The sequence below is a fragment of the Gadus chalcogrammus genome, unplaced genomic scaffold (assembly GCF_026213295.1).
Source record: "Gadus chalcogrammus isolate NIFS_2021 unplaced genomic scaffold, NIFS_Gcha_1.0 GACHA068, whole genome shotgun sequence".
Taxonomy (NCBI): Eukaryota; Metazoa; Chordata; class Actinopteri; order Gadiformes; family Gadidae; genus Gadus; species Gadus chalcogrammus.
In genome coordinates, this window is record NW_026613503.1 from 420857 (window position 1) to 492500 (window position 71644).

At 42.3% G+C, this 71644-nt stretch overlaps 1 protein-coding gene and 1 pseudogene across 1 annotated transcript in view; both read left to right on the plus strand.

The window, feature by feature from the left end:
- Window positions 1-33797: 33797 nt before the first annotated feature.
- Window positions 33798-54649, plus strand: LOC130378150 (aerolysin-like protein; annotated as a pseudogene).
- A 16929-nt stretch (window positions 54650-71578) lies between these two features.
- Window positions 71579-71644, plus strand: part of rgn (regucalcin) — a 6267-nt gene continuing 6201 nt past the window's right edge. Inside the window, exon 1 of the mRNA XM_056585043.1 lies at window positions 71579-71644. This exon is cut by the window's right edge and continues 231 nt beyond it. Coding sequence (XP_056441018.1) covers window positions 71627-71644 — 18 coding nt within the window. The 5' untranslated portion in view covers window positions 71579-71626.

The window sequence follows — 71644 nt, forward strand, 5'->3', positions numbered from 1 at the left end:
TCTGAAATAGGGCGCTCATTAACGTCATATGAGCGCCCTATGTCACGTAGGTCTATCTGCAGCCGGAGCCACTTGCCAAACACGCCCATTGCTCTGCCAAACACGCCCATTGCTCTGCCAAACACGCCCATTGCTTTTCCAAACACGCCCATTGCTCTGCCAGACACGCTCATTACTCTGCCAAACACGCCCATTGCTCTGCCAAACAGGTCAAGTCTATTTTCGGAAATGTAGGGGGATATATGAGTGGCCCCACGTCGAATGGCATGACCCAAGATACGTCAGACAGAGAAAGCGTGCAAATTCGAGCAAAATATGTTTGACAGTGGAAGGATTTACATGGTTGCTTGGGTTATAGACTTCAAGACCCCCCGGCCCTCCCCCTCTTTCTCCTTTAAGTTTGGCGCCGAACAACTCGGCCCATATCAAGTGAGACGGGATATTGTTGGTCGATAAAATGATTGAATAAATGTTCAACATGCATGCATGTAGCCTACTACTTTGACTTTCTAATCTTCTGGCGAAATTACACAGGGTAAGTGTAAATATTAAGCATATATAAAGCACATACCTGCCTTTTTTTTCATAAATATCCTTAATACATAAAGCGGTGCAGTAAGAATTAAATGACGTCTTCCAAGTAGCTCTAAGCACTGCTTATTAATATTAGACCAAACAAGACTCGTAATGGTAGGTAAAACAATACTTTATTAAAGCATGCAATGGTGTTGTAGAACAAAATAAAAATAAAACGTCTGAAGTGTTTGTATGATATTGAAGCCTACAGCGATCATTAGTTAACCTTGTCATTTGTTTACCCAGGTGCCATAGCAACACCATTGCTACCTCTCATTGGCTGAATCTTTGAGAACGTTGTAGACTCAATCAATATAAGGTTGCGGGGAGACGAAGCTCTGTTTGTTTGTATATTTTATTTACGTGACCATATTTTTGTTTTATGTTAAAAAAAAAAGAATCAAAGAACGAGTTCTCTTGTTTTGGGGAACCAGTTCTTGTCGTTCACGTTCGGGATTCGTTCGTTGTGAACGAATCGGTCGCGACCATGGTTGCGACCGACACACACACACACACACACACACACACACACACACACACACACACACACACACACACACACACACACACACACACACACACACACACACACACACACACACACACACACACACACAATGCATTTCGCTGCTTAAACAACAACAACAAATATTCCCTCAAATATTATTACTTTCAAAACATTGGCCAAAGTGGAATATCTTTTTTTATTTGGGCTGCTTCTAGGACATTTTGGGGGGATTTTGAAAGGTATGTGGGCGGGACGTTTTTTGCAGGACCTGGCAACCCTGCGCTGTTGCCCGAGGTTCTGAAAGGCTCCGGAACAGAACTGGATCCACTATGGCCAAAAGACTTGTATGCCCCCCCTCCCCCCTTAAATAAATAATATGGCAGAATAAATTCATGCATTATCATTCAACTTGAACATGTGTTTTTACAGTATAGCGTGGTGGAGGGATGACGTATGTTGCAGTGGCAGCTGGTGGAATTTATTAGAGGGGGGGCTGAACGTTTGCATTCCAAACCCCTGAAGGGGGGTCTGGGGGCATCCTCCCCCAGAAGATTTTTTTGTGATTTTCACAAACAAACGAAGCATTGTGGTGCATTCTGACAAAATAATAAAGGCAAAATAGAACATTTACTTACAAAGACGAATGGGGCCAGGGAACTAAGTTTTAAGTTAATATATTTGCCTTGTAGAATTCAGCAACATTAAGAGTGCAAATACAAAAACTGAATTACACATACGGTAACATTCTCCCTGTGTGTGTGTGTGTGTGTGTGTGTGTGTGTGTGTGTGTGTGTGTGTGTGTGTGTGTGTGTGTGTGTGTGTGTGTGTGTGTGTGTGTGTGACGGCCAAGCCATTGTGTTGGTAACTTCACTCATAAATATATCTACATACTGCATTAGTATGCATTTAAACCAATACAATTACAATGAAATATGAATTCCACACACTTGTGTGTGGTGATTCAAGACACACTTAAGGCATGATGCCACCATAGGTTTGCAGAGGACTATATACAATATGCACACTGAAGGCATGATGCCACAATAGGTTTGAAGAGGACTGTATACTATATGCACACTGAAGGCATGATGCCACAATAGGTTTGCAGAGGACTGTATACAATATGCACACTGAAGGCATGATGGCACAATAGGTTTGCAGAGGACTGTATACAATATGCACACTGAAGGCATGATGGCACAATAGGTTTGCAGAGGACTGTATACAATATGCACACTGAAGGCATGATGCCACAATAGGTTTGCAGAGGACTGTATACAATATGCACACTGAAGGCATGATGCCACCATAGGTTTGCAGAGGACTATATACAATATGCACACTGAAGGCATGATGCCACAATAGGTTTGCAGAGAACTGTATACTATATGCACACTGAAGGCATGATGCCACAATAGGTTTGCAGGGGACTGTATACAATATGCACACTGAAGGCATGATGCCACAATAGGTTTGCAGAGAACTGTATACTATATGCACACTGAAGGCATGATGCCACAATAGGTTTGCAGAGGACTATATACAGTATGCACACTGAAGGCATGATGCCACAATAGGTTTCGATCGAACCAACCTCGGGAAAAACTTCTCTTGTAGGAGGCTTTATCCTTTTCTCTTGTTTCTTGGTTAATGTTAACTTCTGGCTTGTCTGGTCCGAGTTCTTTTACTTGCAGTTTTTGCTGCGAACGTTCTTCTTTCAAAGGGATTCAAAAGTAAAGATTTAACTGAATTAGGGCGTAGCTGAACTCCCATGGAAACAGTGACAGCAGCACGCGAAGTCGCCATGTTGCTCATCTCTGCGGTACTTGCAAATGCGCGGTTACGCGCAGTGGACGGTGCACTGCGCTTGGGGCTGAATCTTCAGCGCCCCAAAGCCACAAAATTCGACGACGCTGATTGGCGGAATTATGTACTTTTCTGCCTAGCAACGGGAGAACCATTGGCTAATCATTCAGGCTTGTGGGGCTGAGCGAAAGGCGCCCCACGGAAGTAATCTGCTTCACCAAAATGAACGTTGAACATGTAAGTGAATGAAGATTTAATTATGGGGTATAATATCTAAAGATATTCTAAAGTAAATTCATTATTCGAATGCAATTTAAATAAGATTGATTCTCAAAATGAGAAAGATTATTAAAATATATATATATATTTTTTTTAAAAAAAGATCGCCGGTCGGCGGGAGGGCGGCGCCCCAGCGCCCTCTATAGGCGAGCCGCCACTGGTATGTTTGCTAACCCGGAAGCGTCGCCCTGGGTTCCCTGGTAACCGTTCCTTTTACAGTCCCCTAATTACTAGGTATTTACCCGGTACATACATGGTAAATCATAGTGTATTACTGGGTAATTGCCACTGGTAATAAGAAGGTAAATACAGAGGTAGTTACCCGGTAAATACATGGTAAATCATAGTGTATTACTGGGTAATTACCACTGGTAATAAGAAGGTAAATACAGAGGAATTATCCGGTAAATTCTAGTGTATTACTGTGTAATTACCACTGGTAATAAGTAGGGATGGGTATCGTTTGGGTTTTATCCGATACCGGTGCCTACTCGGTACTTTTCAAACGGTTCCGGTGCTAAAACGGTTCTCGAACCGGTACTTAAAAAAACGAAACTGCACACACTTGCATACATGCACGACTTGTTATGAGTAATAATAATAATAATAATATTAATTACTTGCTGAAAGCAGGCAGTCACGCATCATGGCGCAACATTATTGCCAAAGTCATATTAAGTAACATAACTCAGGTGCGCAAGGCAGCCACAGGAGACGCCAACATTGTTTTCAACCGCTCGGTACCGCGCTGTATTAATTCCCAACTTTTAAAGAGTAAAAGTATTTGAAGCGAATAACGACTGTTTTTGATTGAAACTTTCTGTTTATTTGGTTTTGAACAGAAAGTTTTGGATGCATGCATCGGCTTTGAGTTTGTTTGTTTGTTAATTTAAAATTACATTCGCTCGCAACACACACACACACACACACACACACACACACACACGTTCATTCACGTTCACCCACTACAACCTGCCGACAGGGGTGGACTGGGACAGAAAGTCAGCCCTGGCATTTTCTGTCCAGACCAGCCCACTACATTATCAGCACTAGGGGTGGGACAAAATGAACGGGAAGAAGCAGCCTGTATGTATTTGATTAAAACTATTTAATCAAGTACATCCATCCGAATAATAGTACAACACTGTAAATAGCAGTTGTTGCTTTTTACTGTTTTTAGTTTTTCAAGTTTGTGTCTCTGGTGCTGCTGACAAAATAGATGTGAAACCCAAACAGGAAGTTAACAGACCTCCTGTGGTCGCTGCATCTCCATCACCCATATCTACAGATCTATAAAACCCTTGTTAAATATCACACTTGATCCAACGCTAAATTCTCTCTTGCAGTTTTTAGTCTGTGACTGTGAAAATCTTTTGGTGTAAGCTAGGGCTGCACGATATGGGCAAAATATGATATCCCGATATTTTTTTGCTGAATGGCGATATACGATATATATCTCGATATTTTCTATAGATCGGGTTAGATGTTTTTTTTCTAAGTCAAAAGCCAAATGTGAGATGTTGCAAGCACTTTTATTAAAACATAGGTCAGTATGACTGCAGCATGTGATTTTGTATCGTTATTTTCAACAGAATAGAGTGAACATGTTAAAAAAAAAAGGGACGTTTTTCACCTTCTTCACAAAATAATCACCTATGCAAAACATTATAAAGCTGTAGGTTACACACATTAGCTACCAATAAGAGCATTGGCTTCGTCGCATTGTCCTGCGTACTACGGTGAGGGTTTCAGTGCGCCGTAACTTTAATCCCCCGCCCCCTCCCTTCTCCGTTCCATTTGGGAACATGTTTGGTTTCATTTCGCTTGTTTTGTATATTTTAATTAATTAATTAAGAGCGTCACCAGAGGGCGCTCCCAACACATTTGCCGAGCGCCGGCCCTGGTTTCGGGGCAGAAGAAACTGTCGCGGCCGGTGATGCAGCACTTTGTACCGCTGCTGTAAATGGTGGAACAGATTTGTCGTGCTTCCACTTTTAGTCGCAACGGTTTTGCTACACTCTCTACAGATGACCTGCAGCTGCAGCTCATCTGTTTTTTTTAAACCCGAACTATTTCCACATTATGGAGCCGTTGTTTCTCCTCTTTGAAACAATTTCGTCTCCCGCCGCCGTCTCGTTTTCTTTACGGGTATCATCCATGCTTGTTGTGTTGTGAGGGGGCGGCGGGGGTGGGAATGAGGCGTCTTTGCACACGGCACGTTCGGAAAGACAGAGTGAGAGGGGGAGGGGTCGCGCTCACAGTCTCCAAGGCAAGCGCTGTAGACGCTTGAGGGGGAAACTGACCATTTTAACGCATATCGATATAAACGATATTATCAAATCTTGTATCCCCTTGGAAATTATATCGATATATCGTACATAGCCGATATATCCTGCAGCCCTAGTGTAAGCCCAGCATTAGTTAAAACCAGACTCGGACAATAATAACAAAATATCCTGACAAATAATCTAAATAGAAACATATTACAGACAGTAGCAGCATTAGAGCTGAAACTCATTTGTTTTAACGGTGACTCAGTCATTATGAAAGCATAAATCGAGAATTGAAAAATTATATATTATCTATAGCTGTATGAAAGTCTAAGACATGAATTACAGGTTTAAATATATATGCATTCTCAGATACGTGTATGTGCACATGTATGTTTACATGTGCACATACACGCATGAGAATGCATATCTATTCAGACCTGTAATTCATGTCTTAGACTTTTTCACACGGCTATAGGTAAAAACAATTGTATTCTCTATTTATGGTTATAAAAACGTACTTCCTCGTCCGCAGCCAGCCAGCTACACAAAAAAACAGCAAACAGAACTTATACTCAGTATCTGTGTACTGACAAGTATATGTAGCCAATAGCCATGTAGCCTTTTTTGATGTAGTGACACTTGGTGACAAATGTATCTGTCATGAAGGATGACTTAAGTCTCCAAAGAGCCCCAAGGCCTACCTGCATAACTTTTAATTGAACTTAAAAGATATGCAGATGTTTGAAATTAACATCAATATGAAAATCTTCAACCAGGAAATAATCATAATCAAACCTTTTGTTTCAATCTGAGACAAAACAAGTTAGGGTTAATAATAATAATAAAATCACAAAGTCAGGACGAATCTCTCTCTCTCTCTCTCTCTCTCTCTCTCTCTCTCTCTCTCTCTCTCTCTCTCTCTCTCTCTCTCTCTCTCTCTCTCTCTCGCATCATAGAAGAACTTCTAGCAGGTCAGGAAAACCTGTTTGACAGGAGATGATAGTAGCAGAGAATATAGGAGACATTCATGAATTACCAATTGTCATTTTATCACACATAGTATGTTTCTTCACATAAACCTTTAAAAATACACATATTGCATTCCTCTCACCACACGCAATAGTCATCACCTCAGTAAACAATAAATTAATTGAAAGATTGCAATAAATTCAATGGCAATTATACTACCGTAATAATTTCCTATAGGTTTACTTGTATTTTGTGCTAAAATTCAAAGTATCTGATCTGTATTTACAATACAGCTTGATTCTGCAGCTCATGAGTCCGTGTCAATGTTTACTGTTGCTATGGCAACAAGAGACTGCTGACGTTAGGAGATGTTAGCTAGCTTAGCTAAATCATCTGAACAATAATAACCCATAATATCACAATTCGGCATATTTAAACAAAATCAACCACAACTACCAACAGTCACAGCCCTTCAACTCTCGGCTAATATGTTGTCACAAGTATGCAGTTAATTAGGTCACATCACATTCAATGTAAAAACGTTTTCTACTTTGTTTTGGACATGTCTCAAAATGTAGCCTAGCCCCAGGCTAACGTTACTTAGCATATATGCCTCCACTCGCTGGTCTCCTGGCGCAGCAGCACCTGCTGGGTTGTGGACCCCGGCACCAAATAGGTCTGTCAATTTTGAACATTTAACTTCCATCTCCAGAGGCTTAAGTCGCCGTTTTTCAGCACCACCCGGGCGTTTTCAGCTCCGTACCGGCTCCCGCGACTCCGGCCCATGCCATGAGGTCCCGCCCACCCTGGTTTGTGTTGTGATTGACAGCACTGTCAGGGCTCTCTGAGCCAGTCAGCCCATGATTGATTGACAATGACAAACATAGACCAATAATATGCGTCGATGCTGGCCACACACTGCTAGCTCTCTGTAGCCCATTGGCCGGCCCCATCGGAGGAAATTTAGAGAGAGAGGAAAAAAGAAAACATAGCGGACCGGACCGGCCCACATTGGGTCAACGGCCCACCGGGACGATGCCCGGTATGCCAGATGGCCAGTCCACCCCTGCCTGCCGATCACTACAACCTGCCGATCGTCAACGCGCTGCGATGCCGCAGCGCGTTGACAAGTCCGTCCCGAGTCTCGAGGAGCCCATAGGCTTTATGGTTTATATGTTTGAAAGCCGTGACACACTCTTTTACCAGTTGGCCTGAAATACCACGCCTCGCAGTCATGGACCTATAAAGAAAGTTGTAGTCGTACCATGCGTGTTTAGCGCAACATTGAAAAGGATCAAATACACCGGTATGGCGGTATATAAAAAAATCATATCCTAACGACAATACACACCGTTATTCAGTCTGAACCGGTATAGCGCCCAGCACTAACGCAAGTTGACGCCGCAACACCATGGGGGCGGGGCAGGGGGCGTTAAAAAACGCCAGGCACCGTTATGAGGAACCGAAATGTGCGTTCTTATTCGATCTCGTTACAACCGTTTACGTCGGAACCGGTTCCCTACTGGAACCGAGTTTCGGTGCTCAACCCTAGTAATAAGAAGGTAAATACAGAGGAATTACAGCTGAAGTACTAAGTAAAACCTAAACTATTACCCATCAACTCAACTAAGTAGCGTGTAGTTGTAACTGTTTTAGGTTGGTAATAACTCCGATGTACTTCCTAGGAAATTAGGCAACCGATTCTTATAAACACCTATTATCCAAGGTTTATGTTGGTAACAGCCCAAATTTAATGATGTACTATCTAGAAATTAGCATAGTGCTTTCCAATAAAATACTTTTTCTTAGTTATTATTCATAGCTACACCCATTTAGAAAGGGTTTATTCGATTTACCACTATGGAATTACTTACCTGGTAACAACCTCTGCAGGAAGTTTTTCTCTAGTGTCATGGTACATCTTCTTAAATACTGGGTACAAAGCTGTTTGTTTCCATGGTATTACCAGGTTCTTACCAAATAATTTATAATAGATAGATTCCATTATCCATGCAGTCAACACAAACATGTACCATGTACGTTCTGCGACGTTACCAAGTAAAACACGATAACTTAGCAGGAATTAAGCTGAAACTGTACTGTAAAAGGAAGCCTCGTTATTTTCCATGGTATTACCAGGTTCTTGCCATATAATTTATAATACATTTCATTGTCCATGCAGTCAACACAAACTTGTACCAAGTACGTTCTGCGACGTTACCAAGTAAAACACGACAATTTACCCAGTAAGTAAGCTGAAACTGTACTGTAAAAGGAAGCCTAGTTTGTTTCCATGGTATTACCAGGCTCTTACCATATAAGTTGTAACTGGTTATTCCCTTTTCCATGCAATCAACACAAACCATATATGTTCTGCAACATCGTTCACCAGTAGTTAAGCACTTTAATTGTCGTTATAAAACCCCAAACCCCTATTGATGAAAGGCATATTAGAATTAAACAAAATCAAAGGCTTATCTTTCAAACAATGCATATCTCACAAACAGGCACTGAACACTGAAGAAATCGGACAAAAAAAAGAGCCGTCCACATCAACTCAATTTAAATGTTACTGATGGTGTTTTCATAAAACACATGACATTGTTATGGCAAGTGACCACAAGGAAGACTCCTTCAACCTCTTCAATTTGAATAAGCGGTGAATGCCATGCAGCAATCTGCCTATGGGAGCATCTTTGTGGTCATTCGCAAACCAATGAGTCCACTCGATGAATGAGAGATGACTCTTTAGTGTCTTCTCTGTGAGGTATCCCTGCAGTCTCCACATCTGGGATTTGAAGGCTGACCAAGACCTGACCAGGTACCTCCAAATCTCCCCTTCCATACTGTAATAATGAATCAGAAGACAAGAAAATAAACATTAGGACTGTCAATTAATGAACATTTCTAGAACATGTAGAACTCGAAGATTTTTTTTTTTTTTTCATATTGAAAAGAGAAAAAGGCATAGCCATAAATACAGTTAATAGGACGGGAGGGGACAGGCTGTTAGCTCCGGTTAGCACTTTAGCATCGAGCTAGCGGAGCTTCTGTCATTCAAATAACTCGGACATGTTGTTTAAAACCTATAGCACCCAATTTATTAAAATATCCGGATTTAATCGGGCTCTCTCCCATAAGTACAGTTAATAGGACGGGAAGAGACAGGCTCTGTTAGCCCCGGTTAGCGCGATGCTAAAGAGCAGCTCTACCGGAGCATGCCACCTCAACAGGTGCAAGTTAGCCTCCGGTTTGATATTCGCCGGATATTCGGGTTACCACCCAATCGGATTCATCAACATAAGTGCAATACATTACGGGCTTAGTATGTTGAGGACGGTTTAGGACACCGTATCGCGAAAAAATCACAAACACATGTTGGCGCCATCGATGTCTGTGCAACAACGTCATTTACGTTCTGGCTGCTACCTGTTTTAGGGACCGTCAGCAAATTACACTCACCGACTGGTGGCAGAGACGCTACCATGGAATTGTTTCAGGAAATTAATCACACAAATATATTGCAATATAGTTAATCATAATGCAGTTAATAGTTTAATATTCGACAAAAATCGACTAAACTATATTTGAAATTATTAATTGCATCCCGTTTAACAATAATGCAATATATTAGCAAAGTTACCTGCAGTAAGTTGCAGCCCAGCATTGGCAACTACTACTACAATCAGGTGACAAAATGTATTTTTTAGTGATTTTTATGTTATTTTATATGATTTATTTCCAGAAACAATTCCATGGTAACGTCTCTGCCACCAGTCGGTGAGTGTAACTTGTTGACGGTCCCTAAAACAGGTAGCAGCCAGAACGTAAATGACGTTGTTGCACAGACATCGATGGCGACAACATGTGTTTGTGATTTTCGCGATACGCCGTCCTAAACCGTCCTCAACATACTAAGCCCGTAATGTATTGCACTTATGTTGATGAATCCGATTGGGTGGTAAACCGAATATCCGGCGAATATCAAACGGGAGGCTAACTTGCACCTGTTGAGGTGGCATGCTCCGGTAGAGCTGCTCTTTAGCATCGCGCTAACCGGGGCTAACAGAGCCTGTCTCTTCCCGTGCTATTAACTGTACTTATAGAGAGCCCGGTTAAATCCGGATATTTTAATAAATTGGGTGCTATAGGTTTTAAACAACATGTCCGAGTTATTTTTGAATGACAGAAGCTCCGCTAGCTCGATGCTAAAGTGCTAACCGGAGCTAACAGCCTGTCCCCTCCCGTCCTAATAACTGTATTTATGGCTATGCCTTTTGCTCTTTTCAATATGACCAAACACAATGGCCAGAGGACCAGCATCCTTTTTAAAACTAATAAACAAAATAATCTTTGAGTTCTTGATGTTCTAGAAATGTTAATTAATTGACAGTCCTAATGTTTATTTTCTTGTCCTCTGATTCTTTATTACAGTATGGAAGGGGAGATTTTGAGGTACCTGGTCAGGTCTTGGTCAGCCTTCAAATCCCAGATGTGGAGACTGCAGGGATACCTCACAGAGAAGACACTAAAGAGTCATCTCTCATTCATCGAGTGGACTCATTGGTTTGCGAATGACCACAAAGATGCTCCCATAGGCAGTTTGCTGCATGGCATTCACCGCTTATTCAAATGGAAGAGGTTGAAGCAGTCTTCCTTGTGGTCACTTGCCATAACAATGTAATGTGTTTTATGAAAACACCATCAGTAACTTTTAAATTGAGTTGATGTGGACGGCTCTTTTTTTTGTCCGATTTCTTCAGTGTTCAGTGCCTGTTTGTGAGATATGCATTGTTTGAAAGACAAGCCTTTGATTTTGTTTAATTTTAATATGCCTTTCATCAACAGTGGTTTGGGGTTTTATAACGACAATTATAAGTGCTTAACTACTGGTGAACGATGTTGCAGAACATATATGGTTTGTGTTGATTGCATGGAAAAGGGAATAACCAGTTACAACTTATATGGTAAGAGCCTGGTAATACCATGGAAACAAACTAGGCTTCCTTTTACAGTACAGTTTCAGCTTACTTACTGGGTAAATTGTCGTGTTTTACTTGGTAACGTCGCAGAACGTACATGGTACAAGTTTGTGTTGACTGCATGGAAAAGGGAATAATGTATTACAAATTATCTGGTAAGAACCTGGTAATACCATGGAAATAAACGAGGCTTCCTTTTACAGTACAGTTTCAGCTTAATTACTGGGTAAATTGTCGTGTTTTACTTGATAACGTTGCAGAACGTACATGGTACAAGTTTGTGTTGACTGCATGGAAAAGGGAATAATGTATTACAAATTATATGGTAAGAACCTGGTAATACCATGGAAACAAACGAGGCTTCCTTTTACAGTACAGTTTCAGCTTAATTACTGGGTAAATTGTCGTGTTTTACTTGGTAACGTCACAGAACGTACATGGTACAAGTTTGTGTTGACTGCATGGAAAAGGGAATAATGTATTTCAAATTATATGGTAAGAACCTGGTTATACCATGGAAACAAACGAGGCTTCCTTTTACTGTACAGTTTCAGCTTACTTACTGGGTAAATTGTTGTGTTTTACTTGGTAACGTCGCAGAACGTACTTGGTACAAGTTTGTGTTGACTGCATGGACAATGAAATGTATTATAAATTATATGGCAAGAACCTGGTAATACCATGGAAAATAACGAGGCTTCCTTTTACAGTACAGTTTCAGCTTAATTACCGGGTAAGTTATCGTGTTTTACTTGGTAACGTCGCAGAACGTACATGGTACATGTTTGTGTTGACTGCATGGATAATGGAATCTATTATAAATTATTTGGTAAGAACCTGGTAATACCACGGAAACAAACGGCTTTGTACCCAGTATTTAAGAAGATGTACCATGACACTAGAGGAAAACTGTTCCTGCAGAGGTTGTTACCAGGTAAGTAATTCCATAGTGGTAAATCGAATAAACCCTTTCTAAATGGGTGTAGCTATGAATAATAACTAAGAAAAAGTATTTTATTGGAAAGCACTATGCTAATTTCTAGATAGTACATCATTAAATTTGGGCTGTTAGCAACATAAACCTTGGATAATAGGTGTTTATAAGAATTGGTTGCCTAATTTCCTAGGAAGTACATCAGAGTTATTACCAACCTAAAACAGTTACAACTACACGCTACTTAGTTGAGTTGATGGGTGATAGTGGAGGTTTTACTTAGTACTTCAGCTGTAATTCCTCGGTATTTACCTTCTTATTACCAGTGGTAATTACACAGTAATACACTAGAATTTACCGGATAATTCCTCTGTATTTACCTTCTTATTACCAGTGGTAATTACCCAGTAATACACTATGATTTACCATGTATTTACCGGGTAACTACCTCTGTATTTACCTTCTTATTACCAGTGGCAATTACCCAGTAATACACTATGATTTACCATGTATGTACCGGGTAAATACCTAGTAATTAGGGGACTGTAAAAGGAAGGGTTACCGGTTCCCTTGACAAAAAGCCAACGGGGTTTTCCATTGGATTTTGGATTATTGCAGAAAAATGACCATCTTTGAAGCACCCCCTCAAAAACTGAAAATAAATAAATAATTAAAAATATCCTTGCTCCAACGAACGAAATGTAAACCAATGCATTCTGAATGGGAGTGTTTCTCCGATTTTTCCATGCTACACAGAACGAAATGTAAACCCATGCAAATAAAGACTTCATGGTCATAATAATTTAAATATCATTATTCTCCTGAGGGTGGTATTCTATTTTTTTCAACGGGGCTGCATCCAGTCAATTGACCCTCATGGTTGCTATGGTGGTTGCTATCGACCGCCCCCTCATACACATGGCTCTAAAAACCACGCTGCAAAGGAGCTGCCGTAAATTGTGTTGTTTTTGTCGTAAACTAGGGTCCGATGGTTAAAAAATAGACAGATATTCCAAGGTATCCTTAAAAGGCAGCTTGGATGTTTTTATTTTCTGCAGTTTAGACTTCTTCTATAACCTATTTTTGAAAGCAAAACACCAAGCTCATTGATTTAACGAGGCAGGGTTATTTGAAACAATTTATCAAATAAATATTTGTGAGGGTTAGTCATTCCTTCTCCTGAGTTTGCTTCCTATTTATGTCTAGTGTACACCCCTACTGTCCACAAGCATCCCCCCCTCCCTCCCCATATGGATTTAGAGAATTGTTGCCACGTCCCAGTGGTGGAGGTATCATATATATGAAAGAGGGCATTCAATTATAGCCTACTACAATGATCAATTAGGAGGCTGAAGCCCTAAAGAAAGTGATGCAATAGGTGACTGGGTCAACAACATTTAAGTAACCTCTACCTTGAGGTCTCTTATATATCAAAGAGGGTCTCAAAGGACGCATACGCTTCAACCTGTGGCTCCAGCCCTACCGGAAATGACTCAGCAAGTGCTCCATCTCGTTGCACCTCACCCAGCGGCTCGCTTGCAAGATTTTGGCCTGAGGTTCTTCCCAGACCTATCATGCATATCTGAGAATCAGGCCTCTCTTTAATAATGACAAAAAGTTATGAGAGAAACACACATTAACTTTTGTTGTCTCATAAGCGGCGTGGTGCCGGCTCCTTTTGACCTTTTGACCCCAGACTTCCGGGGGAATAGCTGAATCAATTCATTAGTCAATCAGAAGTAGGCCTATTTAAATATCTTCCCGGTGGCGTAAGATGGCGAACAACATCTACGCTTCCAGGCGATTGCAACGGTGCCACACATGAGCATATTTGAATATGTTTGATGGTAGTAATTAGCTGTCGAAATTGGAGGCCTTAATCAATAATGAGCAGCTATTGATTTGCTTCCCGATAGAAATTTGTGACAAATTGTATGTTATTTAGCATCTACACGTTGAGCTGAGTCCAATGACACCATTTGTCAAAAATCTCCATCGGGAAGCAAATCTATAGCTGGTCATTATTGATAAAGGCCTCCAAAATCGACAGCTAATTACTACCTCGAAACATATTCAAATATGATCATGTGTGGCACTGTTGCAATCGCCTCGAAACGTAGATGTCAAAGGACACCTTGTTTGCCCCGTTACCCCACCGGGAAGATATTTTCATACTTCTAATGGATTGATTCATATTTTAAGGTTCTCGGAGTGAGACTTTAAGCGGCTGCAGCAGAAGTGTTGAGACGAAAGATGATATCAAGACATTTATAGAATATTCCCATTCACATTATGATTCTTCGTCATAGCTACCAAACATCCTTCACATTCACCGAGCGAAGATTATGAAAGTCCAGGCCCCCCCTTCCTGCACTCGGGGTCCGACTGGGCCAAGTTTCAGGCAGGAAGGGCCCCCCCTTCCTGCCCTCGGGGTCCGACCGGGCCAAGTTTCGGTGCGGGGGTCCCAGTTAGGCCCTAGAATAAGGTATTCAAATTTCAGGGCGGTAGGACCTTCCTATCTCAAAAACAGTTTTTCCACCACATTCTGAACCATTAGGTCTTGCATGCAACACTTCTGAGGGGCTTTGTCCAAATGACAGTCCATTTGGGAAAACTTTTTTTCTCTAAGGGCTAGAACTCCAAGGGCCCTATTTTAACGGTCTGAAACGCAAGTGGGAAGCGCAAAGCGCAAGTAGCTTTGTGGGCGGTTCTACGGCGCTATCGCTATTTTACAGGCGGATAAATGACACTTGCGTCGCGGCGCAAGTGTCAAAAGGGTTGGTCTGAAGCAGCCTAATTACCCGTAGGTGTGGTTTGGGCGTAACGTCCAACAAACCAATGAGAGTGCCAGCTCCCATCCCCTTTAAGAGCCATGAGCGCATTTGAATCGGACAAGTTGATATTTTGACAGCGCGTCTGCAGTCTCCGATGAGACAGATGCACATGAATTTCAAACTGCAAATGGCTCAGTTTATTGCCAAATAATATGGCCTAATTCACACATGGAATAAGGGGTTTTCTTCCACAACTTCAGAAATACTGAGTCTTCAAATAAATTTCGCCAAAAAAAACGTATATGATATAACATATGATATGCGGTAACTGTGGTTCTATTTAATGATATACGCAATACATTATAAACATTGTTTCTTATCAGTATTGTATGCTATCCTAATATGCATGTGTCCCCGCGGTAATAGACATTGCCATTGATTGTATTATGCGTTACGTGTTTAGTTTGTGTGTGTTTAAACCGAGCACACACGCGCGCCCGCATTCATTCATTCTTTTTAACACTCACTCGCGGTAAAACAATGTTTTTCAAGATCAAATACTCATCAATCCTAAAAGTTATGGGCATGTAGGCCTACACGATGTCTGTGTCAAGAAAATATGTTTTTGCTGCACGGTGTTTGCAGATGCATTGATTTAAAAGTACAACTTATTACAGCTGCATCAGCTGTTCTTTCCCAAATAATTTACCAAGAATGTGCGGCTAGGTAGATGAGAGAAGCAAAGTGTATGCGCGAGGTGCACAAGCAATCCGTATGCATCGCATGCGCATGTATGCATCCGCCCTTAAAATAGCATCTGAACAACGCGCCACTGACTTTAAACCAGGTATTTCGATGTCAGTAGCGCAATGGTATTCAGCAACGGCAAAATAGCGTTTGGGCCAGAACACGCCTCCTCCTTCCGCCGAACCGCCCCTTGGGGCGCATGATCAATCCCTAATTTACCGGCGAGTGGCGCTGGTGGGAAAAGAACGCTCTGCGCCAGTTGTAAACTAGCAACGACACATGCGCCAGTGACTAAGTCACTGGCGCATGTGTGTAAACAAATGTGTGTAAACATTTTAGCATCCCTAGCTATCTCGAAAAGGCCAGAAAAGGGGCGTGACCTCCAACAGTACAGTAAATGTACGTAAGCATGCCGAGGTTAGTTTCTACTCCCCATTTTTTGTGGGATGGAGGTGTACATTTGTGGCTTAAGGTGTGTAGACACAGCTGGCCTCTGGCCACGTTTTTGAAGTCTGGGGTCAAAAGGTCAAAAGGAGCCGGCACCACGCCGCTTATGAGATAACAAAAAGTTAATCTGTATTTCTCTCATAACTTTTTGTCATTATTAAAGAGAGGACTGATTCTCAGATATGCATGTTGGATGGCTAGGGTGTAGGTCTGGGAAGAACCTCAGGCCAAAATCTTGCAAGCGAGCCGCTGGGTGCAGGTGCAACGAGATGGAGCACTTGCTGAGTCATTTTCTGTAGGACTGGAGCCACAGGTCGAAGCGTATGCGTCCTTTGAGACCCCCTTTGATATATAAGAGACCCCAAGGGACAGCTTACTTACATTTTCTCGACTCAGTCACCTATTGCATCACTTCCTTTAGGGCTTCAGCCTCCTAATTGATCATTGTAGTATAATTGAATGCCCTCTTTCATATGATACCTCCACCACTGGGACGTGGCAACAATTCTCTAAATCCATATGGGGAGGGGGGATGGGGGATGCTTGTGGACAGTAGGGGTGTATACTAGACATAAATAGGAAGCAAACTCAGTAGAAGGAATGACCTCTCACAAATATTTATTTAATAAATTGTTTCAAATAACCCTGCCTCGTTAAATCAATGAGCTTGGTGTTTTGCTTTCAAAAATAGGTTATAGAAGAAGTCTAAACAGCAGAAAATAAAAACATCCAAGCTGCCTTTTAAGGATACATTGGAATATCTGTCTATTTTTTTAACCATCGGACCCTAGTTTACGACAAAAACAACACAATTTACGGCAGCTTTTTTTGCCGCTTGGTTTTTAGAGACGTTTTTCTTGCTCCAAGCCATTTTTGGAGCAAGGATATTTTTATTTATTTATTTATTTTCAGTTTTTGAGGAGGTGCTTCAAAGATGCTAATTTTTCTGCAATAATCCAAAATCCAATCGAAAAACCCGTTGGCTTTTTGTCAAGGGAACCCAGGGCGACACTTCCGGGTTGGCCAACATACGTCATCCCTCCACCACGCTATACGTGTGTGCGTGCGTGTGTGTGTGTGTGCGTGCGTGTGTGTGTGTGTGTGTGTATAACACGCTATTTTATGTTGAAATGCGACGTAATCCAGTGTTCACGAAACGTACACTGTCAACGTATGCTTTTGGCGACTGGGTTGGCTCTCAGATATACGTGTTTCTAACAAGATGATAAAAGTTGCATAAAGTAACGGTTTAATAACACAAACGCAGGAAACACGTGAGCTGCTAGTTTAGCAAAAGCAGCGTCCCTAACAACCTGACGTTGTTGAAACATGCGAGCGAGCCGATCAAATCCTAATAACTATAAAACTAAAGATCAGACACAATCACTGACTGAAGATTATGCAAGTAAAAAGTATATTTCTCGCTAGAAATGTTATTAGAATAGAATAGAATAGAAAGCTTTATTGTCATTGTACAAGTACAACGAAATGCAATGAGCAGCTCCATACATGCATACATGTAAATCGAATATAAATATATAATAATTACAAAAGCAATGTATAATATAAATAAATAAATAAATAAAATAAATAAATACAAATTTAAAATACACAGTAAAGACTACCAACAGACTACTCTGCAGTAGACTACCACCAGACTCCTCACTCGACCAATCATCGTGTTTCCGTCCCCAGCTCACCATTCCCTCCTCCCCCTCCCGCAAACCATAGGAGGAGGAGGGAGGAGAGCGCGCGCCTTCCTCACGATGTGCGCGGGGGGCACCACGGGCATCTACTGCAGAACTGAGTTCAGTAAGGTGACAGCTTTAGGAAAGAAGCTGTCCCTGAGTCTATTTGTTCTGGCATATATGGACCTGAAGCGCCTGCCAGAGGGCAACAGGTTGAAAAGATGGTAGCCGGGGTGGGTGGTGTCCTTCAGGATGCCTCTGGCCCTGCTGAGACAGCGGGAGCCGTAGATGGTGCTTAAGGAAGGCAGAGGGCAGCCAATGATTTTTTGAGCAACGTTTGCCACCCTCTGCAGTCTCTTCCTGTCGGCCTCCGTGCAGCTGGAGTGCCACACTGACACAGCGTAGGTCAGCAGGCTCTCGATGGTGGAACGGTAGAAGGTCACCAGCAGCTATGCCTTTAGATGCTCTCTCCTGAGCACCCTCAGAAAGTGTAGCCGCTGCTGGGCCTTCTTGACCAGCGCTGAAGTTTTGACCGACCAGGAGAGATCAGCAGAGATGAGGACTCCGAGGAATTTGAATGACTGCACTCGCTCCACACCTTCACCGTTGATGTACAGGGGGGCAGGGGCGGCTCTGTTCCATCGGAAGTCCAGGATGAGTTCCTTGGTCTTGGTGATGTTCAGTGCCAGGTTGTTAGAAACACACCACTCACCAAGTTTCAGGACCTCATCTCTGTAGGCCGCCTCGTTTCCCCCTGTTATAAGGCCCACCACCGTTGTGTCATCAGCAAATTTAACAAAGATGTTCTCTGGGTGGGTGGGACTGCAGTCTGATGTGTAGAGGGAGTAGAGTAGTGGGCTCAGCACACAGCCCTGGGGAGAGCCAGTGCTGAGAGTGCGGGAGGAGGAGAGGTGAGGACCCAGTTTCACCTGCTGGGGTCGGTTGACCAGAAAGTCTTTAATCCAGGAGCAGGTGGATGGTGGGAGCCCCAGGTTGATTAACTTGGGGATCAGAATGTCTGGCATGATGGCGTTAAAAGCTGAGCTGAAATCAATGAAGAGCCTCCTGACGTAGCTTCCCTCTTTCTCCAGGTGACTCAGCGCTGAGTGGAGAGCGATGGCTATTGCGTAAATAGACCAAAACCATGCGTTCCTATTAAAACAGTGGGTCAAATCAATGTACTGTCGAGGTTTGAAGAGTACATTGAAGCACTTTTAAGGAATGATGTGGTAAAGTGATCGCTTGAATAAATAAGAATGGCAGGGAAGGGGGGGGCACAGGACATCAATAGAATAATTACACAGGGTGCATTTGGAAACCATATTAAAAGTAATATTGTTTGTAAATAGGAATGTATGAAAAATAAAAAAATAGGGGGAGGAAGGGGGGCTGGGGCAGGGGGGCAGAATAAACACAAACACATGGTAAGAAAAATAAGAAAGGGGGGAAGGGAGAGGTTGGGGTTAGGGTCAGGGGTGGGAGAGGTTAGGTTTAGGGCCAGGGGGCGGGGTCAGGGTAAGGGCTAGGTAAGGGAGGGGGTTGGGGTTAGGGTCAGGGGTGGGAAGGGTTAGGTTTAGGACCGGGAGAGGGTCGGGGTTAGGGTTAGGGTCAGGTGAGGGAGAGGGTTAGGGTTAGGACAGTCAGCAATTAACGACGCCACGGTGGCGTCGCTGGCACGGGCCATCATCAGGCGGCTCCCCAGGGGTCCCCGACCCACCCCAACGTTCAAACCAAGGGGTTGCATGGTCCCCAGCCTGTCAATCCAAATCCTCTCCGACCTGCGCCGTTGGGCGGCAGACCAGAAGGGGTTGGCTTCTAGCACCGACGCGGATATAAAAATACGAGAGTCTAGTGACTCTGGGCTCCGACAAGGGGCGCAGTTTGGCCCTCACCAGGAGGTCTCTAATATTTTTGTTTCTCCTGTAGGCGGCGATGATGCCATAACCCGGAAGGTAAGTGGTCGTGTCGAGGAGATGTTGGAAGTTCGACCTGACCAGTCGGGTCAGGCGAGCGGACGAGGTGGAGGAGGTCGTGATAAAGGGGATGCATTGCCCCTCGAGAGGAGGACGTGTGAGTTTAAAGGTTTTAAGGGAGAGACGGCGGGCCGATCGCGAATATCCCCTAAGGGCGAGGGCGTCAAACAGAATTTTAACTGCTTCCCAGAAGTCTGCAGTTCTGGAGCATATGCGCTCAAAGCGCAGGAGTTGCGGTTTAAGGAGCCCCGCGAACGTGTGCCTAGGGTGGAAGCTGTGTAAGAGCGCGTGTGTGTCTGTGGGCTTAAAGAAAACGTTCACGTCTAACATGAGGGACGTCATGAACTGTGGGCCTTTGAACGTGGTGGTATCGAGAAAATCAACGGAGGAACATTTTTTCATGATTTGAGAGTAATGGACGGATCGTGCGTGTTTAGGATGTTTAGAAATTGATCGAATTCCGATTCAGAGTGTTGCCAAACGCCCCATATGTCATCTAGATAACGCATGTATGATAGAGGTTGCAGAGGGCAGACGGCGAGCGCAGAGGCTTCCCACTGCGCCATATAGAGGTTTGCATACGAGGGGGCGAACTTCTTCCCCATAGCCGTGCCTTAGATTCGGAGAAAGAACTGATTGTCAAAGAGGAAATCATTTCTCGTGAGGTTTATCTCCAGCAAGCGAAGAAGTTCGTCGTCAGGGCGCGTGACGTCAGGACGCAGGTTAAAAGCATCACGCACGGCGCGCATGCCCCCAGCAATGTCTATATTAGTGTACAGACTGCCAACGTCCATAGTGAATAAGAAAGCGTGCGCAGGGATCCGAAGAGCACGGACCTTGGTGACGAAATCATAAGTGTCTTTTACGTAGCTTGCGTGTGAGATAGAAAGAGGGTAAAGATAGTGATCCAGGTACTCAGCCGTATGCTAGGTTTCACTGCTACAGTCCGAAACTATCGGGCGCCCCGGGGGGATCTTAAAGGGCTCACTCCAGGCCACAGGCTCTTTATGTATTTTTGGTAACATGTAGAAGAGCCTGGGCATGGGTTGCGCGTCACCCAAGAGGTAGTCACGCTGCCCATAGGTGATGTACTTTTTTCTCCACAGGGAGTAAATCAAATCAACAATCAGAGCCTCCGACTCCTCAGGGAGGAGGTTAGCAGGGGCCCGGTTGATCCTGAAGGATTCGTGATAATAACGGAGGTCAGCATTGACCAAGCGCGCGACTTCTAACGGGATGTCATCCTCGGGTGGAACCCAGGAGGATTTGTATGTGAAGGGTAGTTTCTCAGACGGGGGGTGATCCCGGAAATAGACGGCTAGTTTAACCCTGCGGTGGTACTGTTGCATGTCCGAGCGGACCTGTTGGTACAACTCGCACGGGTCTATGTCGGTGGAGGGAATGAACGTGAGTCCTTTATCCAAAACTGAGAATTGCGCCGCCGTAAGTAGGAAAGACGTAGAAAGGTTAATAACCGAGCGGTTCCCTCGAGGCGTGTCTCGGGACGCGGGAGCGCTCAGTTTAAATACCGGACCCATTGGTTAAAGAGGAGCGCTGCCGTGTCCCGAGACCAGTGGATGTTATCACGTTCGGTGACGAACGCCTGTCTGGGCAGCGTTGGGATCGACTCGTATCGAGTGGCGATGAAAGCATTTAACTTGGAGAGAAGCTCCTGCTCTCTGAACGGGAATAGTTGACTTCAGGAATCAGGAGCACAGCGCAAGGGAACGCGATACGTGCCCATTTAACAGCGGTTTGGAGATTACGCACAAACGATTTCTTTAACTTGTTATTCCTTTCGTTTAAGCCGAAAGCCAGGACCAGTTTGCGGACCTTGGGGTTGATGGTGGTCTTGGCCATCACCGCGGAGGCATGACGGAACGACGCGCCAGGATAACCATCGATCTGGAGACCAGGTATGCTATATTCAGCGAAGCGTGTGACGTTCGAGTCACCGAGAATGAGAAGCGGCTCCCTAGACTGTAAGTGCCACTCTTGGCATTTCTTAGCCGTGCTTGGGTGTCGGGTTGGTCGAGCGAGGGTCACAGTCGGGGTGGAGAAGGAAGAGGCGGGGCTGGTGGGGTCCCGTGCGTCAGCCGGTGCGTCGTTTCTCTCCGGGTCGGCCCGGGCTAACCCATGCGGGGGTGTCGAGCCGGAGGGCGGTGGAGGAGGAGGAGGGGGAGGAAGAGGAGAAGAGGAAGGTCCGGGAGCGGGCATGGCTGCGACTCGTCGGCGGAGGCGGCTGGACGCGAGCCTGGTCCTTTGAGCCAACGGTGTGGTGCTCTGGAGAAGACCCGGGGCTGCAGGCCGTGGAGGAGAGGGGGTAAGGGGAACGGGAGAGGAAGAGGAGGCGGGGGGGATGGGGGGGCACAGGGGCGGAGAAGAAGGAGAGGAGGAGAAAGCCAGCGAAAAGGTAGGCGACGGCAGCCTGGCCGGGGAGCGCCGTTCAGCAGGTCCTACCCCCATGTCAAGGGCCTCCGGACCGGGTCCAGGGGACCGGAGGCCGGGGGCAGGAGGCGCTGGTCCAGCAGGTAGGGTGAAGCGTGGCAGCACGGCTCCAGGGGCGGGTTGCGGGAACAGCTGGACCAGAGGGACCGGAACGTCCAGAACCTCTCTGAGGCGAGAGCGCAGCGCGCTCACCGTCTCCGGGCGCAGGCGTTGGCCGAAGTGGCGTTGAGCCCAGGCCTGCGGGGTCCGGCGGGGGGGGCTCGGAGCTCGGGCGGGATGGCGAGGAGCCCGACGCGTCTCAGGAGCGCGGCGATGGAGAGGCTCCTGCGCCTCACGGCGAGGAGGCGAGTAGGCCGGTCTGCGAGGAGGTGGGTAGGCCGGTCGGCGTGGAGGCGAGTAGGCCGGTCCGTGGGCCTCGGACCAACCCTCGTGGTGGTGACGGGTAGGCCCGTAGGGAGACCAGTCCCTGACGGGCCTCGCGTGTTGCTCCCAACGTCTGGGAGACGGGTGGCGTGGGGCCCAGAGACGTTCGTGTCCGTGGTCGAAGTGATGGAAGCGGGCCTCCGGAGCAGGTGCAGCCCACGCGGAGAAATCCATCAGCGTCGGGGGGTAGTGGGGGTCCCGAGGAGTCCGCCTGCGACGTCCCCGTTGGACCAGGGTCCACTCACCGGAAATTAGGCTGCTGTGGGCATAGTACTACGTTTCGTCAATACAATGACTTCATCAGGTACAAATAGATAGCATAGAAACAGACCGTATAATGGAGAATCCAGACAAGCCCTGGTTACTGAGCACAAATGAGAGACAACCAAAACAAATACTTTTATACAGACATGTAGGAGGGAGGGGGGACTTGAGGTCTGGGGCAGAGACATCCAATAGGGGGCCAGGGCATCAAAACAATTTCAAATTTAAACATGAAAAGCCAATGGGGGGGTCAGGTGAAGAGCCAATGAGAGGTCAGGAGGGTAAACAACTTTAAAGTTTGAATTTGGGCCAATCAGGGGGTGGAATTTCAAAAGTAATGCTGAAGGACTGCAACATTATATCACTTTTGCTGTGTTTCTCCAGGTCACCAGCAGGTGGAGCCCGGAGGATCGTGGTGTCTGCACCAACCGGAGCCGCCAGCAGGGGCTGCTAAGTCGCCTTAAACCGGGTGGTGTTAAGGAAGCAGAGATGACGGCCGTAATAGAAATAATTAAAAACACAATAAAATAATACCGTTGTATCGAATTATTGCAGTGTGGGGGTCAGGGTGATACAATCCAAGGGTAAAAAAATATACAAAAACATAAAAGGCAAACTGTACATTAACGCGACCGTGATGCGGGTTCATACATTAAAAACATCGATTTTTACATGTATATATGCATTTGAAAAAATGTATATAAACATAAAAGAAGAGAGAGCAGCAGGTAAGTGGGGGAAAGGGGATAAGTGAGAAGGAGGCATGGAATGGGGGGCACGGGACACTGATATAGGATAAAAATAAATAAAAATATGGGCCTGGATGGAAGAAGGAGCCGAGGGAAAGGTCAAAGGGGAGTCGGGAGGGTGAATCAAATTGTAATTACAAGTGGGGACGGTAATAAGGTCAAATTAGACCGTTATAAAACCGTTTTGATAATGTTGTATTTATCCGTTGCAATACCATCAAACAAACAGGAGATGGAGCATGGAAAGCCATGGCGTTGGTGTTAGTCTGGGTCACCGACAGGGGGTGCAAAGTGACGCAAAACAATAATGGAATGGGGGACACGGGACATGGATAAAGGATGAAAACTAATGAAATTAAATAAAAGCAACGGCCTGGATGAAGGGAGGAGTCGAGGGAAAGGGCAATGAGGAGCTGGGAGGGTGAATGAAAATATAATTACAAGTGGGGCCGATAATAAGGTCGAATTAGATCGTTATAAAAACGTTTTGATGTTATTGTACTTTAACGTTGCAATACCACCAAACATCCAGGAGATGGAGCATGGAAAGCCGTGGCGCTGGCGTTAATCTGGGTCACCAACAGGGGGTGCAAAGTGATGCCGAACAATAAAGGTAAATATTGTGTTCGTTTAAAAAGGGTTAATGCATTAAAGATATATTAAAGGAATAGGGGCAGCAGGTGAGTGGCGGATGAGGAATAAGTAAATAAAAGGATGACAGGGAAGGGGGGCACGGGGCATATAACAAAAAACACCAAATAATAACAGTGGGTGCAGTGGAAGATCATATTAATATAATATTGTTATTAATAATAATATACATATATATATATATGAAAAATAAAAAATAGGGGGACGGAGGGGGGGCCCTGGGGCTGGGGTGGGGGGGCAGAATGAACACACATACATGTTATGAAAAAAAAAAAATGGGGGGACGGAGGGGGGCCCTGGGGCTGGCAGGGTCAGGTGAGGGAGAGGTTAGGATGGGGGCTAGGGGAAGAGGATAAAAACCATGATGAGGGCCCGGTCTCTGGTGGAGGCAGAAGGGGGACGGGGCCAGGTAGGCTGAGATAAGGGCCAGGGCGAGGGGCACAGCTCTAAGGGAGTGGGCATTGAGGGAGGGGGGCACACACACTAACATGAAACATAAAACATCAAACATAAAGAACCAACGACAGGTAGGTAATCTAAACGGGATCACACTTAATAAATGAACAATCCAATGCATGAACCTTACATCATGTAGAGGATAAAAGGTAAGTATGTACATAATAAAGCACAAGCAACACATAAGGTCATAGCACATAGATAGTCATAGAACAAGTATCAAACAGTGATGACCCTGAGGCGGTGCAGTCCATGTAACAGAGATCCCAGTGGGATTCAAGGGAGAGCAGGCAATGGTGGCAGGGAGGGAAGGAGGTCCGAGGAGACTGTAGGAGGCACTGGCGGGTTAGGACAGTGTTAGGGTTAGGGTTGGGGTTAGGGTTAGGTTTAGGATTAGGGCGCTCCCTCATGCGCCATGCAGCAGTACATGGGACTATCATGTAGTCTCCCATGCACTACTACCATGTAACAGGAGGAGGGCACGGGCACAAGCAATTTAAATACGTTAAAAACCTTTGCTTCAATAAAATCAATAAAAGAAATAAAATATGGGAGAAAGGTTATGTTTAGGAGGGGGGGAGGGAAGATGTTATGGTAAGGAACTGATGGAGTGGCTATGTTTTAGGAGAAAGGATGCTGGGGAAGTTATGATGAGGACCGGGACGGATGGAGGGGCGAGACCAATCATCATTTAGGCCAAACGGGGCTATGGAGGAAAGCCTAAAGATCCACCTTCTCTCAGCAGCTCTCCACTGGACCAGGGACCAACCGACATTGGTCTCTAGACCGGACAATGAAAAGTTGTTGATATGATGTGAGATGAAGTGAGTATACAGTCGTTTATCGTTTGTTCCTTTCTGAATGTGATAAATGTGTTGGTATAACCTCTGTTTGATGGTGGCTCCCGTTTCGCCCACATAGATGCTCCTGCATAGTTTGCACTGGATGGCGTAGACGACGTTGCAGGAGAGTAGTGTGAAGGTCTGCGAGATGGGGGCACCGGCTCGACAATTGAAGATGTACTTCAGGTTAGTAAAATAGGGGTCGAAGGTTGTGCGTATTGCTTTGTTGAGTGCTGTATGGACTAGCATGTCCTGCACATTTTTATTACGGCGGTGTGACATAAAAAATTTAAAAGAAGCGAGTGGGGCGGTTTGAGGTATGGCGGAATTAAAATGTGGTTTTATAGCTTGCTTGAGGGGGCCTAGTTGTCACGAGAATGTTGTAATGAATGGAATTAACCTATGTTCCGTGTTCTTTTTTCCAGGGAGAACGGGCCGGCCTGGCTGGAAGAGGGCGGTCACTTCCCCTTTAATAGTCCGAAGAAAACTTTTGGAATAGCCGCGAGGTCTAAGGGCCTTGAAAAGGGTCCTGGTGGCCTGCTCTACGTGATGGGGTAGAGAGCAGATGCGGTGGAAACTGATTAGTTGGGACTCGATGATGGAGCTGAAAGTATTCCGGGGATGGTAGCTGGTGTTAAATAATAAGGAATGCCTGTCAGTGTCTTTAAAATAAACCTTGGTGGCTAATGTTTTGTGTCCATCCTTCGTCTCTGTGAAAAAAACTATTGTGTCAAGGAAGGGGACCTGCTGGAGATGGAGAGTGTGTTTGAGTTTGATACAGGGGTGGTGTGAGTTGAGGATATGCATAAAGTGGTTGAATTCCGTTTCGGATTTGTCCCAGAGGCCAAAGATATCATCTAGATAACGGAAATAAATTAAGGGGCGTGACGGGCATTTAAGAAATGCAGATTCGTCCCAGTCGGCCAGATAAATGTCTGCGTAGGCCGGTGAATATTTCCTCCCCATGGCGCAGCCGCATATTTGTAAAAAGAACGATTTGTCGAATAAAAAGTTGTTACGGGTGAGAGTGATTTCTAAAAACTTTAAAATAAATGTATCAGGACGAGATGGATCACCGCCTCAAGGCCCAGGACAGTGTCGATGTTCGTGTATTAGGAATCTACATCGATTGAAAAGATAAATGTGTTATCGGGGACGGTGAGACTTTTTAACTTGTCAACAAAGGTAAATGTGTCCTTGAGGTAGCTCGGGTGAGTATGGGATAGGGGGTTAATATATAAATCTATAAACTCCGCCAAATGGTACGATTCAGAGCCACAGTCACTTACTATGGGGCGTCCCGGAGGAACCACGAATGGAACAGTCCAATTCTCTGGGGGTTTGTGTATTTTGGGGAGAAGGTAGAATAATCTCGCACGAGGGAGATCCGGGCCGTATAGATAGTGTGCCTGTTTGGCGGTAATGAGACGCTTTTTTCTCATCTGGTCAATTAGGACCCTAACCATCGTCTGAGTCTCCAGGTACATGGGCTGCGTGAGAGGGCGATAGTAGATGGGGTCATTAAGTTGACGTGTCGCCTCCAGAATGTAATTAGTTTGATCCCGAATTACAATTTGCCCTCCCTAATCCGCCGGTTTAATAATTATCTCATGGCGAAATTTTAATTTGTTGAGGGCCTGTTGTTGATGGACAGTAATATTGTCCTCCCTACAGGACGTCAAACCTTTATCTCCAACCCAACCCCACACTATGAGATGATGTCCTGGAGGTATGCTACGGAGAGGCCTCCGTATCTGAGCCCCTCAGTGGTGGAGCAGCCGAACGAGGCTTCCTGGCAAGCCTCCTGGCGGTGCTGGCACGTCTAGAAAACATGCGTGCGTGTGCCATCGGCGTGACGCCGTCCGCGGGCGGGTCAAGGGTCACACGGGACCTTCTGGCGGTATGGGCGTGTCCAGGATGGCGCTGTCAGCCGGAGGGTTGAAGGTCTGCCGGGCGCGGTTGGAGCCAACGGGGCTGCCGACAGGGACAGCGTCCCGACGAGCGTTGGTCTGGGCAGACCCACTGGGGGGTGTCATGCCGGGAGACACAGGAGCTGGCTGAAGGGGCGTGGCGAGGGTCCGGCGCCGTGGCAGGGCGGAAGCGCTGGTCTGGGCAAACACATGGGGAGGTGTCGTGCCGGGAGACGCAGGAGCTGGCGGAGGGGGCGTGGCGAGGGTCCGGAGCCAATGCAGGACGGAGGTAGGTGTCGTTCTCTGCGGCAGGGGCGCGGCCGGAGGGGGGTCGGCGGTGGCCGTACTGGCGAGCGGCCCAGGAGGCAGCCACATCGAAGTTGCGGTGCCAGGCAGGGTCCGCAAGGCACGAGAGGTCGCTCACCTTCTGGGCCACCGTAGCCCTGTAGTGGTCCCGCAGGAGGATGGTGGTTGCGTGTCCCCAGTTGCGAGCGTTGCTATCAATAGAGGCAAGGGTCGCGGCGTTAGGGACAGCAGGGCGGATGGAGGCCGTCAAGGAGGCGGTGAGCCTGGCGATGATGGGGAGAGGGTCCGGGCCGGAGGCGTTGTCCAGGTGGTGGGCCGCCTTGATGGCCACGAGGATGAGGCGGTTCTTCAGTGCGAAGTCCGGGTCATCGGAACGCGGGGCGTCCGGAGCTAGGGGTCTGGAGCACGCGGCAGACGTCTCAGGAGGCCTGGGACGCCGGGGAATGCGGGGGCGGGCACGGGGCCTAGGACCAGGTCTGGAGGGTACCTGGTGCCGTGGTCGTGGAGGGCCGGCGCGGAGGCCTCGGTCACGGGCGGCGGGGCGGAAGTTCTGAGAGACGCCGAGATCGTTTAATGGCCTGTGGCATGTGCCACCGCGACCACTGACATACCATGGCATATGCCGTTCTGGAACGGTAACTACCGTTCTGGAACGGTAACTACCGTTCTGAAACGGTAACTGCCGTCGCGACCACTGACATACCATGGCATATGCCGTTCTGGAACGGTAACTGCCGTTCTGAAACGGTAACTACCGTTCTGAAACGGTAATGCCATGGCATATGCCTTTCTGAAACGGTAACTACCGTTCTGAAACGGTAACTACCGTTCTGAAACGGTAACTACCGTTCTGAAACGGTAATGCCATGGCATATGCCTTTCTGGAACGGTAACTACCGTTCTGAAACGGTAACTGCCGTTCAGGTGGAACGCTAACTGCAGTTCCCAACAATGGTATGTGACACCAGCATAACTCCTCCGTAAAATTTCAAGACAGGTATTGCAATCAATGTAAAGGTATATATATTTGGTATTTATTGACACAATATCACAACATAACGCAGTAAATAAAGGGATTTACACGTTTCTCTCGTCCGTGCTGTTGTTAGGATATTTCCGATCTGTTTGTTGTTGCTTTTGTAATGACAGATGCTTTTGAAAACAGCCGGACTTGCTCCGGTGACGGTAGTTATAGCCTAGCCTTCTAGGTGGCCATAGAGCTATAGTATATTGCTTTGTTCCAATATCCATACTATCCGCAGTCATTATACTTTATTTTAGTATGACTTCTTTTTTATATAGTTTGAGTACGTAGTGCGTTGCAATTAAGATCAGGGCGAAAGGAAGTGTAGTGAAAGGACCCGGATGGTATACTCAAAACGGTCAAACCGATGAGTGTGGATTGATGTACACCTTTCGTGCTCCACGGCAGCGATCTTAGCTACGTAGCTGAAGAGGCGGAGCCAGGCTGAGCCAACGTCAGCGCATTTTCTTTGATAGGTCCATGCATTTTCCACGTATCCTGCATTAATGGAGTCATTTTGTTGTTTTAATAGCTTTATAACTACTATGTGTAAAGAGTTCACCGTTCAAAGCGAGATGTTTATTGCGGTTGCGATCGTAGTTTCCGGTTAGTGCACCAGAGCCAGGTCCCTATAGGGGTGGCACTGTAGGCTATGGCTAGACAGTCATCCATTCTTCCACTCGTGTTTTATCAAGATGTTCTAGTAGCGTAGCCTATAATAAAGCCTACTGTATGACTGCTTCAGCTCATAACTATTCAATAGGCCAAATATTAAGTTTTGCATTTGTTCTTATTGGTGTTTAACCAAATAATTTAAGCAGGCCTATAGGTTCCTATCATTTAACCCTGATCCAGTGTCATAAACCTTTCTATATCGACATGATCCAGTGGTATCATGGCATACAGGCCAAAAGTTTTTCCGCTGGCAAGCCAATTATGTTAATCGGAAGTTCCATTTCCTACTGGAACCACCGTTTTTCCGCTGGCATGCCACTCATGTAAAATGGTATTACCAGTGTCAGAGTATTAGAGTGTTTACGGTACTCTGCTTTACGGCTGTCGTAACGTAGCTGTTGAGGTTTACTCCAGTGGGTGTTACGGCAGTGGGAGGGGCTTTCACGTGAGTCTTCACCTATATGCTGTGGACATGAACCCGAGATCTCCTGGATAAAGTCAGAAGTAACAACTTACCTGTGTCTGGACATTCCGTGTTTTATTACATGGTGTCAGAAGTGGCCAGTGGTTTTGCAAAGAGTGTAAATCATGGCGAAGTTCAACCCACCGGAGAGTTTTAGCTTTGATAAACCGACGGAGTGGACCGACTGGAAAAGGCGGTTCGAGAGATATCGGACGGCTACGGAGCTCAACAAGAAGTCGGGTGAAGTACAAGTGTGTTCCCTGGTGTACGCAATGGGGAGTGAAGCGGAAAATATTTTCAAGTCGTTTACTTTTACTGACCCAGGACACCAGAATAATTACAATATAGTGATGGAGAAGTTCGACGAGTACTTTTTCCCGCGGCGGAATGTAATCCATGAGCGTGCTGTTTTCCACCAGCGCGTGCAGCGGCCTGGCGAGCCGTCAGAGACTTTCATCAGGGCTCTCTATGATTTATCAGAACACTGCGAGTTCGGGGAGGGTAGAGATGAAAATATTCGGGACCGAATCGTGGTGGGGATTCAAGATAAAGAGCAGTCTCGTAAATTGCAGCTCATGGCGGATCTTACACTGGCGCAGACTATACAGTCTGTTCGCCAGTCAGAGACAGTGAACATGCAGATCAGTGCGCAGGCAGCAGAGGCCATGGCAGCCACGGCATCCGTACAAGAGGTGCGGGGCGCGCGGAAGACGAATATAAAATGGCAGCGCAACGCCGAGAATGCGGGAAAGACGGAGCACGGGAGGAAGTGCAGCCGGTGTGGGAAAACAGAGCACAAGGATCCAGAGAGATGCCCCGCTCGCAATTCAGCTTGCAACAAATGCGGCAGGAACGGACATTGGCAGAGCCAGTGCAAAACCAAAGCGGTGAGGGAAGTAACAGAGGCAGATGAGCAGAGTGAATACTTCCTGGGATCAGTGAATGCAAACGCGAGTGATGAGTGGACAGTGCAACTTCTGCTGGGTGCAACTCCTGTTAAGTTTAAGATCGATACTGGGGCTGATGCTAGTGTAATGTGTGAAGAGACTTTCAATATGCTCATTCCAGAGAGAGAACTGAAGCAGACTAGTGTATCTTTGACCAGCCCAGGGGGTCAATTAGACTGTAAAGGACAATTTCAAGTTAACACCACATACAAGAAGAACTCATACTCATTCCCAGTGTATGTTATTAGAGGAAAGTCTGTCAACAACTTACTCAGTAGATCCACTGCAGCTGAGATGGGCCTCGTGAAACGGATCGAGGAGGTCCATGGTGCCTTTGGAGAGCATGGCACGCTCAAAACGGAGCCTGTGAGGATACAGCTCAAGGACAACGCCACCCCGTACGCGGTGCAGACTGCGCGCAGGGTCCCAATACCGCTGACGTCCAAGGTCAGGGAGGAGCTGCGCCGCATGGAGGAGTACGGCATCATAGAGGAGGTAACCCAGCCAACCGATTGGTGCGCCCCCATGGTGCCCGTGCTCAAAAAGAACGGAAAGGTTTGTATATGTGTGGATCTTAAGAAACTAAATGAACAGGTAAAGAGAGAGAGATTCATCTTACCTACACCAGAGGAGATTACAGCGGAGCTGTGTGGAGCAACGGTGTTCTCCAGCCTTGATGCAGCCTCTGGGTTCTTCCAGATTCCTCTGCACAGTGAGAGTAGCCTACTCACCACATTCATTACGCCATTTGGCAGGTACTGTTTCCGGCGCTTACCATTCGGGATAACGAGCGCCCCAGAAATTTTCCAAAGGAAAATGTTGGAGACACTTCAAGGCCTACAGGGCGTCTCAGTTTACATGGATGACATTGTTGTGTATGGAAAGGACATGGAAGAGCACGACCTCCATCTCCAGAAGGTCCTGGAGAGAGTCAAGTCTGCTGGGCTCAAGCTCAATAAGGAAAAGTGTAAGCTCAGACAAGAGCAGCTCAACTTCCTGGGCCAGGTGGTCGATGCCACAGGCGTGCGGCCGGATCCAGCAAAGGTGCGAGCAATCCGGGAGCTCGCTGCACCAGAGAACGTCCACGAGCTCAAACGTATCCTGGGCATGGTGAACTATCTCGGTAAATATGTGCCGAACCTGTCCACAGTGGGCCAGCCACTGTACGAGCTGCTCCGGTCCAAGACAGCTTGGACCTGGGGTCCCGCACAACACACAGCTTTTGAGAAGCTAAAAGAGCTACTGATGACATCGCCAGTGTTAGTGTTTTATGACGTCAACAGACCCACCGCTGTCTCAGCTGATGCAAGCAGCTATGGGCTCGGTGGCGTGCTGTTGCAGCTCCATGGACAAAACTGGAAACCAGTCGCATACTGCTCAAGGAGGCTGACAGACGCAGAGACCAGATACGCGCAGATTGAGAAAGAGTGCCTGGCGAGTGTCTGGGCCTGTGAACGGTTTGAAAAATACCTCTACGGCCTGGAGAGTTTTGAACTTGTGACAGACCACAAGCCCCTGGTCCCACTAATGAACAGTAAGGACTTAGACAACGTTCCATTAAGGTGCCAGAGACTTCTTATGCGGCTCATGCGCTTTAAGCCAGTGGCTGCGTATGCGCCGGGGAAGACCCTTGTTGTGGCAGACACACTGTCACGGAGCCCTCTGAGCAACGCGGAGGACGGGAGAGACACACACTCTGAGGTTGAGTGCTACATTGCAGCAGTCATGGACAGCGTGCCAGCTACCCCACAGAAGATGAACAACATCAGAGCAGCTACTGCAGCTGATGAGAAGCTGCAGACAGTGATCAGGTACATTGGGTCCGGCTGGCCAGAACACGCATGCCAAGTACCAAGTAACATACGTGAGTACTTCTCTATGAGAGATGAACTTTCAGAGTATGGCGGGATGGTCGTGAGAGGAAGCCGCATCGTGATACCAGGGACGCTGAGGGCAGACATCCTTGAGAGAATCCACGACGGACATCAAGGGCTCTCAAAGTGTCGGGACAGGGCAAACGCCGCTGTCTGGTGGCCCGGCATCTCCTCACAACTGAAACACAAGGTGTTGTCATGTCAGTCCTGCTGTGAGTTGAGAAGAGCACAGCAGAAGGAGCCGTTGATCTCTACCCCGCTCCCCGACAGACCATGGCAGCGCATAGCTCTGGACCTATGTGAACATAATAAACAGAACTACTTAATCATCTCAGACTACTACTCGAGATACATCGAGATATTGCACATGAAAACAACAACAAGTGCTCATGTCTCTCTGAAGCTGAAAGCTATATGCGCCCGCTACGGCATTCCAGATGTGGTCGTCAGCGACAACGGGCCGCAGTTCACAAGCACAGAGTTTCAAGACATCGCCCGTGAGCTTGACTTTGAACACGTCACCTCAAGCCCACACAACGCACAAGGCAACGGTCACGCAGAGAGGGCGGTGCAGACCGCAAAGCGAATATTGAAACAGAACGACCCTCTCATCGCACTCATGTGCTACAGGTCAACACCATGCAGCACAACTGGAGCCAGCCCAGCTGAACTACTAATGGGCCGGAAGATTCGAACGACACTGCCTACCCTCGAGAGAAACCTGCAGCCCTCATGGCCTGACGGGCAGCGCATCAGGCAGAAGGACGAGGCAGAGAAGAAGAAGCAAGCCTTCTAGTACAACAGACGCCATGGGGCCAGACCCCTACCCCCACTTCAGCCTGGTGGTAACGTCCTCACCAAGCTGGACCACCAGAAATCCTGGACAGCTCCTGCAGTTGTGACCGCTGAGAGTGTCACGCCACGCTCTTACATCATCCAGACGCAGCAGGGGGCAAGACTCAGGCGCAACCGGCGCCACCTGCAGGAGATGCCTGCTCCACAGCCGCCTGGAGGCAAAGCACCTGTCTTACCTGTTTGCACGGACAATCCGGACATCAATCGACAGCAGGGGGACTCCAGTGTCAGCATGCATGCTGGTGCTGAAAATCTGTCATAGACCAGGTCTGGACGGATCTCTTAGCCAGTCATCAGACTGGACTTGTGAGTTAACATGTCCTCGCACTCATGGCCTTTGGGTGGGAAGAAGGGAAAAGAGTTCCAGGTGTGGTAACCTTTAAACCACATAAAAGAGTTCCAGGTGGTAAAGCCACATAAAAAGAAAAAGAGTTCCATAGAATGTTATAAACTGATGTGTTTTAATATCTTAAATCTTAATATCTTTAAATCTTATTAAAGAGTTCAGGAATGCAAACTGTTATCTTATAGTGAAAAGTAATTTGATAATCGTTTGATAATCTAAAGGTTTATTGAATATAAGTACTACAGAAGACAGACCAAGGGTTGAATGTCGTTTATTGATATTTAATGAAGAATGACATTGTTTACATTTCACAGGATGTTTAATGTGGTCCTGCTTATTGCTACAGAATAGCATTGTTCTTTACAGAATGTTTATCTGTTTACTTTATTGAGGAAAGTAGAACTAAAAAGGGGAGATGTCAGAGTATTAGAGTGTTTACGGTACTCTGCTTTACGGCTGTCGTAACGTAGCTGTTGATGTTTACTCCAGTGGGTGTTACGGCAGTGGGAGGGGCTTTCACGTGAGTCTTCACCTATATGCTGTGGACATGAACCCGAGAGCTCCTGGATAAAGTCAGAAGTAACAACTTACCTGTGTCTGGACATTCCGTGTTTTATTACAACCAGTTTCTACTGGCACCTACCGTTTTTCCGCTGGCATGCCACTCATGGAAAATGGTAATTACCAGTTTCTACTGGCACCTACCGTTTTTCCGCTGGCATGCCACTCATGGAAAATGGTAATTACCAGTTTCTACTGGCACCTACCGTTTTTATAAGAATGATTGTGTAGCTGTGAATCATGAGTGGTATGTGTGTATGAACGGGCAAATACCACAGGAAAGGAATATCTACTGGCAAACGGTAGGTGCCAGTAGAAACTGGTAATTACCATTTTCCATGAGTGGCATGCCATCGGAAAAACGGTGGTTCCAGTAGGAAATGGAACTTCCGATTAACATAATTGGCTTGCCAGCGGAAAAACTTTTGGCCTGTATGCCATGATACCACTGGATCATGTCGATATAGAAAGGTTTATGACACTGGATCAGGGTTAAATGATAGGAACCTATAGGCCTGCTTAAATTATTTGGTTAAACACCAATAAGAACAAATGCAAAACTTAATATTTGGCCTATTGAATAGTTATGAGCTGAAGCAGTCATACAGTAGGCTTTATTATAGGCTACGCTACTAGAACATCTTGATAAAACACGAGTGGAAGAATGGATGACTGTCTAGCCATAGCCTACAGTGCCACCCCTATAGGGACCTGGCTCTGGTGCACTAACCGGAAACTACGATCGCAACCGCAATAAACATCTCGCTTTGAACGGTGAACTCTTTACACATAGTAGTTATAAAGCTATTAAAACAACAAAATGACTCCATTAATGCAGGATACGTGGAAAATGCATGGACCTATTAAAGACAATGCGCCGACGTTGGCTCAGCCTGGCTCCGCCTCTTCAGCTACGTAGCTAAGATCGCTGCCGTGGAGCACGAAAGGTGTACATCAATCCACACTCATCGGTTTGACCGTTTTGAGTATACCATCCGGGTCCTTTCACTACACTTCCTTTCGCCCTGATCTTAATTGCAACGCACTACGTACTCAAACTATATAAAAAAGAAGTCATACTAAAATAAAGTATAATGACTGCGGATAGTATGGATATTGGAACAAAGCAATAGACTATAGCTCTATGGCCACCTAGAAGGCTAGGCTATAACTACCGTCACCGGAGCAAGTCCGGCTGTTTTCAAAAGCATCTGTCATTACAAAAGCAACAACAAACAGATCGGAAATATCCTAACAACAGCACGGACGAGAGAAACGTGTAAATCCCTTTATTTACGGCGTTATGTTGTGATATTGTGTCAATAAATACCAAATATATATACCTTTACATTTATGGCAATACCTGTCTTGAAATTATACGGAGGAGTTATGCTGGTGTCACATACCATTGTTGGGAACTGCAGTTACCGTTCCACCTGAACGGCAGTTACCGTTTCAGAACGGTAGTTACCGTTCCAGAAAGGCATATGCCATGGCATTACCGTTTCAGAACGGTAGTTACCGTTTCAGAACGGTAGTTACCGTTTCAGAACGGCAGTTACCGTTTCAGAACGGCAGTTACCGTTCCAGAACGGCAGTTACCGTTCCAGAACGGCATATGCCATGGTATGTCAGTGGTCGCGACGGCAGTTACCGTTTCAGAACGGCAGTTACCGTTTCAGAACGGTAGTTACCGTTTCAGAACGATAGTTACCGTTTCAGAATGGCAGTTACCGTTCCAGAACGGCATATGCCATGGTATGTCAGTGGTCGCGGTGGCACATGCCACAGGCCAATAAACGATCTCGGCCCTACTGTATCATTGAGCGCATTGTGACCTCACAGTAATTTGTGTGTGTTTTAATAGAAAACCAGCCTACAGGATACCCCAGATCTTTGAAACAAAAATATCACAAAACACTGATGCTTTGCATTATTGCGTATGCAGTGGCGTAGCTTAGTTGTGCTAGGCCTCGGGGCAAGATCGCACTGGGCCCCCCCCCCCCCACAACCCCCGACCCCCCCCCCCCCCCCCCCCCACACACACACACACACACACACACACACACACACACACACACACACACACACACACACACACACACACACACAATGCATCCACTCCCCCATAGGGCCTAAGCCAACAGCCGCCACAACGAGAGAACGCTAAATCATCATCAGAACCATGGACAGAGACTTAGCATCCCTAGATCACACGTCAAAATCACGGAAACATTATTAGGACCACGTACACTGTATTTGCAACACACTGCCTACTATCAAAAACAAAACATAAATACTCCATTCAGCTGACCACACAACTACATTTCCCAAACAGCACAACTATGGCCTAATCAAAATGGCCAATGGTAACATACTCCTACATGGCACAGCGGCCATAACCAATAATAAAATAACAACTGCTCTTACCCGTTCAGAAGTTAACTCTGCGTGCCTTCTGTTCAGCAAACTTGTTGATAATAGAGGTGAAATCCAATTTCCTTGCTCTTTCATTCTCGATTGAGAGTATGGCCAATACACTCAATCGCTACTGTGCCATGGCGCTCCTTAGAGAAGTCTTTATCAATTTGAGCTTGGAAAATGACCGCTCTGCCGTGGCTACTGTCACTGGTATGGTGAGGTACAGGAAAAACGCTGTGCAAACATTTCGAATTGCGCGCCAGGTCTTTCTTCTCTTTACGTTTTTTGGTACCACTTTTTAGCCCCGGCCCAAGCTACGCCCCTGTGCGTATGCATGCTACTGATACTGAAAATTGCACCAGGTGTGATGTGACCGTGTGAGGATTAAACCAACCTGAGTAGGACATCAGTGAATCACACATATGAATGCATGCGTTCATATGCATGTGCATATGAACATTGCAAAGTATAATATTCAACATTTCAAAGTTCAAAGTACTTTATTTGTCATTGCCATAAAGACAACGAGACAGTAGAGGCAACCAGACTTACACAGCTAAATAATAATAAATAACAATTAATAAATAGATTCATAAATATCATACATAAAATAATAATAAAAATAATAAAAGCAATATATCTCCATATCTCCATATTAAGGTGCATCAAGTCATAGAGTGCAGTCCATGGGGGGCAGGGAGGGCTGGGCCGGGGGCGGGGGGAGATGAAGGGGGGTGGGGAGTGGGGTGGTCAAGCTGTTGAGGAGCCTTATTGCACAGGGATAGAAGCTCTTTGCCATCCTGGAGGTGCGTGCCTTTTTTGATCTGAACCTTTTCCCTGACGGGAGTAACAGGAACATTCAATCATCATAAAATATCTGATTGCCGAAACTACTACGCTACTACGCATTTCAAGGTTATGGTTTGGCAGCAGGTGGCAGCATAGGACATGAAACCAAACATTTCAAACCCGCAAGAAAGACACCCTCATATCAATTTCGGGGCCCGATTTGAAATCTTTAGTGCCACTCACAGGCCAAAGCTGGGTTTACTTTAGTGCTCAAAAGTTTGAAACATGGCCGGTTAGCTTTTTCCTTTCGGCTCTGTATTCATTTTCCATGCTGAGAACGACACAATATTCAGTCATGCAATTTATAATTTTTTTGGGCGATTTAAGTCACTAGCCAAAGACAGATGCTTATTTCCAATGGCCTATTGTTGGCTAGGTCTGTTGGTTTACGGCCTGATAACAGATGCTCATTGAATCAGGGTCAAGGACAAAATAACATATTCAAACACCACATCCTTCAAATGAATCATCTAGGCCTACTTTTGACATACTTTCTATAATTGTAGGTTGTACTTGGTGATCATGTATTAGCCCTACATTGTAGGGCTAATACATGATCACCAGCCTACAACCTACAATTATAGAAATTATAATTGTAGCGTTTTCTCCCGGAGGCCAAGGGAAGTCAGGCTTCCCTGTTTTTTAGACATCCAATAAAAACATTATATTAACAGTTTCGGGTTATTCTTTGGTGCCGTGTTGCTGTCATTTCTTACACATTTTCTCGTCTCAGTGAGCATTTCAAAATGCGCCCCTCTAAATGTTAAATACTGAATACGAGGTAAAACACGACATTGCACACTGTATGTCCCATGGGATGGCATCCCTTGGTGAGAAAAAAGGATTAACCAATCAGGTGAGGCAACCGTCATGACACTGAGCCAGATCTGATAAAAGCACGGGTTGACTCCAGAGTCGAAATCGGTGGCAGTGGAGAAGCTTGGTCATTGACGTCCGGCTGGACCAATGAGGCGTGTGTTTGGACCCGCTGATCGGACTCGGACTGTGACTGGACGAGAGATGGCAGATTCAGGAGGGACAGGAAATGACGAAGGAAGTTAATCAAGTGCGGTAGAGTATGAGGAGCTTGAAGAGCTTGAGGAAGAGAAGGATGAATTAAGTAATACAGAGAATCTAATCCATTTAGAGGATGGAAATTGGGATACTGTAAGAAGAGGGAAGAAAAGGAAAACACGTGAAAACAAAGATGAAGGCAAACCGAATTAAATAAAGGTTATCATTCGATTCCAAACTCCGGGTGCAATGGATCCTTTAAAAATTAGCGATGCTGTGTATAAACTAGTAGGTGAGGTGCATGCTGTTAGAACACTAAGGGATGGAAACTTGATGATTGTTTGTAGGGATAAAGATCAACAGGTTGGTCTAATGAGGTGCAAAATACTGATGGGAAAGAATATTATACCGCAGATATGGGAAGAAAGAGGGAGAGTTATGGGAGTTATATCTAGTGTACCAACTGATCTGACTGAAGAAGGAATTAAAACCAATGTAAGAGGAGCTCAAGTAAACAAAGTTAAGCATCTGACATACCAGAGATGGAGTTAAGGGACATGAAAAAATTCTATAGTTTACTATGTTAAATAAACTATAGTATACCCTATATATAGGTCTACTATAGTAAATATTGTAGTGTTTTTGAACCTTACTATAGTAGTTTTACTAAAGTAAACTATAGTATACTACAGAAAATATAGTTTACTATAGTAAATAAACTATAGTATACCCTATATATCAGGGGTTTTCAAAGTGTGAGAGAGTGAGCCCCCCCTCAGAGAAAAAATTTCAGCTGAGCCCCCCCCCCCCCCCCCCCCATTTTTTTTTTCTAAATACCTGTGTTTTGAAAGCTATTTTAATTATTTTACACATTTTAAACATCTCTGATCATAATTTTAACATTTGAAACATATTTTTTAATCATTACAACATCTTTGTGCGTTTTTAAACACATTTCTGAACACAATTTAACAACTTTATCTAAGCATGTTTTAGTTTAACCTTTTTTAAATACATTTGAACATCTTAATCTGTGTAAACTGCCAGTCGAATCAGATCTGCATTTTCAGTCCAGAGATTAGACTAATCGGCGGGGTTTGTTTACCGGCGTTGCTATGGTGACCTAAATTATTATAAGCAACTGAAAACGATGCCGGTAAGAAACTAAAACTGTGATTCTGAAAAAAGTATAAATGCTATCAAAATTCCGTTTATATAGTATTGCAGATACAAGTGTGTAGATTTGTTTAATGGTTTGAACGATGGTAAACGGTTGGAAAAGGAATGAGTTACGATGTCTAGAAGTAGGTGTATCAGAATGGGCTGACGTCTTCAATGAAAACAGCTGAAAACGAAGCGGTATGAAACTAAAACTGTGATTCTGAAGACATTTTAAATGATATCGAAATTCTAAAAGTGTGTAGATATGTTAAATGGTTTGCACGAAGATAAACGGTTGAAAATTGATTCAGTTATGTTACTTCTACAGTTGAAGTACGACTGATGATTTGAATCATCGACTTTCAGGTTTTTTTCGGGTTTATCTTTTTCTCACGTCGCGCCCCCCCTGAAGAACTCTGGCGCCCCCCAGGGGGGGCGCGCCCCACAGTTTGAAAACCACTGCTATATATACTATAGTAAATATTGTAGTGTTTTTGAACCTTACTATAGTAGTTTTACTACAGTAAACTATAGTATACTACAGAAAATTCTATAGTTTATTATAGTAAATAAACTACAGTACACCCTTTATATGCTATAGTAAATATTGTAGTGTTTTTGAACCTTACTATAGTAGTTTTACTACAGTAAACTATAGTATACTACAGAAAACTGCAGTTTTATTACTACAGTATACCACATATATACTACTACAGTAAACTATAGTATACTACAGAAAACTGCAGTTTTATTACTACAGTATACTACATTATATACTACTACAGTTTACTACATAAACTACAATCTACTGAAGTAAATTACAGAACTTTTATCATACTTTTATTTTGCTATAGAATACTACAATTACGACCCCATAGTACTATATATACTGCATTACAATAACTGCATTATGCAGTACTTTGTTGTTCTTTTAACTATGTCATTGTACTTTACCTAATGGATATTTTCAACTGTATCACTTTTTGTTGTTGCCATTTTTAACCATAGTGCTGTAACAATAATTCACTGCACATAAATTAGGCTTACAACCACCATTAACACAGTGTTTTCTACAGACTGCTAAAATAAAAAAAAAATAGAACAAAAGTTTCTTTCTTTAAACAGTTGATCATTTATTGTTTCTTAAATTTGGCAGCATTGTTCAGCTTTTGTCGTATAAATGCTTTTATGTTCGTATCAGTTACGTAGGTGAACTTCAACTTTGCAGCATCTGTGGGAATACACACACACACACACACAAACACATACACGAAAGATGAGCATGAGAATGAGGGTATCACTCAACCAACATCTTTTCTCATTTCTATATACCTACTCGTTATTTTTATTTTATTTAACCTTTATTTTTCCAGATAAAACATTAAGAACAGTTTCTTATTTACAATAATGATCTGGTCCAAGAGGCCCCACCAGGAATAAAAGGTACACATAACAAAAACACAAGCATGACTAATTTAGACAAATATAAAACGGATATACAAATACATAGCCTATGTACAGAAAGAAAATAGAAAACACCAATGCACAATAAATAATAATAATCATTAAGATGGGTCAATGTTATATTGTGTGTGAAGGGTGTAATGCAAATGAGAAACAGTGGAATCAACAGGAGCAGGGGGGGTCTACTAAGACATAGTTAAGTTTCTGCTTGAAGGCAGACTGTGATATGAAAGCTGTAAGTTTGAGGGTGTCTTGAATTTGGTTCCAGTCAAAAGCTGCTGCAAAATGAAAGGAGTTTCGGCCGAAGGTAGTCCTGGTGAGTGGGTTGATGAGTTTGATAAGCTCAGATGATCTTGTGCGGTAAGTGCTTCTAGAGAGATGGAGAAGGGAGGAAAGGTAATACGGGGTCTTGCCCAGGAGTGTCTTATAAATAAACTGAAGCCAATGTCGGAGTCGACGGGTTTGGAGCGAGGGCCAGTCCACCAGTTTGAAAAGTTCACAGTGGTGTGTATTAAAGGGAGCATTGGTGGCAAAGCGGATAGCTGAATGGTGAAGAACGTCCATTTTGTGTAGCGCTGTTTTTGAAGCCATTTTATAGATTGTATCACCATAGTCAACGATGGGCAGAATGGTCATTTTTACAAGTGTAAGTTTAGCAGAGCGTGTGAAGGATGCTTTGTTACGGAAGAGAAAGGCCAATCTGGCTTTCACTTTAATCTGAATATTATTAATATGGGTGGAGAATGAAAGGGAAGAGTCCAGCCAAAGCCCTAGATATTTATAGGACTTGACAAACTCCAGTTCAGAGTTGTCAGCGCAAACGATCTTGGGGGGGCTGGAGGTGTTGTTTTTTCGATTGAAAAGTATGCATTTTGTCTTTTTAGAGTTGAGCCGTAGGTGAAGGTTGTGGAAAGAGTGCTAAATAGAAGTGAGACTGTCTTGAAGAGTGGAGGATTTCGGGTCTTCTGTTGCTGGTGGTGGAACTGCTGTTGGTGCTGGTGATAGTGTTGGTTCTGGTCTTGGTCTTGGTCTTGGTCTTGGTCTTGGTCTTGGTCTTGGTCTTGGTCTTGGTCTTGGTCTTGGTCTTGGTATTGGTGAGGTGTCGGTATTGGTGCTGAGCGAAGAAACTCCTCCATCTTCTGCAAAACGTCTGGCAGCACTGAGCAAAGGATTCATAATAGCCTTTTAGCTAACATGTAAAACAGAAATACCCTTGTGTAAAAAAAAACGAAGCTTTCAACAATAGCATTACATTTCAATGTTGCTATTTTTGCCTTGACAAAATCATTTTCCCTCTGCAGCCTGTGGTTGTTCTCCCTCAACAGCTCACAAGATGGGTGATGGCACTGAAAATAAAAATTCCATTAAAAAAACAAAACTGACTCACATACACCTGCGCAATTACAGAAGCCAGTTAGAGGGTACAAAGCTTACAGCTGATAGATTACAGGAATATATTGCTGTATCTATCCCTATACTATAGAGTTAGGAAATAAAAACTTTAATTGTAGGTAGAACATTAAGTGCAGACAGTTTATTGCATTAGTGGATCTTACTTCATTCCTGGTTTCATTAATTGAGTTCAGCTGACATGATCCTATGACAAACAGAAGATGTACATAGAGTTAAGGGTTTCTTCAAGACTGTACAACAGAGGTCAGCAGGGGGGATGAGCCTGAGCGAGTAGACAATGCAGGCGGAACAGGAGATGAATACTCAAATCTAATCTTGTTAATATGCTTAAAGATCCCATGCCATTCTATTTTATGATGCTTTAATATAGGTATTAGTGGGCCACAAACACAGTATTCAAAGACGTCCCCGAAATTCAGCCGTGGTGCAGAGTTACAGTCACTCCGAAACAGTCGCACATTGAGCTTCCCCCAAACGCGCTGTTTCGGTGGGCGTGTCAAGGCAGGTCAAGGAGGGGGGTGGGGGTGTGGCCCTGAGCAGCTTGTAGCCACTACCATGCGCTCTGTATACGGTGGGCGTGTCAAGGCAGGTCAAGGAGGGGGGTGGGGGTGTGGCCCTGAGCAGCTTGTAGCCACTGACTGACAGTACCATGCGCTCTGTTTACGGTGGATGTATCTCAATGGCTCGTAGAAACCCATATTATACATAGATATCTATATCATATAATATATAATATTATCACCTGGCCCTGAGCAGCTTGTAGCCACAGTACCATGCGCTCTGTTTACGGTGGATGTATCGCAATGTCTCTTAGAAACCCATATTATACATAGATATCTATATCATATAATATATAATATATATTATCACGGCCAAAAGCTATGTGAGCCTCCAGACGATAGGTTATTATGAATCTCAAACGACCGCGTCTACTTCAGATTGATGTGGAAGTGGAAGAACCAGAGACGTCGGAGAACCCGACGAAGTCCTTTGTGATTCATTATATCGTCTGGATGCGCACACAGCTTTTGGCCGTGATGTATTATTTGATATAGATATCTATGTATTATATGATATTATTTAGATATAGAGCAGAGCTCCAGGTCTGTAACGCAAGTGTTGTACACTTCCTTGTTATTTGGATAACCGTTCTGCTGTTGGTGTTATTGCATAACACGTCGGACTCTCGTCTATGGTATTTCTACAACTAGACCCGTAGTGGGGGTTATCTCAGCCATGGTTGAGAATGAATTGGGGGAAAGGAACTTTGGCTTTGACTCCCTGAAGTAGGCTACATGAACCACGACATGGAGGAGAAAGGGATTGTTGGCCGCGAATGTATCCCGCTTGAGCCCTGCTTCCCGCCGCCTCAGCAGCGGTCAGCGCTAATCACCGCATCCTGAAGCCGAGGCGGTGGTCCATCGGCAGCGAGGCTCCGGCGGGAGACGACCGCGGTCAACAATCCCTTTCTCCTCCATGTCGTGGTTCATGACTTCAGGGAGTCAAAGCCAAAGTTCCTTTCCCCCAATTCATTCTCAACCATGGCTGAGATAACCCCCACTCGCGCGCTGAAACGCCGGAACGCGTTCTGGAAAACCAAAACGCGTTCTGGGCACGCGTGCTGGCGTTTCAGAACGCGTTTAATTGAAGTCGAATTGTGGCACACTCGGCTTGCCATAGCCTGCTGCCTGCTGCCGGCGCAAGGCACCACCGCCCGGCTGCTCGCTGCCGGGCGGTGGTGCTTCGCGGCGGTGGTGCCTCGCGCCGCGGCAACCGGCGGCAGGCAGCATGTCGCAGTTCATGTACTTCGATGTCGTTCTGCCATTGCATTCAAAATTCTGTAACTAGCCTGTTACTACGAACTAAGCAACTACCATACACGTATTAGCATTTAGCACTAGCTCAATCACGACTCCTTCAGAATTCTTGTGGGTGGTTACGAACCAACCAAGTGGGCAGGGCCATGAATAATAGTTTGACAACGATACGTCACAGTGTCACCTTATCCAGATTGGCTCATTTCTTCTGCCTTTTTCCTTTCATTGCCTATTGCATTCAGCAGACGAACTGCATAGATTTCAAACTTACCACAGCTCACATCTATTATTATATCTATCTATTATTATAAAAAAAATATTTTCTTAATTATAATTATATTATTAATTTCTACAGATTTTTTTTTTATTACTGGAAAAAATAAATAAAAATAACTGTGTTGCCGGTGTGTCCTCGACACCGCTAACATCAGTAATACTGTATACCGCGGCAACCCTAGTGCAACGATATACTTTTCCCAGGGACAGATTTGACAGCGATACTGCCTTCTCGGGCAGTATGCTATTGCGCAAGCACGCAGGCGTACTTGCGCAATAGTGCCTTCACGAGCTCTCATTCCACACCGTCAAACCTGTCTCTGCATCTCAGACATCGCTTCCGCAGGCAACTCTGTCCCCTTTTCTCCCTTTCATTCCAACCCGTGTTTAACGCGAGTCTCCCTTCTTTGCCGAATGAATTTTTGAAGAATAAGAATCAGTTTTTAATATCCTTAATGTGATGTATGCCTCCGAATCGTGTGATACGTCCGATCAGCTGCGTTTTTGGGGATAAAATGAGAGCGATGACATGACAGTAGTCATCTTTCTTATTTTATCCCCAAAAATATGTAATAACATAATAATAATTATTATTATTATCACACCGTTGGTCTCCCACCATATGCTGTCATCATCACAAATGATCTGTCCCTAAAAGTTAATATCCACCATCCCCCCTGGCTTTTTTTTACAACTCGACCACTTATGGTAATAACTCGAGAACTGTGGGTCTGGGTCTGAACATGCACAGAACTTTGACACTCATTTTCAATTTAACACTTTTGATTTGACACCAGAGGATGGAACAAATTAAACAGAATCGGCTGAAATGGATGACGATGAGCAGTGTTTCACAGTGAGTATTTTTGTGATTGGAGATGTTATTCTGTGTGATGAACTAACGACAATAAAATCATGAGTTACGAAATGCAATGCATTGTTTCTGTCTGCATCTCTTTGCACAGAACATCTTCAACGATCCTGAAATCCAAGAGCAACCCATCTACTCTGGTGCATCAATTAACCGTGGACAGCTACTGTGCCTCATTCTGGCCTTCATCTTGAAGCACAGCATTAGTGGCAGTGGATTAAAAGATTTGTTCGATCTTTTAAATATTGTAGCACCTGGATGTGCCCCCACAAGTAAATACTACTTTGACAAATCTTTCTTTAATTTGGCAAAACAATTCGAAATTCACCATTACTGTAAAATTTGCTCGCAATATATAGGTAAGTTGTTTACCCCTTGCTGCAGTGACGGAAATGTTGATCAAAGAGTAAACAAAAATGAAGGGTATTATTTTCTCAAAATGCCCTTACGGCAACAACTGAAGAAGCTCTTTCTACAAGTTCTTAAACGATGACAAAACAAATATGGGCATGGGCAGGGCCGTTGCACCAAATCCTGGGCCCCTATACAAGAGGTACTGATGGGGGGGTAGAGAACAATTGTTGATGGGGGTGGGGGCGGGTGGTAGATAACAATTGTTGAGGGGGGGGGGGTGGTAGACAACAAAACAATTGTTGACGGTGGGGGGGGGGGGGGGGGGGGGAGACGTTGCCGTGTGCGACTCCTAGCACTATGGGCTGGTGGATAATTCAATTTTTTATTTTTTTTTATTTTTTTTATTGCCATGGGCCCCCCCTCTGCCTTGGGCCCCCCCACGACTGCCTCACTTTCCCCCGCAGTCCGTCGGCCCTAGGCATGGGGGACATTTACAGTGGAAGTATGTACGCCTCAAAACTTAAAACCTTTGTTGATACCCTTGACAACATTTCATTTTCATTTAATATTGATGGGGCTTCAGTTTTGAAATCATCCAATTACTCAATTTGGCCTATTATCTGCACAGTCAATGAACTTCCATCTACTATCCGTGGAAAGTATGCTCTTCTACATTCCCTTTGGTTTAGCTCTAAACCCGAAATGCCAACACTGTTTTTTACAAGATCTATTCACAGAAGGGTTTTCTTGGCATGACAACACTGGTCATAAACACACCACAAAAGTTGCCCCAGGTGTCTGCATATGTGATGCGCCAGCCCGTGCCATGGTACAGGACATGAAACAATTTAACGGCAGATATGGGTGTGGGTTTTGTCTGCATATCGGAGAAATAGAACCAAAGGGAAAAGGGTTTACACGTGTATATCCTCACTCTACTGCGAATCCTCAACTATGAACACATGATCAGACTACCCATCAGGCATCTGCTGCAATACAATCAGACACAGATGTTAATGGGGTTAAGGGACCTAGTCAACTGCTGCTACTGCCTAATTTCGACATTATCAAACATTTTGTCCCAGAATATATGCATAGTGTTTGCCTTGGTGTAACAGAACAATTTGTCAGTATTTGGTGTGATTAAAAAAACTCTGCTTTACCATTCTATTTACAACCGAAAATAATCCAACCGATTGACAGTTCTCTCCTCACCATACACCCACCACATGAAGTCAAAAGATGTCCAAGGTCATTGTCCGAAGCGACACTACTGGGAAGGCATCTGAATGGAGGGCATTTCTTTTATTTTATTCCCCCATTATTTTGAAAACAGTTTTACCCCCGGTTTATTATAATCACTGGCTATTACTTGCCTTTGCCATCTACACACTCCTCAAGGATCATATCCAAAAAGCTGATCTTTTGCATGCTTCCTCTTGTCTTACACGTTTTGTTGTCGAGGTACAAGAGCTTTATGGAAAATGTTATGTATCTTATAATGTTCACTGCTTAACCCATCTTAGCAACGCAGTTGACATGTGTGGTCCGCTGTGGGCCAACTCTTCATTTGTTTATGAAGACACAATTGGCACTCTTCTTGAAATGTTCAATGGTACACAGGCAGTCCCTGAACAAATTTTTAAGAGATTTTTTAACACAAAAACACTAATGCACCACACTGAATTATTCAACAATGCCAGTGATGATGTCTGTGATCTTTTCAACAAACTTGTTAACAAAGACAATACAGTGTTAAAATCATACAAAGTAGGTAGTGGTGCTCGCGTTGTCAGGAATTACACAACAAGAGTAATTACAGTGGGGGAGTCCATTCTCTTTGGAAATTATATAGAGGCCAGTGTCAAAGAATTCAAGAGATGTTTCATCCACCACACTTTATACACCACTGAAATGTTTGTAGCAAATTTTAAACGCAATAATTCTTGTGTGGCTCTAAAAAACGGAGAGCAGGGTAGCATTAAATCCATACTACTTTGTAAGATCAATTGTGGTCGCTTATCAGCATGCAAGTGTGAAGAGGTGTACCTACACATTTTTAGATTCAAAAAGGATTCCAGACAATTAAGAATCTATGATAATTTTGCTAAGGTGAATACTGCTAAGCAAATTGTGAAGTTCAGAAAGACCCATGAAATACTTCTTTGCAAACCTAATGATATTTTGTGCAAATGCTTTTGCTACGTACCCGATGAGTCAATTATTCTTATCCAGATGCCTGTATTAGAAAATGTTTGAACTAAGTAAGGCTTCAATTGTACTCTCTTTCATTGTTATTATATTCTGGCTGTTGTAGCCTATGCATGTTGTGCATTATGTTTTATATTTATCTGTGGTTTATGTTTCTACAATAAAATCTCCACATAATACAAATATTTGGCTTATGTTTCACATATTCATTTCAGGACAAATTACAGAATAATGAAAATATATATTAAAAAAAGTATATTATGGTTAACTATAGTAATCTATAGTTGTCTACACTACAATGTCTGGAAAATTATTGTAGTAAATCCCACACTATATTGTAGTATAGTATAGTAATCTATAGCAGTGGTTCTCAAACTTTTTACCATGAGTACCACCTTAGAAATGATTTGGCTCTCCAAGTACCACTGGAACTAAAATAAAGTGCGTAGGCCTATCCTATAACTACATAGAGTTTACACAGAAGGCATTAATATTAATAACACGATTTATTATTCACATAACTTGACTTGACTGAAGCAACCAACTGTCTATAACTCATGTATTGTATTTAAACACTTGCAACGGGATAATACTAACAATTGAACAACTGCCTCAATAGGGCTACCCAGCAAATGGGGATATCATCTGGCATATAACATACCAGTCAATCTAGTGAGGTTATTAACAAGTATACTGCATTAAAGCATTCAGAGCACTGAATATAAATTTTAACAACTGCAGTCAACCAATCATGTGAGGTAAATTGTACTGCATCAAAACATTCAAAGAATTGAACATGAATATTTAAATACTGGAGTCACACAATCCTGTTATAAGTAATCATGCGCAGCAAAGAGAGAAATCATGTGTACTGCGATAACACTGTAATCAAACTATCATGAGTAAGAACAAGTGTATCATAGAAAAACAACGTATTCAGTATTAAAAAATACTGCAGTAAGTGCCATAAGGTCAGAATATAAACTATGTTTAGGTTTGAAGGAGAATGTACTCAGGCACACATGAAAATTAGGCCTATCATGCTTAGTGGGAGGGGTGTGATGTCTGGGTCGATTGAGGTTAGCTTTAGCCTCAGACTTGGTTCAGTATCCAACCTGCTTCCAGCACGCAAGTTGAGGGGGGATGGCATCCCCCTTTGGAATTAAAATGATCAAAATCATCCCCCTTCTGAAACAGCCATCCCCCCTTCCCATCCCCTGTTATTTTATCAATTAATGTGGAAATATTACCGCTATTTCATTATAGCGGTTTCCTTTTCAATTCGGCGCAAGCAACGTTACTTTTCCCAGGGACAGATTTGACAGAGATACTGCATTCTCGGGCAGTATGCTATTGCGCAAGCACGCAGGCGTACTTGCGCAATAGTGCCTTCCCGAGCTCTCATTCCACACCGTACGAAACTGACACTGGTAGCAAGCGGTCTCTGCATCTCAGACATCGCTTCCGCAGGCAACTCTGTCCACTTTTCTCCGACTAAACGAAAAACTAAAACGAAACAAGTAGCCTAACCATTGCAAATAATTTAAAGATGCAAATAAAACGGCAGCAAATGGACTATGGATTACGCGTTGTGATCTTCTCTACACGGCCGGGATTACGGCTGCGTAGCCGACATAGCCGACACACTTGGTTGCTGCGGGTCTGCTTTCCCGAACTCACCGTTGTGTTTCAGGAGCATATGTTGCCGCCTAGTAGCCTACTTGTAGTAGCTACTCTGGTAGCTCGATTTCGCTTGGCATATTTTACATTTCACCTTATGATCTCCTATTTCTTTAAAGTAGGCCTATTTCAATTCTTCGCTGCGCTTTGCTTTAACCGCCATCTCTTAACTTTTTGAATTCTGCCGTGCCTGCACACGGCACGGAACGCGCCACACAGAAATGGATACATTTAATTTGCTTTGTGCCCACGGCATGCGTTAGTGGCGCCGCACAGAAAATTGATACATTTGCTTCAGAAAACTTTGTTTGTTTGTGTGAATGCAAACTCGAGTTTGCCTGTCCACCAACCGAGTTCATTTGTAACGAGTAGTACTCGAGTTATCGATTCCCCAGATATCAGAAACGGTTGCTTCAACTTCAAAAAATTGCTTCAAAAAATCGTTCATACTCCGCGTACCACTAGAGGGCGCTCGCGTACCACCAGTGGTACGCGTACCACAGATTGAGAACGGCTGATCTATAGTATACTACACTGTGTAGTAACTTACTATAGTATTTACCATAGTACACTACAATGTCTGGAAAATTACTATAGTAAATCCCACACTATATTGTAGTATAGTATAGTTATCTATATACTGTGTAGTAACTTACTATAGTATTTACCATAGGTCATTGTTGATTCTGTGGCGCCGCTGTCTGTTGTACTGCTTTGAATAGTATACATTTATATGTCACACACACACACACACACACACAAATATGTATATTTATGTGTGTAAATGTATACTATTCACTATAGTTTGTACAGACAACCAAAGCTGTCAAAGTAAAATGTATAAATAGATGAATAAATATGAAACATTCTTTTAATAACACAATAATGCTGCCATATAATTTATATACTTTATACAGTATATATATATATATACTATGGACAGTATATGTTGCAGAATGTCCTTTTCCATAATTGTATATGGTGTTTCAGGCATTTTATTTCCTTTCCCATGACCCCCATTTTAAAACAATCGAATATCCTGGATAATTCAGAAATGCACCTGACAATCTCATCTCATCATCTCATTTTCGACCGCTTGTACACTACAATGTCTGGAAAATTACTATAGTAAATCCCACACTATATTGTAGTATAGTATAGTTATCTATAGTATACTGTGTAGTAACTTACTATAGTATTTACCATAGTACACTACAATGTCTGGAAAATTATTGTAGTAGATCCCACACTATATTGTAGTATAGTATAGTAATCTATAGTATACTACACTGTGTAGTAACTTACTATAGTATTTACCATAGTACACTACAATGTCTGGAAAATTACTATAGTAAATCCCACACTATATTGTAGTATAGTATAGTTATCTATAGTATACTGTGTAGTAACTTACTATAGTATTTACCATAGTACACTACAATGTCTGGAAAATTACTATAGTAAATCCCCCACTATATTGTAGTATAGTATAGTTATCTATAGTATACTGTGTAGTAACTTACTATAGTATTTACCATAGTACACTACAATGTTTGGAAAATTACTATAGTAAATCCCACACTATATTGTAGTATAGTATAGTAATCTATAGTATACTACACTTTGTAGCAACTTACTATAGTATTTACCATAATACACTACAATGTCTGGAAAATTACTATAGTAAATCCCACACTATATTGTAGTATAGTATAGTTATATATAGTATACTGTGTAGTAACTTACTATAGTATTTACCATAGTACACTACAATGTTTGGAAAATTACTATAGTAAATCCCACACTATATTGTAGTATAGTATAGTAATCTATAGTATACTACACTTTGTAGTAACTTACTATAGTATTTACCATAGTACACTACAATGTTTGGAAAATTACTATAGTAAATCCCACACTATATTGTAGTATAGTATAGTAATCTATAGTATACTACACTGTGTAGTAACTTACTATAGTATTTACCATAGTACACTACAATGTCTGGAAAATTACTATAGTAAATCCCACACTATATTGTAGTATAGTATAGTAATCTATAGTATACTACACTTTGTAGTAACTTACTGTAGTATTTACCATAGTACACTACAATGTCTGGAAAATTACTATAGTAAATCCCAAACGATATTGTAGAATATTATAGTATACTATAGTAATATATAGTATATTGTAGTAAATGCTGTGGTAACTATAGTATTTTTTCCCCTGGGAAAACAACCATATAGAATAGATCAATTTGCGCTGGGGGAAGAAAAATCTCAATCTGTGGCGGTCATTGTTGATTCTGTGGCGCCGCTGTCTGTTGTACTGCTTTGAATAGTATACATTTATATGTCACACACACACACAAATATGTATATTTATGTGTGTAAATGTATACTATTCACTATAGTTTGTACAGACAACCAAAGCTGTCAAAGTAAAATGTATAAATAGATGAATAAATATGAAACATTCTTTTAATAACACAATAATGCTGCCATATAATTTATATACTTTATACAGTATATATATATATATACTATGGACAGTATATGTTGCAGAATGTCCTTTTCCATAATTGTATATGGTGTTTCAGGCATTTTATTTCCTTTCCCATGACCCCCATTTTAAAACAATCGAATATCCTGGATAATTCAGAAATGCACCTGACAATCTCATCTCATCATCTCATTTTCGACCGCTTATCCGGGGTCGGGTCGCGGGGGGAGCAGCTCAAGCAGGGGGCCCCAGACTTCCCTTTCCCGGGCCACATTGACCAGCTCTGACGGGGGGATCCCGAGGCGTTCCCAGGCCAGTGTTGAGATATAATCTCTCCACCTAGTCCTGGGTCTTCCCCGAGGTCTCCTCCCCACTGGACGTGCCTGAAACACCTCCCAAGAAAGGCGCCCAGTGGGCATCCTTACCAGATGCCCGAACCACCTCAGCTGACTCCTTTCTAAGTAAAGGAGCAGCGGCTCTAATCCGAGTTCCTCACGGATGGCTGAGCTTCTCACCCTACACCTGACAATCATCATAAAGAAATAACTATAAAGGCAATTGGTGAGTAAATAAATAACATTGTATTATTGTGAAAGTTAATGTGAGTACTCTATCGATGTCGGGTCTGGAGTCTGCCTGGGATTGCAGGGGAACGCTGGCTCAGACATCGACTGTTTGGGATTCCTCTTCATCAACGCCATCAAGTCGTCTGTGCTAACCGACATGACCTATCCCAGCGTGGCCATGTACACACCCCAGGTGAGTGCTGCTATGTGTGGAAGACCTGAGTCAGAATATGGCAGGAGGCCATATTCTCCTCAGGAGGCCATATTCTGGCTGAAGTGGGCCAATACATTTCAATTAACTGTTTCTTTGTTAACTCCGAAAAGCTATTGAAATTGAGTCATTTTCATGCATGAATAGCACCTGTTTTTGAAGTAGGTTGTGCCCAGGACAGAGATTTGCACGTATTTTTCCTCCTTCCTATCACTAACAAAAGCATGTCTTATACCTATCTTTCAAAGGGCAGATTACTGTTATATATTAAACAAAAGTATTTTATAAAGCCCTTTTTATATCAGTAGTTGTCACAAGGGGCTTTCTTTAAAGAAAAATTAAGAAAGATTTGTTCTGCTCAAATGCTTGTTGGCCCACTTAGTCGTTCCATAAAGGACAACTTGATGAGTCCTGTCCACCATAGAAACATTATCATTTGATATGGGGTTGACAGTTATGTCTTTTGTTTAATTACATTAGGTCAATAAAATAGTGTCAGCACTTAAATCTTTTGAATTTCTCCCCCGGGGGATAAATAATGTGTTAAAGTCTAAATGTTAGACTAAATAAATAATATTTTTATATTTTCTGTACTGGTTATGAAGTATATTTTGTGTGTTGCCTGAACATTATGCATATTTTTTGGGTTTTTCTGTCTGTGTGGTTTAATGTAGGTCAATAAAGAATATATAAAATCGTCGTCTCATCAAAACGACACTACTGCAGCTCAAGAGCATAAATGTGCGTACAGCCGATCTGTGACCAATCTACCACCTGGAGCACCACCACTAAGATGGAGGGCACCGTCAACATGTCTGTTCATGCAGGGATCCCGAAACTGGTGGGGGGGTCTGGTGGATTTAGCTTGACCACGGGAGCAGTGCTGTTGTCCACAATGAACTCCTCAGAGACCATAACCGAATCAGATGAGGTCAATGTGACGGTCCCGGCACGAAAGACCGTGAGCGATGATTTGACAGTGGGACGAGCAGACATCAACCTCCCCTACTCAGCCACAGTTAAAATCACATGCATGAATGGCAGCGAGCTGGTCTTCCCAGAAAAATGTTCTGTCTAGCTAATGCCATTATTTAACGTTTCAGCTTAGTAAATGATAATTTCAGTTCAAATATTCCATATGCTGTTAATTTAGTTTTCCAGTCCAACAGCCTGGAAAGATAATATGTTTCTGAACACTTCCAGTCAGATGCTAATCTTACTACTATAATAGCAGGCCTGTCGCACCAGTTACTCAAGTTGGTCATGTGCGCATGTGCCAAACAGCCTGCAGCAGCTCACACACACACACACACACAGCACACGCAAACCCATACACCGCAAGCACTAGGGATGGGCACGGTAATTCGAATATTTGATTATTCGAAACGGTGTGGGTAGTTGACTGAGATTTTTTTAAATTTTTGCCTTAAGTTCATTCAATATATTCATTAGCTATATTAATAACATATTGTTCATTAAACGTGTATACTAATGCCATTCAATACTTGGAATACTTGACTTGGATCAAATATTAGATCAGGCCTTGGATCATCACCCGCACCAAATCATCTGACCACATCACCCCTGTCCTCATTCAACTTCACTGGCTCCCAGTACACTACCGCATCCAATACAAAACCCTACTCCTCACCTACAAAGCTCTCCACAACCTAGCCCCCAGTTATCTCTGCGACCTCCTCCAAGAATACACTCCCTCCCGCTCCCTCCGCTCAACCTCTGCTGGACTACTATGTATCCCCACATCACGACTCACTTCAATGGGTGCCCGGTCATTCAGCTGTTCAGCACCCAGGCTCTGGAACTCCCTCTCCCCACACATAAAACAGTCAGACACCATTACAACCTTCAAGTCACAACTCAAAACTCACCTGTTCAAACTCGCACACAACGTCTAACTGATCACTGTTTTGATTGTTTTTTTGTTTTGTTTTGTCTTGTTTTTGTTTTATTTATTTCTTATTGCTTATGTTTATTTATTTATTTATTTATTTTTTTCCACAATGTCTTGTTTTTTAAAAAATGTATGATGACTATATGCTCTGTAAGGTGACCTTGGGTGTCTTGAAAGGCGCCTCTAAATTAAATGTATTATTATTATTATTATTATACTTTGCTATACCGGCAACCTCCGTTCCAGACCAGTCTTTTCCACGGTGGGCTTGATTGTAAATCGCTTCCGCACCCGCCTATCCCCCGAGCACGTAGATACGCACAATTTTTTGAACAAGAATGAGTGATGCAGTAGGTGGGCTTATGTGTTATGTTAACTGGAAATGTTTTAGACATACTGTGTTTCCGTCTTACACTAAATATATTTTTGTTGATGAGGCAGGCCCATGCGCTGCAAGTGGAGTTCTGTTGATATGCAAGCCCACCAGAATGATGGTTTCGTTTGATTCAGCATACTGATTTCGAGCTGTGTTTTTCCTTCTAAAATGCTCAATTGAACAAATTGGATTTGATTTCCCTATTTATTTAACTAATAGAGATGGAAAACGAATGCCTTTGATTAGTGAAGGCCAGATCACGGAAGAACTTCAGACTTCATTATGAGTGCGCTACACTTTTTTTTTTTTTTTTTCATAGTTCGGTTAACCGGTTACTCAAAAAAGAAATTGCCGAATATTGATATGCCTTCAAATGCATCTCAAGCACGCACATACACAACACATGTACACTACGCACACACACACGCACAAACACGGAAATGCACACACACGCACACGCACACCGCACGTCAAGACAAATACACCTACACACTCGCCGAGGTAAGACGTTATGTTTTTAAACATAACGGCTACGCCATCGACAAACGCGCAGGTAAGAACACAGACGCACACACCGCATCGACACTCGCCCTTAAACATAACGGCTCCACCATCAACACATGCGCAGGTAGGAACACACACGCACGCGCACACACCGCAGCGACACTCGCCCAGGTAAGACGTTATGTTTTGAAACAACGGCTCCGCCATCGACACACATGCCCAGGTAAGAAGCTTTGCAAATGATATAGTTCAGGGCCCTGTTTCCCGAAAGCATCTTTAGCCTAAGTGGTTTGTGAAGTGCGTCGTACCAACATCATTCAGTTTTCACTCCGTTTCCCGAAAGCATCGTTGGTAACGAACGTCGTGGAATGACTCGTAGCTTACGAGGGCTCCAGGGGTACTCGTACAACACAGTCTCACTCCGAGAACGTCAAATACCGACTGTTGGTGTTGGGCAAAATAACCTGCTGAGTACATCACGTGTACATTATAAATATAGCTAACTCCTACCCTAGCCTGATGAGCACATCACACGGCAGTCACATTACAATATAGTCAACTTTTAACGCCTGAAGAGCACACCACATGGCAGTCACATTACAATATAGTCAACTTTTAACACAGAACACACACATAATATATAGTCAGGTCAAGGCCGGAGCCGAAGGCCCCATTTCTCAGCCAGGCAGATGTGGTACACTCAGACAATGCACCAGTCATCCTCAAGAACGGGAGAGTCACAAACAGGAGACTCTGTGAAGCTCTCCCCCGTTAGGAAGAACACAAGAAGATACACAGGCATATACTAAGGGCCTGGGAGGCAAGGTCAAGCAAAAACACACAGAACCATACACATCTCAAACGCACACACCTCATCGAGAGGAGGATACAGCATAAGAGTGTATCACACAGGAACTCATCACCTTCTTCTGAAGCAGACCTTCCACGGAGCCGAAGCTCTGGACGAACCATCAGCGCTGATTAGGGACTTAGACATATTCGATTTCTCACGCTTTATGACTCTGTATAACCGTTGCCACTTTACTTAATAAATCCAAGGTCCTCGTGCCGACAGACTTTATTACCTCTCCGTCTCATTTTATCTGGTCCAGTAACTAGACAGACCGTTTTTCCCCACATTGGCAAAGGCCCTTTAGCGTCGGTGACTGACGGGAAAGGTACCCTTTTTAGTCGGTCGGTGACGGTAAAGGTACCCTTCGGCGTCTTCTGCATACGGAATGGGGGGTGCCTCACTACGTCTCTAATAGACGCTGTGAGCATCTTTCCTATTGGATCGTTTTTAGGATATTCTTCTGTGAAAATGGCGGACATACTTTTTATCCTGGGTGGAAAATATGATATTTTAGCATAGTTAAACCATTAAAAGTGTTTATGTAAAAAAAATTAGCGAGAAATGTGCATTTTACTTTCATAATCCTCGTTCGGCGAATGTGAAGGATGTTTGGTTTGATAGATATGACGAAGAATATTTCATCGGGCGATAATGGCCGGCGTACAGGCATCCCGGGCTCACGAAAATAGGTGACACTGTCACGTTATTTAATCTATTGAAACGTGATCAGGTACACGTATTTTCTAAATGTTCGTGTCAAAAAGCACAATTTTCAAACTCATGCATATCAATTGGAAGTATTTGTCGTGATTTGTCACTAAGCACGACTTCCATCTAAGGTTCTGTCCGGGAGCTTTCTCCCTATTGTCCCTTAAGGAGCTCCGTACAGAACATTTATTGTTAAAAATTGTCTGTGATAACTAAGAATATGACAGCTTTTCCAGTCTCACCAATATGCGCACAGATCGCACGGTTTGACGCTTTCAAAATGCGTGCAGTAGGCCTACATACGCCAAATGACCATTTCGTGTGCATACGATACGCAAAACCCAGCATTAACTACTGTGGAGGGTGGATACGTCCATTTCGCGTGCATATGATACGCAAAACCCAGCATTAACTGAATGGGAGATGCAATATTTTAGGACAGATTCACCATTAAACGTGTTTCTAATGACATTTCTAGCGAGAAATGTACTTTTCCCTTGAATAATCCTCGTGGTCAGTGAATGTGTATGATCTTTATTAATCTTTATTATCTGAATGGGAAATGCAGCTCACGTGTTTCCTGCTTTTGTGTTATTAAACCGTTACTTTATGTAACTTTTAATGATATCATCTTGTTAGAAACACGTATATCTGAGAGCCAACCCAGTCGCCAAAAGCATACGTTGACAGTGTACGTTTTCGTGAACACTGGATTAAATAATTTCCCTCTGGGATTATTAAAGTATTTATCTATCTATCTATCTATCTATCTATTACGTCGCATTTCAACATAAAATAGCGTGTTATACACACACACACACACACACACACACACACACACACACACACACACACACACACACACACACACACACACACACACACACTGCATTTCGCTGCCAAATAAATAAATACTAAGGCAGAATAAAGAATAAATTAATTCATTATCATTCAACTTCAACATGCGTTATTACAGTATAGTGGTGGAGGGATGACGAATGTTGGCCAACCCGGAAGTGAGCGTCGCCCTGGGTTCCCGTGACAAAAAGCCAACGGGTTTTTCCATTTGATTTTGGATTATTGCAGAAAAATTAGCATCTTTGAAGCACCTCCTCAAAAACTGAAAATAAATAAAAATAACTGTGCTCCAAAGAAAGAAATGTAAACCAATGCATTCCGAATGGGAGTGTTTCTCAGATTTTTCCATGCTACACAGAACGAAATGTAAACCCATGCAAATAAAGACTTCATGGTCATAATCATTTAAATATCATTAATCTCCTGAGGGTGGTATTCTATTTTTTCAACGGGGCTGAATCCAGTCACTTGACCGTCATGGTTGCTATGGTGGTTGCTATCCACCAGCCCCTCTAATCCTTACATGGCTCTAAAAACCACGCGGCAAATGAGCTGCCGTAAATTGTGTTGTTTTTGTCGTAAACTAGGGTCCGATGGTTAAAAAACGGATATTCCAAGGTATCCTTAAAAGGCAACTTGGATGTTTTTATTTTCTGCAGTTTAGACTTCTTCTATAACCTATTTTTGAAAGCAAAACACCAAGCTCATTGATTTAACGAGGCAGGGTTATTTGAAACAATTTATTAAATAAATATTTATGAGAGGTCATTCCTTCTCCTGAGTTTTCTTCCTATTTATGTCTAGTGTACAACCCTACTGTCCACAAGCATCACCCCCCCCTCCCCATATGGATTTGGAGAATTGTTGCCACGTCCCAGTGGTGGAGGTATCATATATATGAAAGAGGGCATTCAATTATACTACAATGATCAATTAGGAGGCCGAAGCCCTAAAGGAAGTGATGCAATAGGTGACTGGGTCGACGACATTTAAGTAAGCTTTACTTTGAGGTCTCTTATATATCAAAGGGGGTCTCAAAGGACGCATACGCTTCAACCTGTGGCTCCAGCCCCACAGGAAATGACTCCATCTCGTTGCACCTGCACCCAGCGGCTCGCTTGCAAGATTTTGGCCTGAAGTTATTCCCAGACCTACACCGTAGCCATCCAACCTGCATATCTGAGAATCAGGCCTCTCTTTAATAATGACAAAATGTATGAGAGAAATACACATTAACTTTTGACTCATAAGCGGCGTGGTGCTGGCTCCTTTTGACCTTTTGACCCCAGACTTCTGGGGGAATAGCTGAATCAATTCATTAGTCAATCAAAAGCATGTAAATATATAATATATCTTCCCCAGAAGTGTTACCTGCAAGACCTAATGGTTCAGAATGTGGTGGAAAAACAGTTTTTGAGATAGGAAGGTCCTACCGCCCTGAAATTTGAATACCTTATTCTAAGGCCTAACTGGGACCCCCGCACCGAAACTTGGCCCGGTCGGACCCCGAGGGCCGGAATGGGGGGCCCTTCCTGCCTGAAACTTGGCCCGGTCGGACCCCGAGGGCAGGAAGGGGAGGCCCTTCCTGTCCTAAACTTGGCCCAGTCGGACCCTGAGTGCCGGAAGGGGGGGCCTGGACTTTCATAATCCTCGCTTGGTGACCTTATGTTATGACGAAGAATCATAATGTGAATGGGAATATTCTATAAATGTCTTGATATCATCTTTCGTCTCAACACTTCTGCTGCAGCCGCTTAAAGTCTCACTCCGAGAACCTTAAAATATGAATCAATTCATTAGAAGTAAAATATCTTCCCGGTTACATAACGGGGCAAACAAGGTGTCCTTTGACATCTACGTTTCGAGGCGATTGCAACAGTGCCACACATGATCATATTTGAATATGTTTCGGGGTAGTAATTAGCTGTCGATTTTGGAGGCCTCTATCAATAATGACCAGCTATAGATTTGCTTCCCGATGGAGATTTTTGACAAATTACATGTTATTTAGCATCTACACGTTAAGCTGAGTCCAATGAGATCAAGCTCGCCCTCTTGCTACACCGAGATCATGTCCTAGACCTAGGTGTACCATGTAAAATACATGTTATCACTTTCTAGAGTGTCATGCTTGGTGTCATTGGACTCAACTCAACGTGTAGAGGCTAAATAACATGTCATTTGTCACAAATTTCTATCGGGAAGCAAATCAATAGCTGCTCATTATTGATTAAGGCCTCCAATTTCGACAGCTAATTACTACCATTAAACATGTTCGATTATGCTCATGTGTGGCACCGTTGCAATCGCCTGGAAGCGTAGATGTTGAAGGACACCTTGTTCTCCCTCTTACGCCACCAGGAAGATGTTAACATGCTTTTGATTGACTAATGAATTGATTCAGCTATTCCCCCAGAAGTCTGGGGTCAAAAGGTCAAAAGGAGCCAGCACCACGCCGCTTATGAGTCAAAAGTTAATGTGTATTTCTCTCATACATTTTGTCATTATTAAAGAGAGGCCTGATTCTCAGATATGCAGGTTGGATGGCTACGGTGTAGGTCTGGGAATAACTTCAGGCCAAAATCTTGCAAGCGAGCCGCTGGGTGCAGGTGCAACGAGATGGAGTCATTTCCTGTGGGGCTGGAGCCACAGGTTGAAGCGTATGCGTCCTTTGAGACCCCCTTTGATATATAAGAGACCTCAAAGTAAAGCTTACTTAAATGTCGTCGACCCAGTCACCTATTGCATCACTTCCTTTAGGGCTTCGGCCTCCTAATTGATCATTGTAGTATAATTGAATGCCCTCTTTCATATATATGATACCTTCACCACTGGGACGTGGCAACAATTCTCCAAATCCATATGGGGAGGGGGGGGTGATGCTTGTGGACAGTATGGTTGTACACTAGACATAAATAGGAAGAAAACTCAGGAGAAGGAATGACCTCTCATAAATATTTATTTAATAAATTGTTTCAAATAACCCTGCCTTGTTAAATCAATGAGCTTGGTGTTTTGCTTTCAAAAATAGGTTATAGAAGAAGTCTAAACTGCAGAAAATAAAAACATTCAAGCTGCCTTTTAAGGATACCTTGGAATATCCATCTATTTTTTAACCATCGGACCCTAGTTTACGACAAAAACAACACAGTTTACGGCAGCTCATTTGCCGCGTGGTTTTTAGAGCCATGTAAGGATTAGAGGGGCTGGTAGATAACAACCACAATAGAAACCATGACGGTCAAGTGACTGGATGCAGCCCCGTTGAAAAAAATAGAATACCACCCTCAGGAGATTAATGATATTTAAATGATTATGACCATGAAGTCTTTATTTGCATGGGTTTACATTTCGTTCTGTGTAGCATGGAAAAATCTGAGAAACACTCCCATTCGGAATGCATTGGTTTACATTTCTTTCTTTGGAGCACAGTTATTTTTATTTATTTTCAGTTTTTGAGGAGGTGCTTCAAAGATGCTAATTTTTCTGCAATAATCCAAAATCAAATGGAAAAACCCGTTGGCTTTTTGTCAAGGGAACCCAGGGCGACGCTCACTTCCGGGTTGGCCAACACACGTCATCCCTCCACCACTATACTGTAATAACGCATGTTGAAGTTGAATGATAATGAATTAATTTATTCTTTATTCTGCCTTAGTATTTATTTATTTGGCAGCGAAATGCAGTGTGTGTGTGTGTGTGTGTGTGTGTGTGTGTGTGTGTGTGTGTGTGTGTGTGTGTGTGTGTGTGTGTGTGTGTGTGTGTGTGTGTGTGTTTGTGTGTATAACACGCTATTTTATGTTGAAATGCGACGTAATCCAGTGTTCACGAAAACGTACACTGTCAACGTATGCTTTTGGCGACTGGGTTGGCTCTCAGATATACGTGTTTCTAACAAGATGATATCATTAAAAGTTACATAAAGTAACGGTTTAATAACACAAAAGCAGGAAACACGTGAGCTGCATTTCCCATTCAGATAATAAAGATTAATAAAGATCATACACATTCACTGACTGAGGATTATTCAAGGGAAAAGTAAATTTCTCGCTAGAAATGTCATTAGAAACACGTTAAATGGTGAATCTGTCCTAAAATATTGCATCTCCCATTCAGTTAATGTCGGGTTTTGCGTATCATATGCACGCGAAATGGGCGTATCCGCCCTCCACAGTAGTTAATGCTGGGTTTTGCGTATCGTATGCACACGAAATGGTCATTTGGCGTATGTACTGCACGCATTTTGAAAGTGTCAAACCGTGCGATCTGTGCGCATATTGGTGAGACTGGAAAAGCTGTCATATTCTTAGTTATCACAGACAATTTTTAACAATAAATGTTCTGTACGGAGCTCCTTAAGGGACAATAGGGAGAAAGCTCCCGGACAGAACCTTAGATGGAAGTCGTGCTTAGTGACAAATCACGACAAATACTTCCAATTGATATGCATGAGTTTGAAAATTGTGCTTTTTGACACGAACATTTAGAAAATACGTGTACCTGATCACGTTTCAATAGATTAAATAACGTGACAGTGTCACCTATTTTCGTGAGCCCGAGATACCTGTACGCCGGCCATTATCGCCCGATGAAATATTCTTCGTCATATCTATCCAACCAAACATCCTTCACATTCGCCGAACGACGATTATGAAAGTAAAATGCACATTTCTCGCTAAAAATGTTTACATAAACACTTTTAATGGTTTAACTATGCTAAAATATCATATTTTCCACCCAGGATAAAAAAGTATGTCCGCCATTTTCACAGAAGAATATCCTAAAAACTATCCAATAGGAAAGATGCTCACAGCGTCTATTAGAGACGTAGTGAGGCACCCCCCATTCCGTATGCAGAAGACGCCGAAGGGTACCTTTACCGTCACCGACCGACTAAAAAGTCACGCCTCGTGCCCACTGCACCGTCAGTCAACGGACGTGGGAAGGCGTGGCTGACGGATGGGGGAGTAGTCTTTGCAGAGGCATCCGTCAGCCAATCAAATTGCTTTGCCGGGTTCTTCCCGCTTCTTCCTGCTTGTTGCGAGGCAAGATGACCTGCTTTCCCGCTTTCCAGTATCGTCAGAGCCCGAGTCGCGTCACAGTGCTTAAATTTGCATACGCGATCTGATTGGATGACGGAACCGTCGCTGCCGAAAAAGTTGAACATTTTTCAACTTTCTGACGGTGGCGAACGCTCCAACGGAACGGACGGATCCACAATGCATTGCGCGTCCGTCCCAATTCAAAGTCAATGGGCAACGGTCAACTGACGGAGGTAGTGGGCACGGGGCGTCAGTCACCGCCGCTAAAGGGCCTTTGCCAACAGTCGGTATTTGACGTTCTCGGAGTGAGACTGTGTTGTTGAAACACACATGCGGGACGAATGAAACAGCATATTTTAAAAATAAACTATTGAACTTACTCTTGTTTTTTTGCAATATACCGGACAACACAGTAGTGTACTTGTCATTGCTAAAATTTCACATAATTCCGCATACTATAAATATGTTAAAATATATTTTTGGCCCGTGCGTAATTGTGTGTAATTGTCAAGATGCACGTTTAGATTAAAACTCACCTATTTTCTTTTGGACGACTAAATTTGCATAAATTTTACTTATTTCCCTATCCTAAATCATGTTTAGGGATACACAGTTGAACATCCTTTTATTTATTTTAAACAAAAACTACCACGTCAACCGGATAACATGACTCCTGTTGCGTTTGAAACAAGTGTTTCAATCATCCCGACAGCGACTACTGACACTTAAACCTTTTTTTACCTCTAAACTTCAAAACTCTGACATTGCACACTTTAACACAGGTTTAAGTACTAATTCATCTGTTGTATAGTCATATTATTATGGCATGAAACAAAAAACACAACTATTTATTACAAAAAAACTACCGCAGGAAGGATTTTAGTTTCCGCTCTCGAAAACAGGTTTGGGGGATAACATTTGAACAGTGGTACGTCATTACACGAAATTTCGTGGGGTTGGTCAGGCTTCCGTGCTGAACGTAGTGACGAAATTTGACGTGAAAGCCTTGCGTGGTTTTCGAGGAAATCGCTGTGTTTCAATCGTCCCGTGTTTCAATCGACCCGGCTCTCCCCTACAGTGCACCCTAGTTATGTTTATGCCAAAACCACAAATGCTATATATATATATATTGCCTAATTATATATATTTCCTATATATATAGGCTATATATATAATTAGGCTATAATTATATTATTTAGAGTGTAATGAGACAATGGATAGCTGGATGGTCATCTAGTGAGAACAGCACAATAATACTATACTATAATAATACCATGTGATAATACTATAATAATACCATGTAATAATACTATAATATAATAGTACCATGTGATAATACTATAATAATACCATGTGATAATACTATACTATGATAATACCATGTGACAATACTATAATAATACCATGGAATAATACTATAATATAATAATACCATGTGATAATACTATAATATAATAATACCATGTGATAATACTATACTATAATAATACCATGTGATAATACTATACTATAATAATACCATGGAATAATACTATACGATAATAATACCATGTGATAATACTATAATAATACCATGGAATAATACAATAATATAATAATACCATGTGATACTATAATATAATAATACCATGTAATAATACTATACTATGATAATACCATGTGATAATACTATACTAATACCATGGAATAATACTATACTATAATAATACCATGTGATAATACTATAATAATACCATGGAATAATACTATAATATAATAATACAATTTGATAATACTATAATAATACCATGGAACAATACTATAATATAATAATACCATGTGATAATACTATAATATAATAATACCATGTGATAATACTATAATAATACCATGTGATAATACTATACTATAATAATACCATGTGATAATACTATAATAATACCATGTAATAATACTATAATATAATAATACCATGTGATAATACTATAATACCATGTGATAATAGTATACTATAATATATCTACCTTCAACTCAGTAGTCCAACCGAAAATTCTGTCAGCTGCTGCTGCTGCAGACGTTGTGCAGACGGGCTCGGAGTCGGCACCGCGTGCATCAACAGTCATTCAAAGCAGCGGTAGTAATCACACAACCGGACGGTGTAGAAAGTCCCGTCAGTTAAAAATAGTAATGCAGTTTTTAAATCCATGTTAAAATCGGCAGGATATAGAGATAGTTAGCTTAAAAAAAAAAACTAACCAATGGTCACAAACAGTGTCAAATGTGATGTGTTCAGGTCAATAATACCATTTGATAATACTATAATAATACCATGTGATAATACTATAATAATACCATGTGATAATACTATACTATAATAATACCATGTGATAATACTATAATAATACCAGGTAATAATACTATACTATGATAATACCATGTGATAATACTATAATATAATAATACCATGTGATAATACTATACTATAATAATACCATGTGATAATACAATACTATAATAATACCATGGAATAATACAATAATATAATAATACCATGTGATACTATAATATAATAATACCATGTAATAATACTATAATAATACCATGGAATAATACTATACTATAATAATACCATGTGATAATACTATAATAATACCATGTAATAATACTATGATAATACTATAATAATACCATGGAATAATACTATACTATAATAATACCATGTGATAATACTATAATAATACCATGGAATAATACTATACTATAATAATACCATGTGATAATACTATAATAATACCATGGAATAATACTATACTATAATAATACCATGTGATAATACTATAATAATACCATGGAATAATACTATACTATAATAATACCATGTGATAATACTATAATAATACCATGTAATAATACTATACTATGATAATACCATGTGATAATACTATAATATGATAATACCATGTGATAATACTGTACTATAATAATACCATGGAATAATATAATAATACCATGTGATACTATAATATAATAATACCATGTAATAATACTATACTATGATAATACCATGTGATAATACTATAATAATACCATGGAATAATACTATACTATAATAATACCACGTGATAATACTATAATAATACCATGGAATAATACTATACTATAATAATACCATGTGATAATACTATAATAATACCATGTGATAATACTATAATATAATAATACCATGTGATAATACTATAATAATACCATGTGATAATACTATACTATAATAATACCATGTGATAATACTATAATAATACCATGTAATAATACTATAATATAATAATACCATGTGATAATACTATAATACCATGTGATAATAGTATACTATAATATATCTACCTTCAACTCAGTAGTCCAACCGAAAATTCTGTCAGCTGCTGCTGCTGCAGACGTTGTGCAGACGGGCTCGGAGTCGGCACCGCGTGCATCAACAGTCATTCAAAGCAGCGGTAGTAATCACACAACCGGACGGTGTAGAAAGTCCCGTCAGTTAAAAATAGTAATGCAGTTTTTAAATCCATGTTAAAATCGGCAGGATATAGAGATAGTTAGCTTAAAAAAAAAAACTAACCAATGGTCACAAACAGTGTCAAATGTGATGTGTTCAGGTCAATAATACCATTTGATAATACTATAATAATACCATGTGATAATACTATAATAATACCATGTGATAATACTATACTATAATAATACCATGTGATAATACTATAATAATACCAGGTAATAATACTATACTATGATAATACCATGTGATAATACTATAATATAATAATACCATGTGATAATACTATACTATAATAATACCATGTGATAATACAATACTATAATAATACCATGGAATAATACAATAATATAATAATACCATGTGATACTATAATATAATAATACCATGTAATAATACTATAATAATACCATGGAATAATACTATACTATAATAATACCATGTGATAATACTATAATAATACCATGTAATAATACTATGATAATACTATAATAATACCATGGAATAATACTATACTATAATAATACCATGTGATAATACTATAATAATACCATGGAATAATACTATACTATAATAATACCATGTGATAATACTATAATAATACCATGGAATAATACTATACTATAATAATACCATGTGATAATACTATAATAATACCATGGAATAATACTATACTATAATAATACCATGTGATAATACTATAATAATACCATGTAATAATACTATACTATGATAATACCATGTGATAATACTATAATATGATAATACCATGTGATAATACTGTACTATAATAATACCATGGAATAATATAATAATACCATGTGATACTATAATATAATAATACCATGTAATAATACTATACTATGATAATACCATGTGATAATACTATAATAATACCATGGAATAATACTATACTATAATAATACCACGTGATAATACTATAATAATACCATGTAATAATTAGAGCTGTCAGTTAAACGCGTTATTAACGGCGTTAACGCAAACCAAATTTAACGGCGTTAAAAAATGTATCGCGCGATTAACGTAATTATTTTATTAAACAAAAAAAAACATTTTTTTTTTTTTTTTTTTTCTTTGGCTCAAAACAAAGAAGCAGTAGCCTGACTGCTATGTTCAAATGACATTTGTTCAAAGCAGTCGTTTAATTGCACTATAGGCTATTTTTTTGTATCGTCCTGTTTTGATCAGTATATGCCAATGTTGTTATCAATAAAAAATCATTTGCACAAGGCAAGCCGATGCACTTCACCATGTTGATAAGAGAATTAAAATGAGAAGAATTATGGGACAAAAATATCAAGGGATATTTAGCATAGAAAAATAATTTGCGATTAATCGCGATTAATCGTGAGTTAACTATGACATTAATGCGATTAATCACGATTAAATATTTTAATCGCTTGACAGCTCTAGTAATAATACTATACTATGATAATGCCATGTGATAATACTATAATAATACCATGGAATAATACTATACTATAATAATACCATGTGATAATACTATAATAATACCATCTGATAATACTATACTATAATAATACCATGTGATAATACTATACTATGATAATACCATGTGATAATACTATAATAATACCATGTAATAATACTATGATAATACCATGTGATAATACTATAATAATACCATGGAATAATACTATACTATAATAATACCATGTGATAATACTATAATAATACCATGGAATAATATAATAATACCATGTGATACTATAATATAATCATACCATGTAATAATACTATACTATGATAATACCATGTGATAATACTATAATAATACCATGGAATAATACTATAATAATACCATGTGATAATACTATAATATTATCACATAGTATTATTACATGGAATAATACTATAATATAATAATACCATTTGATAATACTATAATAATACCATGGAATAATACTATTATATAATAATACCATGTGATAATACTATAATATAATAATACCATGTGATAATACTATACTATAATAATACCATGTGATAATACTATAATAATACCATGTAATAATACTATAATATAATAATACCATGTGATAATACTATAATACCATGTGATAATAGTATACTATAATATATCTACCTTCAACTCAGTATCCGTCTGGTAGTCCAACCGAAAATTCTGTCAGCTGCTGCTGCTGTAGACGTTGTGCAGACGGGCTCGGAGTCGGCACCGCGTGCATCAAGTCATTCAAAGCAGCGGTAGTAATCACACAACCGGACGGTGTAGAAAGTCCCGTCAGTTAAAAATAGTAATGCAGTTTTTAAATCCATGTTAAAATCGTTAGGATATAGAGATAGTTAGCTTAAAAAAAAAAACTAACCAATGGTCACAAACAGTGTCAAATGTGATGTGTTCAGGTCAATAATACCATGTGATAATACTATAATAATACCACGTGATAATACTATACTATAATAATACCATGTGATAATACTATAATAATACCAGGTAATAATACTATACTATGATAATACCATGTGATAATACTATAATATAATAATACCATGTGATAATACTATACTATAATAATACCATGTGATAATACTATACTATAATAATACCATGGAATAATACAATAATATAATAATGCCATGTGATACTATAATATAATAATACCATGTAATAATACTATAATAATACCATGGAATAATACTATACTATAATAATACCATGTGATAATACTATAATAATACCATGTAATAATACTATACTATGATAATACCATGTGATAATACTATAATAATACCATGGAATAATACTATACTATAATAATACCATGTGATAATACTATACTATAATAATACCATGGAATAATACTATACTATAATAATACTATGTGATAATACTATAATAATACCATGGAATAATACTATACTATAATAATACCATGTGATAATACTATAATAATACCATGGAATAATACTATACTATAATAATACCATGTGATAATACTATAATAATGCCATGGAATAATACAATAATATAATAATACCATGTGATACTATAATATAATAATACCATGTAATAATACTATACTATGATAATACCATGTGATAATACTATACTAATACCATGGAATAATACTATACTATAATAATACCATGTGATAATACTATAATAATACCATGGAATAATACTATAATATAATAATACAATTTGATAATACTATAATAATACCATGGAACAATACTATAATATAATAATACCATGTGATAATACTATACTATGATAATACCATGTGATAATACTATAATAATACCATGGAATAATACTATACTATAATAATACCATGTGATAATACTATAATAATACCATATGATAATACTATACTATAATAATACCATGTGATAATACTATACTATGATAATACCATGTGATAATACTATAATAATACCATGTAATAATACTATACTATGATAATACCATGTGATAATACCATGTAATAATACTATACTATGATAATACCATGTGATAATACTATAATAATACCATCTGATAATACTATACTATAATAATACCATGTGATAATACTATACTATGATAATACCATGTGATAATACCATGTAATAATACTATACTATGATAATACCATGTGATAATACTGTGGGGGGGGGGAAGGTACTGAGGGGGGATGAGGGGTACTGTGGGGGGATGAGGGGTACTGTGGGGGGGTGAGGGGTACTGTGGGGGGATGAGGGGTACTGTGGGGGGATGAGGGGTACTGAGGGGGGATGAGGGGTACTGTGGGGGGATGAGGGGTACTGAGGGGGGGTGAGGGGTACTGAGGGGGGGGTGAGGGGTACTGTGGGGGGATGAGGGGTAATGTTGGGGGATGAGGGGTACTGTGGGGGGATGAGGGGTACTGTGGGGGGATGAGGGGTACTGAGGGGGGGTGAGGGGTACTGTGGGGGGATGAGGGGTACTGTGGGGGTGATGAGGGGTACTGAGGGGGGATGAGGGGTACTGAGGGGGGGTGAGGGGTACTGAGGGGGGGGTACTGTGGGGGTGATGAGGGGTACTGTGGGGGGATGAGGGGTACTGAGGGGGGATGAGGGGTACTGTGGGGGGATGAGGGGGGATGAGGGGTACTGAGGGGGGGGGGGTACTGTGGGGGGGAGAGGTACTGAGGGGGGGGGTACAGAAGGGGGGGGGTGATCTTCTGAACATCACGGCTGTATGTGAGCTAGAGAATAACCGAGTTCTATCACTTCAACTAAACTAGGAGAGCTTGAGGAATGGAGTCCAGGTCAGGT